The 72,089-nt window shown below is 48.7% G+C and overlaps 2 protein-coding genes across 2 annotated transcripts; one reads left to right on the forward strand and one right to left on the reverse strand.

Moving 5' to 3' along the window:
- Window positions 1-21,125: 21,125 nt before the first annotated feature.
- On the reverse strand, window positions 21,126-45,184 carry LOC141175732 (uncharacterized protein F13E9.13, mitochondrial-like). Its single transcript, XM_073659652.1, has 7 exons — window positions 45,041-45,184; window positions 42,097-42,172; window positions 41,934-42,016; window positions 40,427-40,607; window positions 40,043-40,193; window positions 21,768-21,895; window positions 21,126-21,468 (listed from the first exon to the last, which is right to left on the reverse strand). The coding sequence occupies exons 2-7, from the start codon at window positions 42,167-42,169 to the stop codon at window positions 21,278-21,280; spliced, it is 807 nt and encodes a 268-aa protein (XP_073515753.1). The 5' UTR covers window positions 42,170-42,172; window positions 45,041-45,184; the 3' UTR covers window positions 21,126-21,277.
- Window positions 45,110-52,296, forward strand: CCNE1 (cyclin E1). Its single transcript, XM_073659651.1, has 12 exons — window positions 45,110-45,681; window positions 46,275-46,325; window positions 46,474-46,552; window positions 46,645-46,719; window positions 48,107-48,255; window positions 49,002-49,137; window positions 49,847-49,993; window positions 50,177-50,272; window positions 50,391-50,525; window positions 50,603-50,714; window positions 51,063-51,223; window positions 51,725-52,296. The coding sequence occupies exons 2-12, from the start codon at window positions 46,312-46,314 to the stop codon at window positions 51,860-51,862; spliced, it is 1,242 nt and encodes a 413-aa protein (XP_073515752.1). The 5' UTR covers window positions 45,110-45,681; window positions 46,275-46,311; the 3' UTR covers window positions 51,863-52,296.
- Window positions 52,297-72,089: the final 19,793 nt, after the last annotated feature.

Raw genomic sequence — 72,089 nt, forward strand, 5'->3', positions numbered from 1 at the left:
AGTAATGTAATGAATGTACACAGTGACTGCACCAGCAGAATAGTGAGTGCAGCTCTGGAGTATAATACAGGATGTAACTCAGGATCAGTAATGTAATGTATGTACACAGTGACTGCACAAGCAGAATAGTGAGTGCAGCTCTGGAGTATAATACAGGATGTAACTCAGGATCAGTACAGGATCAGTAATGTAATTTATGTACACAGTGACTGCACCAGCAGAATAGTGAGTGCAGCTCTGGAGTATAATACAGGATGTAACTCAGGATCAGTAATGTAATGTATGTACACAGTGACTGCACAAGCAGAATAGTGAGTGCAGCTCTGGAGTATAATACAGGATGTAACTCAGGATCAGTACAGGATCAGTAATGTAATTTATGTACACAGTGACTGCACCAGCAGAATAGTGAGTGCAGCTCTGGAGTATAATACAGGATGTAACTCAGGATCAGTAATGTAATGTATGTACACAGTGACTGCACCAGCAGAATAGTGAGTGCAGCTCTGGAGTATAATACAGGAGGTAACTCAGGATCAGTAAAGTAATGTATGTACACAGTGACTGCACCAGCAGAATAGTGAGTGCAGATCTGGAGTATAATACAGGATGTAACTCAGGATCAGTAATGTAATGTGTGTACACAGTGACTGCACCAGCAGAATAGTGAGTGCAGCTCTAGAGTATAATACAGGATGTAACTCAGGATCAGTAATGTATGTACACAGTGACTGCACCAGCAGAATAGTGAGTGCTGCTCTGGAGTATAATACAGGATGTAACTCAGGATCAGTAATGTAATGTATGTACACAGTGACTGCACCAGCAGAATAGTGAGTGCTGCTCTGGAGTATAATACAGGATGTAACTCAGGATCAGTAATTTATGTACATAGTGACTGCACCAGCAGAATAGTGAGTGCAGGTCTGGAGTATAATACAGGAGGTAACTCAGGATCACTAATGTAATGTATGTACACAGTGACTGCACCAGCAGAATAGTGAGTGCAGCTCTGGAGTATAATACAGGATGTAACTCAGGATCAGTAATGTAATGTATGTACACAGTGACTGCACCAGAAGAATAGTGAGTGCAGCTCTGGAGTATAATACAGGATGTAACTCAGGATCAGTAATGTAATGTATGTACATAGTGACTGCACCAGCAGAATAGTGAGTGCAGCTCTGGAGTATAATACAGGAGGTAACTCAGGATCAGTAATGTAATGTATGTACACAGTGACTGCACCAGCAGAATAGTGAGTGCAGCTCTGGAGTATAATACAGGATGTAACTCAGGATCAGTAATGTAATGTATGTACACAGTGACTGCACCAGCAGAATAGTGAGTGCAGCTCTGGAGTATAAAACAGGATGTAACTCAGGATCAGTAATGTAATGTATGTACACAGTGACTGCACCAGCAGAATAGTGAGTGCAGCTCTGGAGTATAATACAGGATGTAACTCAGGATCAATAATGTAATGTATGTACACAATGACTGCACCAGCAGAATAGTGAGTGCAGCTCTGGAGTATAATACAGGATGTAACTCAGGATCAGGAATGTAATGTATGTACACAGTGACTGCACCAGCAGAATAGTGAGTGCAGCTCTAGAGTATAATACAGGATGTAACTCAGGATCAGTAATGTAATGTATGTACAAAGTGACTGCACCAGCAGAATAGCGAGTGGAGCTCGGGAGTATAATACAGGATGTAACTCAGGATCAGGAATGTAATGTATGTACACAGTGACTGCACCAGCAGAATAGTGAGTGCAGCTCTAGAGTATAATACAGGATGTAACTCAGGATCAGTAATGTAATGTATGTACACAGTGACTGCACCAGCAGAATAGTGAGTGCAGCTCTAGAGTATAATACAGGATGTAACTCAGGATCAGTAATGTAATGTATGTACACAGTGACTGCACCAGCAGAATAGTGAGTGCAGCTCTGTAGTATAATACAGGATGTAACTCAGGATCAGTAATGTAATGTATGTACACAGTGACTGCACCAGCAGAATAGTGAGTGCAGCTCTGGAGTATAAAACAGGATGTAACTCAGGATCAGTAATGTAATGTATGTACACAGTGACTGCACCAGCAGAATAGTGAGTGCAGCTCTGGAGTATAATACAGGATGTAACTCAGGATCAATAATGTAATGTATGTACACAATGACTGCACCAGCAGAATAGTGAGTGCAGCTCTGGAGTATAATACAGGATGTAACTCAGGATAAGTAATGTAATGTATGTACACAGTGACTGCACCAGCAGAATAGTGAGTGCAGCTCTGGAGTATAATACAGGATATAACTCAGGGTCAGTAATGTAATGTATGTACACAGTGACTGCACCAGCAGAATAGTGAGTACAGCTCTGGAGTATAATACAGGATGTAACTCAGGATCAGTAATGTACTGTATTTACACAGTGACTGCACCAGCAGAATAGTGAGCGCAGCTCTGGAGTATAATACAGGATGTAACTCAGGATCAGTAATGTAATGTATGTACACTGACTGCACCATCAGAATAGTGAGTGCAGCTCTGGAGTATAATACAGGATGTAACTCAGGATCAGTAATGTAATGTATGTACACAGTGACTGCACCAGCAGAATACTGAGTGCAGCTCTGGAGTATAATACAGGATGTAAATCAGGATCAGTAATGTAATGTATGTACACAGTGACTGCACCAGCAGAATAGTGAGTACAGCTCTGGGCTATAATACAGGATGTAATTCAGGATCAGTAATGTAATGTATATACACAGTGACTGCACCAGCAGAATAGTGAGTGCAGCTCTGGAGTATAATACAGGAGGTAACTCAGGATCAGTAATGTAATGCATGTACACAGTGACTGCACCAGCAGAATAGTGAGAGCAGCTCTGGAGTATAATACAGGATGTAACTCAGGATCAGTAATGTAATGTATGTACACAGTGACTGCCCCAGCAGAATAGTGAGTGCAGCTCTGGAGTATAATACAGGAGGTAACTCAGGATCAGTAATGTAATGTATGTACACAGTGACTGCACCAGCAGAATAGTGAGTGCAGCTCTGGAGTATAATACAGGATGTAACTCAGGATCAGTAATGTAATGTATGTACACAGTGACTGCACCAACAGAATAGTGAGTGCAGCTCTGGAGTATAATACAGGAGGTAACTCAGGATCAGTAATGTAATGTATGTACACAGTGACTGCACCAGCAGCATAGTGAGTGCAGCTCTAGAGTATAATACAGGAGGTAACTCAGGATCAGTAATGTAATGTATGTACACAGTGACTGCACCAGCAGAATAGTGAGTGCAGCTCTGGAGTATAATGCAGGATGTAACTCAGGATCAGTAACGTAATTTATGTACACAGTGAGTGCACCAGCAGAATAGTGAGTGCAGCTCTGGGGTATAATACAGGATGTAACTCAGGAACAGTAATGTGATGTATGTACACAGTGACTGCACCAGCAGAATAGTGAGTGCTGCTCTGGAGTATAATACCAGATGCAACTCAGGATCAGTAATGTAATGTATATACACAGTGACTGCACCAGCAGAATAGTGAGTGCAGCTCTGGAGTATAATACAGGATGTAACTCAGGATCAGTAATGTAATGTATGTACTTAGTGACAGCTCCAGCAGAATAGTGAGTGCAGCTCTGGAGTATAATACAGGATGTAACTCAGGATCAGTAATGTAATGTATGTACACAGTGACTGCACCAGCAGAATAGTGAGTGCAGCTCTGGAGTATAATACAGGATGTAACTCAGGATCAGTAATGTAATGTATGTACACAGTGACTGCACCAGCAGAATAGTGAGTGCTGCTCTGGAGTATAATACAGGATGCAACTCAGGATCAGTAATGTAATATATATACACAGTGACTGCACCAGCAGAATAGTGAGTGCAGCTCTGGAGTATAATACAGGATGTAACTCAGGATCAGTACAGGATCAGTAATGTAATGTATGTACACAGTGACTGCACCAACAGAATAGAGAGTGCAGCTCTGGAGTATAATACAGGATGTAACTCAGGATCCGTACAGATCAGTAATGTAATGTATGTACACAGTGACTCCACCAGCAGAATAGTGAGTGCAGCTCTGGGGTATAATACAGGATGTAACTCAGGATCAGTAATGTAATGTATGTACACAGTGACTGCACCAGCAGAATAGTGAGTGCAGCTCTGGAGTATAATACAGGAGGTAACTCAGGATCAGTAATGTAATGTATGTACACAGTGACTGCACCAGCAGAATAGTGAGTGCTGCTCTGGAGTATAATACAGGAGGTAACTCAGGATCAGTAATGTAATGTATGTACACAGTGACTGCACAAGTAGAATAGTGAGTGCAGCTCTGGAGTATAATACAGGATGTAACTCAGGATCAGTAATGTAATGTATGTACACAGTGACTGCACCAGCAGAATAGTGAGTGCTGCTCTGGAGTATAATACAGGAGGTAACTCAGGATCAGTAATGTAATGTATGTACACAGTGACTGCACCAGCAGAATAGTGAGTGCAGCTCTGGAGTATAATACAGGATGTAACTCAGGATCAGTAATGTAATGTATGTACACAGTGACTGCACCAGCAGAATAGTGAGTGCAGCTCTGGGGTATAATACAGGATGTAACTCAGGATCAGTAATGTAATGTATGTACACAGTAACTGCACAAGTAGAATAGTGAGTGCAGCTCTGGAGTATAATACAGGATGTAACTCAGGATCAGTAATGTAATGTATGCACACAGTGACTGCACCAGCAGAATAGTGAGTGCAGCTCTGGAGTATAATACAGGATGTAACTCAGGATCAGTAATGTAATGTATGTACACAGTGACTGCACCAGCAGAATAGTGAGTGCAGCTCTGGGGTATAATACAGGATGTAACTCAGGATCAGTAATGTAATGTATGTACACAGTAACTGCACAAGTAGAATATTGAGTGCAGCTCTGGAGTATAATACAGGATGTAACTCAGGATCAGTAATGTAATGTATGCACACAGTGACTGCACCAGCAGAATAGTGAGTGCAGCTCTGGAGTATAATTCAGGAGGTAACTCAGGATCAGTAACGTAATGTATGTACACAGTGACTGCACCAGCAGAATAGTGAGTGCAGCTCTGGAGTATAATACAGGAGGTTTCTCAGGATCAGTAATGTAATGTATGTACACAGTGACTGCACCAGCAGCATAGTGAGTGCAGCTCTGGAGTATAATACAGGAGGTAACTCAGGATCAGTAATGTAATGTACGTACACAGTGACTGCACCAGCAGAATAGTGAGTGCAGCTCTGGAGTATAATACAGGAGGTAACTCAGGATCAGTAATGTAATGTATGTACACAGTGACTGCACCAGCAGCATAGTGAGTGCAGCTCTGGAGTATAATACAGGAGGTAACTCAGGATCAGTAATGTAATGTATGTACACAGTGACTGCACCAGCAGAATAGTGAGTGCAGCTCTGGAGTATAATACAGGAGGTTTCTCAGGATCAGTAATGTAATGTACGTACACAGTGACTGCACCAGCAGAATAGTGAGTGCAGCTCTGGAGTATAATACAGGAGGTTTCTCAGGATCAGTAATGTAATGTACGTACACAGTGACTGCACCAGCAGAATAGTGAGTGCAGCTCTGGAGTATAATACAAGATGCAACTCAGGATCAGTAATGTAATGTATATACAAAGTGACTGCACCAGCAGAATAGTGAGTGCAGCTCTGGAGTATAATACAGGATGTAACTCAGGATCAGTAATGTAATGTATGTACTTAGTGACAGCTCCAGCAGAATAGTGAGTGCAGCTCTGGAGTATAATAGAGGATGTAACTCAGGATCAGTAATGTAATGTATGTACACAGTGACTGCACCAGCAGAATAGTGAGTGCAGCTCTGGAGTATAATACAGGATGTAACTCAGGATCAGTAATGTAATGTATGTACACAGTGACTGCACCAGCAGAATAGTGAGTGCTGCTCTGGAGTATAATACAGGATGCAACTCAGGATCAGTAATGTAATGTATATACACAGTGACTGCACCAGCAGAATAGTGAGTGCAGCTCTGGGGTATAATAAAGGATGTAACTCAGGATCAGTACAGGATCAGTAATGTAATGTATGTACACATTGACTGCACCAACAGAATAGAGAGTGCAGCTCTGGAGTATAATACAGGAGGTAACTCAGGATCAGTACAGGATCAGTAGTGTAATGTATGTACACAGTGACTGCACCAGCAGAATAGTGAGTGCAGCTCTGGAGTATAATACAGGATGTAACTCAAGATCTGTAATGTAATGTATGTACACAGTGAGTGCACCAGCAGAATAGTGAGTGCAGCTCTGGAGTATAATACAGGAGGTAACTCAGGATCAGTAATGTAATGTATGTACACAGTGACTGCACAAGTAGAATAGTGAGTGCAGCTCTGGGGTATAATACAGGATGTAACTCAGGATCAGTAATGTAACGTGTGTACACAGTGACTGCACAAGTAGAATAGTGAGTGCAGCTCTGGAGTATAATACAGGATGTAACTCAGGATCAGTAATGTAATGTATGTAAACAGTGACTGCACCAGCAGCATAGTGAGTGCAGCTCTGGAGTATAATACAGGAGGTAACTCAGGATCAGTAACGTAATGTATGTACACAGTGACTGCACCAGCAGAATAGTGAGTGCAGCTCTGGAGTATAATACAGGAGGTTTCTCAGGATCAGTAATGTAATGTATGTACACAGTGACTGCACCAGCAGCATAGTGAGTGCAGCTCTGGAGTATAATACAGGAGGTAACTCAGGATCAGTAATGTAATGTACGTACACAGTGACTGCACCATCAGAATAGTGAGTGCAGCTCTGGAGTATAATACAGGAGGTAACTCAGGATCAGTAATGTAATGTATGTACACAGTGACTGCACCAGCAGCATAGTGAGTGCAGCTCTGGAGTATAATACAGGAGGTAACTCAGGATCAGTAATGTAATGTATGTACACAGTGACTGCACCAGCAGAATAGTGAGTGCAGCTCTGGAGTATAATACAGGATGTAACTCAGGATCAGTAATGTAATGTATGTACACAGTGACTGCACCAGCAGAATAGTGAGTGCAGCTCTGGAGTATAATACAGGATGTAACTCAGGATCAGTATTGTAATATATGTACACAGTAACTGCAACAGCAGAATAGTGAGTGCAGCTCTGGAGTATAATACAGGATGTAACTCAGGATCAGTAATGTAATGTATGTACACAGTGACTGCACCAACAGAATAGTGAGTGCAGCTCTGGAGTATAATACAGGAGGTAACTCAGGATCAGTAATGTAATGTATGTACACAGTGACTGCACCAGCAGCATAGCGAGTGCAGCTCTAGAGTATAATACAGGAGGTAACTCAGGATCAGTAATGTAATGTATGTACACAGTGACTGCACCAGCAGAATAGTGAGTGCAGCTCTGGGGTATAATACAGGATGTAACTCAGGAACAGTAATGTGATGTATGTACACAGTGACTGCACCAGCAGAATAGTGAGTGCTGCTCTGGAGTATAATACAAGATGCAACTCAGGATCAGTAATGTAATGTATATACACAGTGACTGCACCAGCAGAATAGTGAGTGCAGCTCTGGAGTATAATACAGGATGTAACTCAGGATCAGTAATGTAATGTATGTACTTAGTGACAGCTCCAGCAGAATAGTGAGTGCAGCTCTGGAGTATAATACAGGATGTAACTCAGGATCAGTAATGTAATGTATGTACACAGTGACTGCACCAGCAGAATAGTGAGTGCAGCTCTGGAGTATAATACAGGATGTAACTCAGGATCAGTAATGTAATGTATGTACACAGTGACTGCACCAGCAGAATAGTGAGTGCTGCTCTGGAGTATAATACAGGATGCAACTCAGGATCAGTAATGTAATGTATATACACAGTGACTGCACCAGCAGAATAGAGAGTGCAGCTATGGAGTATAATACAGGAGGTAACTCAGGATCAGTACAGGATCAGTAGTGTAATGTATGTACACAGTGACTGCACCAGCAGAATAGTGAGTGCAGCTCTGGAGTATAATACAGGATGTAACTCAAGATCAGTAATGTAATGTATGTACACAGTGAGTGCACCAGCAGAATAGTGAGTGCAGCTCTGGGGTATAATACAGGATGTAACTCAGGATCAGTAATGTAATGTATGTACACAGTGACTGCACCAGCAGAATAGTGAGTGCAGCTCTGGAGTATAATACAGGAGGTAACTCAGGATCAGTAATGTAATGTATGTACACAGTGACTGCACAAGTAGAATAGTGAGTGCAGCTCTGGGGTATAATACAGGATGTAACTCAGGATCAGTAATGTAACGTGTGTACACAGTGACTGCACAAGTAGAATAGTGAGTGCAGCTCTGGAGTATAATACAGGATGTAACTCAGGATCAGTAATGTAATGTATGTACACAGTGACTGCACCATCAGAATAGTGAGTGCAGCTCTGGAGTATGATACAGGATGTAACTCAGGATCAGTAATGTAATGTATGTACACAGTGACTGCACCAGCAGAATAGTGAGTGCAGCTCTGGAGTATGATACAGGATGTAACTCAGGATCAGTAATGTAATGTATGTACACAGTGACTGCACCAGCAGAATAGTGAGTGCAGCTCTGGAGTATAATACAGGAGGTAACTCAGGATCAGTAATGTAATGTATGTACACAGTGACTGCACCAGCAGCATAGTGAGTGCAGCTCTGGAGTATAATACAGGAGGTAACTCAGGATCAGTAATGTAATGTATGTACACAGTGACTGCACCAGCAGAATAGTGAGTGCAGCTCTGGAGTATAATACAGGAGGTTTCTCAGGATCAGTAATGTAATGTACGTACACAGTGACTGCCCCAGCAGAATAGTGAGTGCAGCTCTGGAGTATAATACAGGAGGTAACTCAGGATCAGTAATGTAATGTATGTACACAGTGACTGCACCAGCAGAATAGTGAGTGCAGCTCTGGAGTATAATACAGGATGTAACTCAGGATCAGTAATGTAATGTATGTACACAGTGACTGCACCAGCAGAATAGTGAGTGCAGCTCTGGAGTATAATACAGGATGTAACTCAGGATCAGTATTGTAATATATGTACACATTAACTGCACCAGCAGAATAGTGAGTGCAGCTCTGGAGTATAATACAGGATGTAACTCAGGATCAGCAATGTAATGTATGTACACAGTGACTGCACCAACAGAATAGTGAGTGCAGCTCTGGAGTATAATACAGGAGGTAACTCAGGATCAGTAATGTAATGTATGTACACAGTGACTGCACCAGCAGAATAGTGAGTGCAGCTCTGGGGTATAATACAGAATGTAACTCAGGAACAGTAATGTGATGTATGTACACAGTGACTGCACCAGCGGAATAGTGAGTGCTGCTCTGGAGTATAATACAGGATGCAACTCAGGATCAGTAATGTAATGTATATACACAGTGACTGCACCAGCAGAATAGTGAGTGCAGCTCTGGAGTATAATACAGGATGTAACTCAGGATCAGTACAGGATCAGTAATGTAATGTATGTACACAGTGAGTGCACCAGCAGAATAGTGAGTGCAGCTCTGGGGTATAATACAGGATGTAACTCAGGATCAGTAATGTAATGTATGTACACAGTGACTGCACCAGCAGAATAGTGAGTGCAGCTCTGGAGTATAATACAGGATGTAACTCAGGATCAGTACAGATCAGTAGTGTAATGTATGTACACAGTGACTGCACCATCAGAATAGTGAGTGCAGCTCTGGAGTATGATACAGGAGGTAACTCAGGATCAGTAATGTAATGTATGTACACAGTGACTGCACCAGCAGAATAGTGAGTGCAGCTCTGGAGTATAATACAGGAGGTTTCTCAGGATCAGTAATGTAATGTACGTACACAGTGACTGCACCAGCAGAATAGTGAGTGCAGCTCTGGAGTATAATACAGGAGGTAACTCAGGATCAGTAATGTAATGTATGTACACAGTGACTGCACCAGCAGCATAGTGAGTGCAGCTCTGGAGTATAATACAGGAGGTAACTCAGGATCAGTAATGTAATGTATGTACACAGTGACTGCACCAGCAGAATAGTGAGTGCAGCTCTGGAGTATAATACAGGAGGTTTCTCAGGATCAGTAATGTAATGTACGTACACAGTGACTGCCCCAGCAGAATAGTGAGTGCAGCTCTGGAGTATAATACAGGAGGTAACTCAGGATCAGTAATGTAATGTATGTACACAGTGACTGCACCAGCAGAATAGTGAGTGCAGCTCTGGAGTATAATACAGGATGTAACTCAGGATCAGTAATGTAATGTATGTACACAGTGACTGCACCAGCAGAATAGTGAGTGCAGCTCTGGAGTATAATACAGGATGTAACTCAGGATCAGTATTGTAATATATGTACACAATAACTGCACCAGCAGAATAGTGAGTGCAGCTCTGGAGTATAATACAGGATGTAACTCAGGATCAGCAATGTAATGTATGTACACAGTGACTGCACCAACAGAATAGTGAGTGCAGCTCTGGAGTATAATACAGGAGGTAACTCAGGATCAGTAATGTAATGTATGTACACAGTGACTGCACCAGCAGAATAGTGAGTGCAGCTCTGGGGTATAATACAGAATGTAACTCAGGAACAGTAATGTGATGTATGTACACAGTGACTGCACCAGCAGAATAGTGAGTGCAGCTCTGGAGTATAATACAGGATGTAACTCAGGATCAGTAATGTAATGTATGTACACAGTGACTGCACCAGCGGAATAGTGAGTGCTGCTCTGGAGTATAATACAGGATGCAACTCAGGATCAGTAATGTAATGTATATACACAGTGACTGCACCAGCAGAATAGTGAGTGCAGCTCTGGAGTATAATACAGGATGTAACTCAGGATCAGTACAGGATCAGTAATGTAATGTATGTACACAGTGAGTGCACCAGCAGAATAGTGAGTGCAGCTCTGGGGTATAATACAGGATGTAACTCAGGATCAGTAATGTAATGTATGTACACAGTGACTGCACCAGCAGAATAGTGAGTGCAGCTCTGGAGTATAATACAGGAGGTAACTCAGGATCAGTACAGGATCAGTAGTGTAATGTATGTACACAGTGACTGCACCATCAGAATAGTGAGTGCAGCTCTGGAGTATAATACAGGATGTAACTCAGGATCAGTACAGATCAGTAGTGTAATGTATGTACACAGTGACTGCACCATCAGAATACTGAGTGCAGCTCTGGAGTATAATACAGGAGGTAACTCAGGATCAGTAATGTAATGTATGTACACAGTGAGTGCACCAGCAGAATAGTGAGTGCAGCTCTGGGGTATAATACAGGATGTAACTCAGGATCAGTAATGTAATGTATGTACACAGTGACTGCACCAGCAGAATAGTGAGTGCAGCTCTGGAGTATAATACAGGAGGTAACTCAGGATCAGTAATGTAATGTATGTAAACAGTGACTGCACAAGTAGAATAGTGAGTGCAGCTCTGGAGTATAATACAGGAGGTAACTCAGGATCAGTAATGTAATGTATGTACACAGTGACTGCACCAGCAGAATAGTGAGTGCTGCTCTGGAGTATAATACAGGAGGTAACTCAGGATCAGTAATGTAATGTATGTACACAGTGACTGCACCAGCAGAATAGTGAGTGCAGCTCTGGAGTATAATACAGGATGTAACTCAGGATCAGTAATGTAATGTATGTACACAGTGACTGCACAAGTAGAATAGTGAGTGCAGCTCTGGAGTATAATACAGGATGTAACTCAGGATCAGTAATGTAATGTATGTACACAGTGACTGCACCAGCAGAATAGTGAGTGCAGCTCTGGAGTATAATACAGGATGTAACTCAGGATCAGTAATATAATGTACGTACACAGTGACTGCACCAGCAGCATAGTGAGTGCAGCTCTGGAGTATAATACAGGAGGTAACTCAGGATCAGTAATGTAATGTATGTACACAGTGACTGCACCAGCAGAATAGTGAGTGCAGCTCTGGAGTATAATACAGGAGGTAACTCAGGATCAGTACAGGATCAGTAGTGTAATGTATGTACACAGTGACTGCACCATCAGAATAGTGAGTGCAGCTCTGGAGTATAATACAGGATGTAACTCAGGATCAGTACAGATCAGTAATGTAATGTATGTACACAGTGAGTGCACCAGCAGAATAGTGAGTGCAGCTCTGGGGTATAATACAGGATGTAACTCAGGATCAGTAATGTAATGTATGTACACAGTGACTGCACCAGCAGAATAGTGAGTGCAGCTCTGGAGTATAATACAGGAGGTAACTCAGGATCAGTAATGTAATGTATGTACACAGTGACTGCACCAGCAGAATAGTGAGTGCTGCTCTGGAGTATAATACAGGAGGTAACTCAGGATCAGTAATGTAATGTATGTACACAGTGACTGCACCAGCAGAATAGTGAGTGCAGCTCTGGAGTATAATACAGGATGTAACTCAGGATCAGTAATGTAATGTATGTACACAGTGACTGCACCAGCAGAATAGTGAGTGCAGCTCTGGAGTATAATACAGGATGTAACTCAGGATCAGTAATGTAATGTATGTACACAGTGACTGCACCAGCAGAATAGTGAGTGCAGCTCTGGAGTATAATACAGGATGTAACTCAGGATCAGTATTGTAATATATGTACACAATAACTGCACCAGCAGAATAGTGAGTGCAGCTCTGGAGTATAATACAGGATGTAACTCAGGATCAGCAATGTAATGTATGTACACAGTGACTGCACCAACAGAATAGTGAGTGCAGCTCTGGAGTATAATACAGGAGGTAACTCAGGATCAGTAATGTAATGTATGTACACAGTGACTGCACCAGCAGAATAGTGAGTGCAGCTCTGGGGTATAATACAGAATGTAACTCAGGAACAGTAATGTGATGTATGTACACAGTGACTGCACCAGCAGAATAGTGAGTGCAGCTCTGGAGTATAATACAGGATGTAACTCAGGATCAGTAATGTAATGTATGTACACAGTGACTGCACCAGCGGAATAGTGAGTGCTGCTCTGGAGTATAATACAGGATGCAACTCAGGATCAGTAATGTAATGTATATACACAGTGACTGCACCAGCAGAATAGTGAGTGCAGCTCTGGAGTATAATACAGGATGTAACTCAGGATCAGTACAGGATCAGTAATGTAATGTATGTACACAGTGAGTGCACCAGCAGAATAGTGAGTGCAGCTCTGGGGTATAATACAGGATGTAACTCAGGATCAGTAATGTAATGTATGTACACAGTGACTGCACCAGCAGAATAGTGAGTGCAGCTCTGGAGTATAATACAGGAGGTAACTCAGGATCAGTACAGGATCAGTAGTGTAATGTATGTACACAGTGACTGCACCATCAGAATAGTGAGTGCAGCTCTGGAGTATAATACAGGATGTAACTCAGGATCAGTACAGATCAGTAGTGTAATGTATGTACACAGTGACTGCACCATCAGAATACTGAGTGCAGCTCTGGAGTATAATACAGGAGGTAACTCAGGATCAGTAATGTAATGTATGTACACAGTGAGTGCACCAGCAGAATAGTGAGTGCAGCTCTGGGGTATAATACAGGATGTAACTCAGGATCAGTAATGTAATGTATGTACACAGTGACTGCACCAGCAGAATAGTGAGTGCAGCTCTGGAGTATAATACAGGAGGTAACTCAGGATCAGTAATGTAATGTATGTAAACAGTGACTGCACAAGTAGAATAGTGAGTGCAGCTCTGGAGTATAATACAGGAGGTAACTCAGGATCAGTAATGTAATGTATGTACACAGTGACTGCACCAGCAGAATAGTGAGTGCTGCTCTGGAGTATAATACAGGAGGTAACTCAGGATCAGTAATGTAATGTATGTACACAGTGACTGCACCAGCAGAATAGTGAGTGCAGCTCTGGAGTATAATACAGGATGTAACTCAGGATCAGTAATGTAATGTATGTACACAGTGACTGCACAAGTAGAATAGTGAGTGCAGCTCTGGAGTATAATACAGGATGTAACTCAGGATCAGTAATGTAATGTATGTACACAGTGACTGCACCAGCAGAATAGTGAGTGCAGCTCTGGAGTATAATACAGGATGTAACTCAGGATCAGTAATATAATGTACGTACACAGTGACTGCACCAGCAGCATAGTGAGTGCAGCTCTGGAGTATAATACAGGAGGTAACTCAGGATCAGTAATGTAATGTATGTACACAGTGACTGCACCAGCAGAATAGTGAGTGCAGCTCTGGAGTATAATACAGGAGGTAACTCAGGATCAGTACAGGATCAGTAGTGTAATGTATGTACACAGTGACTGCACCATCAGAATAGTGAGTGCAGCTCTGGAGTATAATACAGGATGTAACTCAGGATCAGTACAGATCAGTAATGTAATGTATGTACACAGTGAGTGCACCAGCAGAATAGTGAGTGCAGCTCTGGGGTATAATACAGGATGTAACTCAGGATCAGTAATGTAATGTATGTACACAGTGACTGCACCAGCAGAATAGTGAGTGCAGCTCTGGAGTATAATACAGGAGGTAACTCAGGATCAGTAATGTAATGTATGTACACAGTGACTGCACCAGCAGAATAGTGAGTGCTGCTCTGGAGTATAATACAGGAGGTAACTCAGGATCAGTAATGTAATGTATGTACACAGTGACTGCACCAGCAGAATAGTGAGTGCAGCTCTGGAGTATAATACAGGATGTAACTCAGGATCAGTAATGTAATGTATGTACACAGTGACTGCACAAGTAGAATAGTGAGTGCAGCTCTGGAGTATAATACAGGATGTAACTCAGGATCAGTAATGTAATGTATGTACACAGTGACTGCACCAGCAGAATAGTGAGTGCAGCTCTGGAGTATAATACAGGATGTAACTCAGGATCAGTAATATAATGTACGTACACAGTGACTGCACCAGCAGCATAGTGAGTGCAGCTCTGGAGTATAATACAGGAGGTAACTCAGGATCAGTAATGTAATGTATGTACACAGTGACTGCACCAGCAGAATAGTGAGTGCAGCTCTGGAGTATAATACAGGATGTAACTCAGGATCAGTAATGTAATGTATGTACACAGTGACTGCACCAGCAGAATAGTGAGTGCAGCTCTGGAGTATAATACAGGATGTAACTCAGGATCAGTAATGTAATGTATGTACACAGTGACTGCACCAGCAGAATAGTGAGTGCAGCTCTGGAGTATAATACAGGAGGTAACTCAGGATCAGTACAGGATCAGTAGTGTAATGTATGTACACAGTGACTGCACCATCAGAATAGTGAGTGCAGCTCTGGAGTATAATACAGGATGTAACTCAGGATCAGTACAGATCAGTAGTGTAATGTATGTACACAGTGACTGCACCATCAGAATACTGAGTGCAGCTCTGGAGTATAATACAGGAGGTAACTCAGGATCAGTAATGTAATGTATGTACACAGTGAGTGCACCAGCAGAATAGTGAGTGCAGCTCTGGGGTATAATACAGGATGTAACTCAGGATCAGTAATGTAATGTATGTACACAGTGACTGCACCAGCAGAATAGTGAGTGCAGCTCTGGAGTATAATACAGGAGGTAACTCAGGATCAGTAATGTAATGTATGTAAACAGTGACTGCACAAGTAGAATAGTGAGTGCAGCTCTGGAGTATAATACAGGAGGTAACTCAGGATCAGTAATGTAATGTATGTACACAGTGACTGCACCAGCAGAATAGTGAGTGCTGCTCTGGAGTATAATACAGGAGGTAACTCAGGATCAGTAATGTAATGTATGTACACAGTGACTGCACCAGCAGAATAGTGAGTGCAGCTCTGGAGTATAATACAGGATGTAACTCAGGATCAGTAATGTAATGTATGTACACAGTGACTGCACAAGTAGAATAGTGAGTGCAGCTCTGGAGTATAATACAGGATGTAACTCAGGATCAGTAATGTAATGTATGTACACAGTGACTGCACCAGCAGAATAGTGAGTGCAGCTCTGGAGTATAATACAGGATGTAACTCAGGATCAGTAATATAATGTACGTACACAGTGACTGCACCAGCAGCATAGTGAGTGCAGCTCTGGAGTATAATACAGGAGGTAACTCAGGATCAGTAATGTAATGTATGTACACAGTGACTGCACCAGCAGAATAGTGAGTGCAGCTCTGGAGTATAATACAGGAGGTAACTCAGGATCAGTACAGGATCAGTAGTGTAATGTATGTACACAGTGACTGCACCATCAGAATAGTGAGTGCAGCTCTGGAGTATAATACAGGATGTAACTCAGGATCAGTACAGATCAGTAATGTAATGTATGTACACAGTGAGTGCACCAGCAGAATAGTGAGTGCAGCTCTGGGGTATAATACAGGATGTAACTCAGGATCAGTAATGTAATGTATGTACACAGTGACTGCACCAGCAGAATAGTGAGTGCAGCTCTGGAGTATAATACAGGAGGTAACTCAGGATCAGTAATGTAATGTATGTACACAGTGACTGCACCAGCAGAATAGTGAGTGCTGCTCTGGAGTATAATACAGGAGGTAACTCAGGATCAGTAATGTAATGTATGTACACAGTGACTGCACCAGCAGAATAGTGAGTGCAGCTCTGGAGTATAATACAGGATGTAACTCAGGATCAGTAATGTAATGTATGTACACAGTGACTGCACAAGTAGAATAGTGAGTGCAGCTCTGGAGTATAATACAGGATGTAACTCAGGATCAGTAATGTAATGTATGTACACAGTGACTGCACCAGCAGAATAGTGAGTGCAGCTCTGGAGTATAATACAGGATGTAACTCAGGATCAGTAATATAATGTACGTACACAGTGACTGCACCAGCAGCATAGTGAGTGCAGCTCTGGAGTATAATACAGGAGGTAACTCAGGATCAGTAATGTAATGTATGTACACAGTGACTGCACCAGCAGAATAGTGAGTGCAGCTCTGGAGTATAATACAGGATGTAACTCAGGATCAGTAATGTAATGTATGTACACAGTGACTGCACCAGCAGAATAGTGAGTGCAGCTCTGGAGTATAATACAGGATGTAACTCAGGATCAGTAATGTAATACAGTCATATGAAAAAGTTTGGGCACCCCTATTAATCTTAAGCTTAATGTTTTATAAAAATTGGTGTTTTTGCAACAGCTCTTTCAGTTTGATATATGTAATAACTGTTGGACACAGTAATGTTTCTGCCTTGAAATGAGGTTTATTGTACTAACAGAAAATGTGCAATCTGCATTCAAACCAAATTTGACAGGTGCATAAGTATGGGCACCTCACCAGAAAAGTGACATTAATATTTAGTAGATCCTCCTTTTGCCTCTAGTCGCTTTCTGTAGCTTTTAATGAGTTCCTGGATCCTGGATGAAGGTATTTTTGACCATTCCTCTTTACAAAATTCCAGTTCAGTTAAGTTTGATGGTCGCCGAGCATGGACAGCCCTCCTCAAAAGACCCCACAGATGTTCAATGATATTCAGGTCTGGGGACTGGGATGGCCATTCCAGAACATTGTAATTGTTCCTCTGCATGAATGCCTGAGTAGATTTGGAGCGGTGTTTTGGATCATTGTCTTGCTGAAAGATCCATCCCCTGCGTATCTTCAACTTTATCACTGATTCTTGAACATTATTGTCAAGAATCTGCTGATACTGAGTGGAATCCATGCGTCCCTCAACTTTAACAAGATTCCCAGTGCCGGCATTGGCCACACAGCCCCAAAGCATGATGGAACCTCCACCAAATTTTACTGTGGGTAGCAAGTGTTTTTCTTGGAATGCTGTGTTTTTTTGCCGCCATGCATAACGCCTTTTTATATGACCAAATAACTCAATCTTGGTTTCATCAGTCCACAGGACCTTCTTCCAAAAAGAAATTGGCTTCTCCAAATGTGCTTTTGCATACCTCAGCCGACTCTGTTTGTGGCGTGCTTGCAGAAACGGCTTCTTTCGCATCACTCTCCCATACAGCTTCTCCTTGTGCAAAGTGCGTTGTGTAGTTGACCGATGCACAGTGACACCATCTGCAGCAAGTTGATCCTGCAGCTCTCTGGAGGTGGTCTGAGGATTGTCCTTGACTGATCTCACCATTTTTCTTCTCTGCCTTTCTGATCTTTTTCTTGGCCTGCCACTTCTAGCCTTAACAAGAACTGTCCCTGTGTTCTTCCATTTCCTTACTATGTTCCTCACAGTGGAAACTGACAGGTTAAATCTCTGAGACAGCTTTTTGTATCCTTCCCCTGAACAACTATGTTGAATAATATTTGTTTTCAGATCATTTGACAGTTGTTTTGAGCAGCCCATGATGCCACTCTTCAGAGGAGATTCAAACAGGAGAACAACTTGCAAGTGGCCACTTTAAGTAGCTTTTCTCATGATTGCATACACCTGGCTATGAAGTTTAAAGCTCAATGAGGTTACAAAACCAAAAAAAGTGCTTTAGTAAGTCAGTATAAAGTAGGAAGGAGTATTTAAAACAAGAAAATGATAAGGGTGCCCATACTTATGCACCTGTCAAATTTTGTTTAAATGCAGATTGCACATTTTCTGTTAGTACAATAAACCTCATTTCAAGGCAGAAACATTACTGTGTCCAACAGTTATTACATAGATCAAACTGAAATAGCTGTTGCAAAAACACCAATTTTTATAAAACATTAAGCTTAAGATTAATAGGGGTGCCCAAACTTTTTCATATGACTGTATATGTACACAGTAACTGCACCAGCAGAATAGTGAGTGCAGCTCTGGAGTATAATACAGGAGGTAACTCAGGATCAGTAATGTAATGCATGTACACAGTGACTGCACCAGCAGAATAGTGAGTGCAGCTCTGGAGTATAATACAGGATGTAAATCAGGATCAGTAATGTAATGTATGTACACAGTGACTGCACCAGCAGAATAGTGAGTGCAGCTCTGGAGTATAATACAGGATGTAAATCAGGATCAGTAATGTAATGTATGTACATAGTGACTGCACCAGCAGAATAGTGAGTGCAGCTCTGGGGTATAATACAGGATATAACTCAGGATCAGTAATGTAATGTATGTACATAGTGACTGCACCAGCAGAATAGTGAGTGCAGCTCTGGAGTATAATACAGGATGTAACTCAGGATCAGTAATGTAAAGTATGTACACAGTGACTGCACCAGCAGAATAGTGAGTGCAGCTCTGGGGTATAATACAGGATATAACTCAGGATCAGTAATGTAATGTATGTACATAGTGACTGCACCAGCAGAATAGTGAGTGCAGCTCTGGAGTATAATACAGGATGTAACTCAGGATCAGTAATGTAATGTATGTACACAGTGACTGCACCAGCAGAATAGTGAGTGCAGCTCTGGAGTATAATACAGGATGTAACTCGGGATAAGTAATGTAATGTATGTACACAGTGACTGCACCAACAGAATAGTGAGTGCAGCTCTGGAGTATAATACAGGAGATAACTCAGGATCAGTAATGTAATGTATGTACACAGTGACTGCACCAGCAGAATAGTGAGTGCAGCTCTGGAGTATAATACAGGAGGTAACTCAGGGTCAGTAATGTAATGTATGTACACAGTGACTGCACCAGCAGAATAGTGAGTGCAGCTCTGGAGTATAATACAGGATGTAACTCAGGATCAGTAATGTAATGTATGTACACAGTGACTGCGCCAGCAGAATAGTGAGTGCAGCTCTGGAGTATAATACAGGATGTAACTCAGGATCAGTAATGTAATGTATGTACACAGTGACTGCGCCAGCAGAATAGTGAGTGCAGCTCTGGAGTATAATACAGGATGTAACTCAGGATCAGTAATGTAATGTATGTACACAGTGACTGCACCAGCAGAATAATGAGTGCAGCTCTGGAGCATAATACAGGATGTAACTCAGGATCAGTAGAGGATCATTAATGCAATGTATGTACACAGTGATTCCACCAGCAGAATAATGAGTGCAGCTCTGGAGCATAATACAGGATGTAACTCAGGATCAGTAGAGGATCATTAATGCAATGTATGTACACAGTGACTGCACCAGCAGAATAGTGAGTGCAGCTCTGGAGTATAATACAGGATGTAACTCAGGATCATTAATGTAATGTATGTACACAGTGATTCCACCAGCAGAATAGTGAGTGCAGCTCTGGAGTATACACAGTGATATGGTCTTTTGCCCCAGTAACTCTTATGTCTGCCTTTGTGTGGATGATGGTGGTGATTGTTGGTCGCCTCCAGGTTCTCCTTACTCAGTACTATGTTGTGGAGCGGACAGTGCACCTCATTGTCCTGGTATAATCCTGCTGTTTGCCTCCTGGTTCTGAAGTCGGTGGTGACTGTTCGGATGTCTCGGCCCCCGGTCCGGTCACACAGGTGGATATTGATGCTGCTCGTGTTCCTGCACTTGGGGGGGCTGCGTGCGCTGAGATGACCCCTCTGACCCATCGCTGCAATGTGAAGTTTTCATTACCGGGAATCAGACGTCTCCGGTACAGAACCAGAAAGACGAGGACTGAGCTGATGTCGCTGTGGCGGGAGTGTCCCTATATTATCTGGTCACAGGGCGGAGACCCCAGAGATCTGCAGGAGAACCCAGCATCAAGTGATCGATTACCCTACAGTGCCTCCAGAGGGGAAAAGCAGCATTACACTGACCGGCTCCTTTAAGACCACAACCCATTTTAAAGTTTTTTTTTCCAAAAACATCTCCCCTCTCTGAATAGCAGATCAGCTGAAGTGAATGGTGCTGAGCTGCAGTACCATACACTGCCTGAAGATGCGGGTGGCGCTGTTTTTTTTTTTTTTTTTTTTAAAGAGGGTGGCCATACTTTAATATCCCTCCGCAGTGATCACCGCCGGCTTTACTGGTAGATACAAATTATAATCAGTCATAGTTGTATCTAAAGTCAGAAAAAAAAACAAAATATTCCACATTTTAATTTCCATTTTTCAAGTGAAAAATATTGAAAAAATTCAGATTTTTGTAAAGTGATAAAAATGTTCCGACCAGGTACTGGGGGCATTAACCATACGAATCCCACCACTAGGGGGCAGCAACAGACGATTGCCCCCATCAGCTCCGCAGGTCGTTGATCTTGTCCATGAACGCCACGACTTTCTCATACTCCACGTTCTTCCTCCAGTCGCCGCCATGTTTGAAGTAGGAGCCGACGATCAGGGCGCTGGCGTCCGCGTACTTCTCCACATTCTCCAGCGTCACTCCAGATCCGATAAGCGTGGGGATGCTGACGGAGCGCTGCACCTCTAGGACGACAATAAAAGGGTCACAAAAAGTTTATAAATAAACAAAAAGTTCTGACAACTTTTTTCACTATTTTCAAAACCTCTTTGAACTGAAATCTGACATTGTACGTCCCGACCGAAGACTTCTCACAGCTGGGAGTTTGTTACAATTGTATCCATGAGACTGTAAACACAATCTAGTGTCTTGTCAGTTGTTACAATGTATCGGTGCAGGGAAAATGTAAAACACGAAGTCTGGTTTTATCTGCACTGATACAATTGTAGCGAACCTCCAGCTGTGAGGTCTCATTGATCTCCACCTTTCAGGTCCGCCGGGTCGGCTTCTTGCCCGGTAGCGACTCCGGTCAGGATAACGCCATCCGCTAAGAAGAACTCCGCCGCCTTCGCCGTCTCTGATATCGAAACGTCTGCAGTCACCGCGTGGGAGCTGAGAAGACAGACATTGTTCTTAAAGGAGCCCTCCGACTCCCAATCATTAAAACGTTCTCAAATATGTTTTTTGCATCATTTCTTTAACTTTTTCAAGATCTCCGCAGGCTGTAAAGAAACGGAAACAATTTACATTCAAAGGCTTTGAAGTTTTGCAACTTTCCAACTTTCTAATTCTAAGTTTGTTCTTGCTGTCAGTGAATGGAAACATTTTTTATTTGCATCCAGAAGCTAAACCCCCCCCCAGTCCTGACCTCATACCTTCTCACAGCTGAGGGTTTGCTGCAATTGTATCTAACCCTATATTAGCTGAAGCCCCTGACCTGATCCATGGACCATAAGGACGGCACGGACTGGACAGAACCCTCAGCTGTGAGAAGTCGCTTGTGGAGGGGAATCTGAACGTTTCCATTCACTCACAGCAAGCAGACTGGTTTGAAATATAGAACAGACACAAATAACTCATCATTATGAAGGATCATGGGGCTTTTTACGCTAAAAAAAAATGTAACAAAGGTTATTGTGCATCATATGGACGAACTGTGTGCAAAATCCATCAGCGGAAAAAAATAAACTAAAAACAAATGATAAATCGAGGCCAAAAATGTAGAAAATGTTAGAATTCCTCCCGATACAGTGATCTAAAGGGGAGATCCGGATCTGATCGCTTTCTATTCGACATTGCAGCTAGCTGTGATCGCTGTGCACACGCCGTCCGCTCACACTGACCTGTGCACACACCGTCCGCTCACACTGACCTGTGCACACGCCGTCCGCTCACACTGACCTGTGCACACACCATCCGCTCACACTGACCTGTGCATACACCGTCCGCTCACACTGACCTGTGCACACACCATCCGCTCACACTGACCTGTGCACACACCATCCGCTCACACTGACCTGTGCACACACCGTCCGCTCACACTGACCTGTGCACACACCATCCTCTCACACTGACCTGTGCACACACCATCCGCTCACACTGACCTGTGCACACACCGTCCGCTCACACTGACCTGTGCACACACCATCCTCTCACACTGACCTGTGCACACACCATCCGCTCACACTGACCTGTGCACACACCGTCCGCTCACACTGACCTGTGCACACACCATCCTCTCACACTGACCTGTGCACACACCATCCACTCACACTGACCTGTGCACACACCATCCACTCACACTGACCTATGCACACACCATCCACTCACACTGACCTGTGCACACGCCGTCCGCTCACACTGACCTGTGCACACACCGTCCTCTCACACTGACCTGTGCACACACCATCCGCTCACACTGACCTGTGCACACACCATCCTCTCACACTGACCTGTGCACACACCATCCGCTCACACTGACCTGTGCACACACCATCCTCTCACACTGACCTGTGCACACACCATCCTCTCACACTGACCTGTGCACACACCATCCGCTCACACTGACCTGTGCACATATCATGCACTAACACTGACCTGTGCACACGCCGTCCACTCACACTGACCTGTGCACACACCGTCCGCTCACACTGACCTGTGCACACGCCGTCCGCTCACACTGACCTGTGCACACACCGTCAGCTCACACTGACCTGTGCACACACCGTCCACTCACACTGACCTGTGCACACACCGTCCACTCACACTGACCTGTGCACACACCGTCCACTCACACTGACCTGTGCACACACCGTCCGCTCACACTGACCTGTGCACACGCCGTCCACTCACACTGACCTGTGCACACGCCGTCCGCTCACTCACAATCGCTCACACTGACCTGTACACACGCCGTCCGCTCACTCACAATCGCTCACACTGACCTGTACACACACCGTCCGCTCACACTGACCTGTGCACACACCGTTCGCTCACACTGACCTGTGCACACACCATCCACTCACACTGACCTGTGCACACACCATCCTCTCACACTGACCTGTGGACACACCGTCCACTCACACTGATCTGTGCACACACCGTCCGCTCACACTGACCTGTGCACACACCGTCCGCTCACACTGACCTGTGCACAAACCATGCGCTCATACTGATCAATGCACATGCCGTCCACTCACACTGAACTGTGCACACGCCGTCCACTCACAATGACCTGTGCACACACTGCCCGCTCACAAGAAATCGCTCACACTGACCTGTGCACAAACTGTCCGCTCACACTGACCTGTCCACACGCCGTCCACTCACACTGACCTGTGCACACACCGTCCGCTCACACTGACCTGTGCACACACCATGCGCTCACACTGACCTGTGCACACGCCGTCCGCTCACACTGACCTGAGCACACGCCGTCCGCTCACACTGCCCTGTACACACATCGTACACTCACACTGACCAGTACACACATCATGCGCTCACACTTACTAGTGCACACACCGTACGCTCACACTGACCTGAGCACACACCGTCCGCTCACACTGACCTGTGCACACGCCGTCCACTCACACTGACCTGTGCACACGCAGTCCGCTTACACTGACCTGTGCACACATCATGCGCTCACACTTACTAGTGCACACACTGTACGCTCACACTGACCTGTGCACACACCGTCCGCTCACACTGACCTCTGCACACACCATGAGCTCATACTGACCAATGCACACACCATCCGCTCACACTGACCTGTGCACACACCATCCGCTCACACGGACCTGTGCACACACCGTCCACTCACACTGACCTGTGCAAACACCGTCCGCTCACACTGGCCTGTGCACACGCAGTCCGCTCACACTGACCTGTGCACGCACCGTCCGCTCACACTGACCTGTGCACACACCGTCCACTCACACTGACCTGTGCACACACCGTCCACTCACACTGACCTGTGCACACACCGTCAGCTCACACTGACCTGTGCACACGCCGTCCACTCACACTGACCTGTGCACACACCATCCACTCACACTGACCTGTGCACACACCGTCCACTCACACTGACCTGTGCACACACCGTCCACTCACACTGACCTGTGCACACACCGTCCACTCACACTGACCTGTGCACACACCGTCCGCTCACACTGACCTGTGCAAACACCGTCCGCTCACACTGACCTGTGCACACACCGTCCGCTCACACTGACCTGTGCACACACCATCCTCTCACACTGACCTGTGCACACACCGTCCGCTCACACTGACCTGTGCACAAACCATGCGCTCAACTGACCAATGCACATGCCGTCCACTAACACTGAACTGTGCACACGCCGTCCACTCACAATGACCTGTGCACACACTGCCCGCTCACAAGAAATCGCTCACACTGACCTGTGCACACGCCGTCCGCTCACACTGACCTGTGCACACACCATCCTCTCACACTGACCTGTGCACACACCATCCGCTCACACTGACCTGTGCACATATCATGCACTAACACTGACCTGTGCACACGCCGTCCACTCACACTGACCTGTGCACACACCGTCCGCTCACACTGACCTGTGCACACGCCGTCCGCTCACACTGACCTGTGCACACATCGTCCGCTCACACTGACCTGTGCACACACCGTCCACTCACACTGACCTGTGCACACACCGTCCACTCACACTGACCTGTGCACACACCGTCCACTCACACTGACCTGTGCACACACCGTCCGCTCACACTGACCTGTGCACACGCCGTCCACTCACACTGACCTGTGCACACGCCGTCCGCTCACTCACAATCGCTCACACTGACCTGTACACACGCCGTCCGCTCACTCACAATCGCTCACACTGACCTGTACACACACCGTCCGCTCACACTGACCTGTGCACACACCGTTCGCTCACACTGACCTGTGCACACACCATCCACTCACACTGACCTGTGCACACACCATCCTCTCACACTGACCTGTGGACACACCGTCCACTCACACTGATCTGTGCACACACCGTCCGCTCACACTGACCTGTGCACACACCGTCCGCTCACACTGACCTGTGCACAAACCATGCGCTCATACTGACCAATGCACATGCCGTCCACTCACACTGAACTGTGCACACGCCGTCCACTCACAATGACCTGTGCACACACTGCCCGCTCACAAGAAATCGCTCACACTGACCTGTGCACAAACAGTCCGCTCACACTGACCTGTCCACACGCCGTCCACTCACACTGACCTGTGCACACACCGTCCGCTCACACTGACCTGTGCACACACCATGCGCTCACACTGACCTGTGCACACGCCGTCCGCTCACACTGACCTGAGCACACGCCGTCCGCTCACACTGCCCTGTACACACATCGTACACTCACACTGACCAGTACACACGCCGTCCGCTCACACTGACCTGTGCACACACCGTACGCTCACACTGACCTGAGCACACACCGTCCGCTCACACTGACCTGTGCACACGCCGTCCACTCACACTGACCTGTGCACACGCAGTCCGCTTACACTGACCTGTGCACACATCATGCGCTCACACTTACTAGTGCACACACTGTACGCTCACACTGACCTGTGCACACACCGTCCGCTCACACTGACCTCTGCACACACCATGAGCTCATACTGACCAATGCACACACCATCCGCTCACACTTACCTGCGCACACGCCGTCCGCTCACACTGACCTGTGCACACACCATCCGCTCACACTGACCTGTACACACACCGTCCGCTCACACTGACCTGTGCACACACCATCCGCTCACACGGACCTGTGCACACACCGTCCGCTCACACTGACCTGTGCACACACCATCCGCTCACACTGACCTGTGCAAACACCGTCCGCTCACACTGACCTGTGCACACACCATCCTCTCACACTGACCTGTGCACAAACCGTCCGCTCACACTGACCTGTGCACACACCGTCCGCTCACACTGACCTGTGCACACACCGTCCGCTCACACTGACCTTTGCACACACCATCCTCTCACACTGACCTGTGCACAAACCGTCCGCTCACACTGACCTGTGCACACACCGTCCGCTCACACTGACCTGTGCACACACCGTCCGCTCACACTGACCTGTGCACAAACCATGCGCTCAACTGACCAATGCACATGCCGTCCACTAACACTGAACTGTGCACACGCCGTCCACTCACAATGACCTGTGCACACACTGCCCGCTCACAAGAAATCGCTCACACTGACCTGTGCACACACTGTCCGCTCACACTGACCTGTCCACACGCCGTCCACTCACACTGACCTGTGCACACACCATCCTCTCGCACTGACCTGTGCACACACCATGCGCTCACACTGACCTGTGCACACGCCGTCCGCTCACACTGCCCTGTACACACATCGTACACTCACAATGACCAGTACACACGCCGTCCGCTCACACTGCCCAGTACACACATCGTACACTCACAATGACCTGTGCACACGCCGTCCGCTCACACTGACCAGTGCACACGCCGTCCGCTCACACTGACCTGTGCACATGCCGTCCGCTCACACTGACCTGTGCACATGCCGTCCGCTCACACTGACCTGTGCACACATCATGCGCTCACTTACTAGTGCACACACCGTACGCTCACACTGACCTGAGCACACACTGTCCGCTCACACTGACCTGTCCACACGCCGTCCACTCACACTGACCTGTGCACACACCGTTCGCTCACACTGACCTGTGCACACACCATCCTCTCACACTGACCTGTGCACACACCATGCGCTCACACTGACCTGTGCACACGCCGTCCGCTCACACTGACCTGTGCACACGCCGTCCGCTCACACTGCCCTGTTCACACATCGTACACTCACAATGACCAGTACACACGCCGTCCGCTCACACTGCCCTGTACACACATCGTACACTCACAATGACCTGTGCACACGCCGTCCGCTCACACTGACCAGTGCACACGCCGTCCGCTCACACTGACCTGTGCACATGCCGTCCGCTCACACTGACCTGTGCACATGCCGTCCGCTCACACTGACCTGTGCACACATCATGCGCTCACTTACTAGTGCACACACCGTACGCTCACACTGACCTGAGCACACACCGTCCGCTCACACTGACCTGTGCACAGGCCGTCCGCTCACACTGACCTGTGCACACGCAGTCCGCTTACACTGACCTGTGCACACATCATGCGCTCACACTTACTAGTGCACACACTGTACGCTCACACTGACCTGTGCACACACTGTCCACTCACACTGACCTGTGCACACACCATCTGCTCACACTGACCTGTGCACACACAATCGCTCAAACTGACCTGTGCACACGCTGTCTGCTCACACTGACCTGTGCATACACCATCTGCTCACACTGACCTGTGCACACACAATCGCTCACACTGACCTGTGCACACGCTGTCTGCTCACACTGACCTGTGCACACACCATCCGCTCACAGTGACCTGTGCACACACAATCGCTCACACTGACCTGTGCATACACCATCTGCTCACACTGATCTGTGCACACACCATGCGCTCACACTGACCTGTGCACACGCCGTCCGCTCACACTGACCTGTGCACACACCGTCCGCTCACACTGACCTGTGCACACACCATGCGCTCACAATGATCTGTGCACACACCGTCCGCTCACACTGAGCTGTGCACACGCCGTCCGCTCACACTGGCCTGCGCACACGCCGTCCGCTCACACTGACCTGCGCACACGCCGTCCGCTCACACTGACGTGTGCACACACCGTCCACTCACACTGAACTGTGCACACACTGTCCACTCACACTGACCTGTGCACACACCATGCGCTCACACTGACCTGTGCACACACCGTCCGCTCACACTGACCTGTGCACACACTGACCTGTGCACACACTGACCTGTGCACACACCGTCCGCTCACACTGAACTGTGCACACACCGTCCGCTCACAGACCTGTGCACACACCATCCTCTCACACTGACCTGTGCACACACCGTCCACTCACACTGATCTGTGCACACACCGTCGGCTCACACTGACCTGTGCACACACCGTCCGCTCACACTGACCTGTGCACAAACCATGCGCTCATACTGACCAATGCACATGCCGTCCACTCACACTGAACTGTGCACACGCCGTCCACTCACAATGACCTGTGCACACACTGCCCGCTCACAAGAAATCGCTCACACTGACCTGTGTACACACTGTCCGCTCACACTAACCTGTCCACACGCCGTCCACTCACACTGACCTGTGCACACACCGTCCGCTCACACTGACCTGTGCACACACCATCCTCTCACACTGACCTGTGCACACACAGTCTGCACACTCTGACCTGTGCACACACCATGCGCTCACACTGACCTGTGCACACGCCGTCCGCACACACTGCCCTGTACACACATCGTACACTCTCACTGACCAGTACACACGCCGTCCGCTCACACTGACATGTGCACACGCCGTCCGCTCACACTGACCAGTGCACACGCCGTCCGCTCACACTGACCTGTGCACACGCCGTCCGCTCACATTGACCTGTGCACACGCCGTCCGCTCACACTGACCTGTGCACACATCATGCGCTCACACTTACTAGTGCACACACTGTACGCTCACACTGACCTGTGCACACACTGTCCGCTCACACTGACCTCTGCACACACCATGAGCTCATACTGACCAATGCACACACCGTCCGCTCACACTTACCTGCGCACACGTCGTCTGCTTACACTGACCTGTGCACACGCCGTTCACTCACACTGAACTGTACACACACCGTCCACTCACACTGACCTGTGCACACACTGCCCGCTCACACACAATCGCTCACACTGACCTGTCCACACGCCGTCCGCTCACACTGACCTGTCCACACGCCGTCCGCTCACACTGACCTGTGCACACACCATGCGCTCACACTGACCTGTGCACACACCATCTGCTCACACTGATCTGTGCACACACCGTCCGCTCACACTGACCTGCGCACACACTGTCCGCTCACACTGACCTGTGCACACACCGTCCGCTTACACACAATCGTTCACACTGATCTGTGCACACACCGTCCGCTCACAGTGACCTGTGCACACGCCGTCAGCTCACACTGACCAGTGCACACGCCGTCCGCTCACACTGACCTGTGCACACGCCGTCCGCTCACACTGACCTGTGCACACATCATGCGCTCACACTTACTAGTGCACACACCGTACGCTCACACTGACCTGAGCACACACCGTCCGCTCACACTGACCTGTGCACACACTGTCCGCTCACACTGACCTCTGCACACACCATGAGCTCATACTGACCAATGCACACACCGTCCGCTCACACTTACCTGCGCACACGTCGTCTGCTTACACTTACCTGCGCACACGTCGTCCGCTCACACTGATCTGTGCACACACGTCCGCTCACACTGACCTGTGCACACACCGTCCGCTCACACTGACCTGCGCACACGCCGTCCGCTCACACTGACCTGTGCACACACAATCGCTCACACTGACCTGTGCACACACCGTCCGCTCACACTGACCTGTGCACACACCATCCGCTCACACTGACCTGTGCACACACCATCTGTTCACACTGACCTGTGCACACACCGTCCGCTCACACTGACCTGTGCACACACCATCCGCTCACACTGACCTGTGCACACACCATCTGCTCACACTGACCTGTGCACACACCATCTGCTCACACTGACCTGTGCACACACAATCGCTCAAACTGACCTGTGCACACGCTGTCTGCTCACAATGACCTGTGCATACACCATCTGCTCACACTGAACTGTGCACACACAATCGCTCACACTGACCTGTGCACACACTGTCCGCTCACACTGACCTGTGCACACACCATGCGCTCACACTGACCTGTGCACACGCCGTCCGCGCACACTGACCTGTGCACACACCGTCCGCTCACACTGACCTGTGCACACATCATTCGCTCACAGTGACCTGTGCACACACCGTCCGCTCACAGTGACGTGTGAACACGCCGTCCGCTCACACTGACCTGTGCACACGCCGTCCACTCACTTACCTGTGCACACACCGTCCGCTTACACACAATCGTTCACACTGATCTGTGCACACACCGTCCGCTCACACTGAGCTGTGCACACGCCGTCCGCTCACACTGACCTGCGCAGACGCCGTCCGCTCACACTGACCTGCGCACACGCCGTCCGCTCACACTGACCTGTGCACACACCGTCCACTCACACTGAACTGTGCACACACTGTCCGCTCACACTGACCTGTGCATACACCATCTGCTCACACTGATCTGTGCACACACCATGCGCTCACACTGACCTGTGCACACACCGTCCGCTCACACTGACCTGTGCATACACCGTCCGCTCACACTGACCTGTGCACACACTGACCTGTGCACACACTGTCCGCTCACACTGACCTGTGCACACACCATCTGCTCACACTGATCTGTGCACACACCGTCCGCTCACACTGACCTGCGCACACGCCGTCCGCTCACACTGACCTGCGCACACACCGTCCGCTCACACTGACCTGCGCACACGCCGTCCACTCACACTGACCTGTGCACACACTGTCCGCTCACATTGACCTGTGCACACACCATGCGCTCACAGTGACCTGTGCACACGCCGTCCGATCACACTGACCTGTGCACACACCATGCTCTCACACTGACCTGTGCACACGCCGTCCACTCACAGTGACCTGTGCACACGCCGTCCGCTCACACTGACCTGTGCACACGCCGTCCGCTCACACTGACCTGTGCACATGCCGTTCACTCACAGACCTGTGCACACATTGTCCGCTTACACACAATCGTTCACACTGACCTGTGCATACACCGTCCGCTCACACTGACCTGTGCACACACTGTCCGCTCACACTGACCTGTGCACACACCATCTGCTCACACTGATCTGTGCACACACCGTCCGCTCACACTGACCTGCGCACACGCCGTCCGCTCACACTGACCTGTGCACACACCGTCCGCTCACACTGAACTGTGCACACACTGTCCGCTCACATTGACCTGTGCACACGCTGTCTGCTCACACTGACCTGTGCACACACCATGCGCTCACAGTGACCTGTGCACACGCCGTCCGCTCACACTGACCTGTGCACACACCATGCGCTCACACTGACCTGTGCACACGCCGTCCACTCACAGTGACCTGTGCACACGCCGTCCGCTCACAGTGACCTGTGCACACGCCGTCCGCTCACAGTGACCTGTGCACACGCCGTCCGCTCACACTGACCTGTGCACACGCCGTCCGCTCACAGTGACCTGTGCACACGCCGTCCACTCACACTTACCTGTGCACACACTGTCCGCTCACACTGACCTGCGCACACACCATCTGCTCACACTGTCCTGCGCACACGCCGTCCGCTCACACTGAGCTGTGCACACACCGTCCACTCACACTGAACTGTGCACACACTGTCCGCTCACACTGAACTGTGCACACACTGTCCGCTCACACTGACCTGTGCACACACAATCGCTCACACTGACCTGTGCACACACTGTCCACTCACACTGACCTGTGCATACACCATCTGCTCACACTGACCTGTGCACACACAATCGCTCACACTGACCTGTGCACTCGCTGTCTGCTCACACTGACCTGTGCACACACCGTCCGCTCACACTGACCTGTGCACACACCGTCCGCTCACACTGACCTGTGCACACACCGTCCGCTCACACTGACCTGTGCACACACCGTCCGCTCACACTGACCTGTGCACACACCGTCCGCTCACACTGACCTGTGCACACGCCGTCCACTCAGTGACCTGTGCACACGCCGTCCGCTCACACTGACCTGTGCACACGCCGTCCGCTCACACTGACCTGTGCACACGCTGTCCACTCACACTGACCTGTGCATACACCATCTGCTCACACTGACCTGTGCACACACAATCGCTCACACTGACCTGTGCACTCGCTGTCTGCTCACACTGACCTGTGCACACACCGTCCGCTCACACTGACCTGTGCACACACCGTCCGCTCACACTGACCTGTGCACACACCGTCCGCTCACACTGACCTGTGCACACACCGTCCGCTCACACTGACCTGTGCACACGCCGTCCACTCAGTGACCTGTGCACACGCCGTCCGCTCACACTGACCTGTGCACACGCCGTCCGCTCACACTGACCTGTGCACACGCCGTCCGCTCACACTGACCTGTGCACACGCCGTCGGCTCACACTGACCTGTGCACACGCCGTCTGCTCACACTGACCTGTGCACACGCCGTCGGCTCACACTGACCTGTGCACACGCCGTCCGCTCATACTGACCTGTGCACACGCCGTCCGCTCACACTGACCTGTGCACACACCGTCCGCTCACACTGACCTGTGCACACGCCGTCCGCTCACACTGACCTGTGCACACGCCGTCCGCTAACACTGACCTTGCACACGTTGTCCGCTCACACTGACCTGTGCACAAGCCGTCCGCTCACACTGACCTGTGCACACACCATCCTCTCACACTGACCTGTGCACACACCGTCCGCTCACACTGACCTGTGCACACACCGTCCGCTCACACTGACCTGTGCACACGCCGTCCGCTCACACTGACCTGTGCACACGCCGTCGGCTCACACTGACCTGTGCACACGCCGTCGGCTCACACTGACCTGTGCACACGCCGTCGGCTCACACTGACCTGTGCACACGCCGTCGGCTCACACTGACCTGTGCACACGCCGTCGGCTCACACTGACCTGTGCACACGCCGTCGGCTCACACTGACCTGTGCACACGCCGTCGGCTCACACTGACCTGTGCACACGCCGTCGGCTCACACTGACCTGTGCACACGCCGTCCGCTCACAGTGACCTGTGCACACGCTGTCCGCTCACACTGACCTGTGCACACACCGTCCGCTTACACACAATCGTTCACACTGATCTGTGCACTCACCGTCCGCTCACAGTGACCTGTGCACACGCCGTCCGTTCACACTGACCTGCGCACACGCCATCTGCTCACACTGACCTGCGCACACACGGTCCGTTCACACTGACCTGCGCACACGCCATCCGCTCACACTGACCTGTGCACACGCCGTCCGTTCACACTGACCTGCGCACACGCCATCCGCTCACACTGACCTGCGCACACGCCGTCCGCTCACACTGACTTGTGCAGACATCATGCACTAACACTGACCTGTGCACACGCCGTCCGCTCACACTAACCTGTGCACACGCCGTCCGCTCACACTGACCTGTGCACACACCGTCCGCTCACACTGACCTGCGCACACGCCATCCGCTCACACTGACCTGCGCACACGCCGTCCGCTCACACTGACCTGCGCACACACCATCCGTTCACAGTGACCTGTGCACACGCTGTCCGCTCACACTGACCTGTGCACACACCGTCCACTTACACACAATCGTTCACACTGATCTGTGCACTCACCGTCCGCTCACAGTGACCTGTGCACACGCCGTCCGTTCACACTGACCTGCGCACACGCAATCTGCTCACACTGACCTGCGCACACACCGTCCGTTCACACTGACCTGCGCACACGCCATCCGCTCACACTGACCTGTGCACACGCCGTCCGTTCACACTGACCTGCGCACACGCCATCCGCTCACACTGACCTGCGCATACGCCGTCCGCTCACACTGACTTGTGCAGACATCATGCACTAACACTGACCTGTGCACACGCCGTCCGCTCACACTAACCTGTGCACACGCCGTCCGCTCACACTGACCTGTGCACACACCGTCCGCTCACACTGACTTGTGCACACACCATCCGCTCACACTGACCTGTGCACACACTGTCCGCTCACACTGACCTGTGCATACACCATTTGCTCACACTGACCTGTGCACACGCTGTCTGCTCACACTGACCTGTGCACACACCATCCGCTCACACTGACCTGTGCACACACTGTCCACTCACACTGACCTGTGCATACACCATCTGCTCACACTGATCTGTGCACACACCATGCGCTCACACGGACCTGTGCACACGCCGTCCGCTCACACTGACCTGTGCACACACCGTCCGCTCACACTGACCTGTGCACACACCATGCGCTCACAGTGACCTGTGCACACACCGTCCGCTCAGTGACGTGTGAACACGCCGTCCGCTCACACTGACCTGTGCACACGCCGTCCGCTCACACTGACCTGTGCACACGCCGTCCACTCACTTACCTGTGCACACACCGTCCGCTTACACACAATCGTTCACAATGATCTGTGCACACACCGTCCGCTCACACTGAGCTGTGCACACGCCGTCCGCTCACACTGACCTGCGCACACGCCGTCCGCTCACACTGACCTGCGCACACGCCGTCCGCTCACACTGACCTGCGCACACGCCGTCCGCTCACACTGACCTGTGCACACACCGTCCACTCACACTGAACTGTGCACACACTGTCCGCTCACACTGACCTGTGCATACACCGTCCGCTCACACTGACCTGTGCACACACTGACCTGTGCACACACTGTCCGCTCACACTGACCTGTGCACACACCATCTGCTCACACTGATCTGTGCACACACCGTCCGCTCACACTGACCTGTGCACACACCGTTCGCTCACAGACCTGTGCACACACCGTCCACTCACACTGATCTGTGCACACAAAGTCCGCTCACACTGACCTGTGCACACACCGTCCGCTCACACTGACCTGTGCACACACTGCCCGCTCACAAGAAATCGCTCACACTGACCTGTGCACACACTGTCCGCTCACACTGACCTGTCCACACGCCGTCCACTCACACTGACCTGTGCACACACCGTCCGCTCACACTGACCTGTGCACACACCATGCGCTCACACTGACCTGTGCACACGCCGTCCGCTCACACTGACCTGTGCACACGCCGTCCGCTCACACTGCCCTGTACACACATCGTACACTCTCACTGACCAGTACACACGCCGTCCACTCACACTGACCAGTGCACACGCCGTCCGCTCACACTGACCTGTGCACACGCCGTCCGCTCACACTGACCTGTGCACACGCCGTCCGCTCACACTGACCTGTGCACACATCATGCGCTCACACTTACTAGTGCACACACCGTACGCTCACTGACCTGAGCACACACCGTCCGCTCACACTGACCTGTGCACACACCGTCCGCTCACACTGACCTGTGCACACGCCGTCCGCTCACACTGACCTGTGCACACGCAGTCCGCTTACACTGACCTGTGCACACATCATGCGCTCACACTTACTAGTGCACACACCGTCCGCTCACACTGACCTGTGCACACGCCGTTCACTCACACTGAACTGTACACACACCGTCCACTCACACTGACCTGTGCACACACCATGCGCTCACACTGACCTGTGCACACACCATCTGCTCACACTGATCTGTGCACACACCGTCCGCTCACACTGACCTGCGCACACGCCGTCCGCTCACACTGACCTGCGCACACACCGTCCGCTCACAGTGACCTGTGCACACGCCGTCCGCTCACACTGACCTGTGCACACGCCGTCCGCTCACACTGACCTGCGCACACGCCATCCGCTCACACTGACCTGTGCACACACTGTCCGCTCACACTGACCTGCGCACACGCCGTCCGCTCACACGCTGTCCGCTCACACTGACCTGTGCACACACCGTCCACTCACACTGAACTGTGCACACACCGTCCGCTCACAGAGACCTGTGCACACGCTGTCTGCTCACACTGACCTGTGCACACACCGTCCGCTCACACTTACCTGTGCACACACAATCGCTCACACTGACCTGTGCACACACCGTCCGCTCACACTGACCTGTGCACACACCATCTGCTCACACTGACCTGTGCACACACCGTCCGCTCACACTGACCTGTGCACACACCGTCCGCTCACACTGACCTGTGCACACACCATCTGCTCACACTGACCTGTGCACACAAAATCGCTCAAACTGACCTGTGCACACGCTGTCTGCTCACACTGACCTGTGCATACACCATTTGCTCACACTGACCTGTGCACACACAATCGCTCACACTGACCTGTGCACACACTGTCCGCTCACACTGACCTGTGCACACACCATCTGCTCACACTGACCTGTGCACACACTGTCCGCTCACACTGACCTGTGCATACACCATCTGCTCACACTGATCTGTGCACACACCATGCGCTCACACTGACCTGTGCACACGCCGTCCGCTCACACTGACCTGTGCACACACCGTCCGCTCACACTGACCTGTGCACACACCATCCTCTCACACTGACCTGTGCACACGCCGTCCGCTCACACTGACCTGTGCACACACCGTCCGCTCACACTGACCTGTGCACACACCATGAACTCACACTGACCTGTGCATACACCGTCCGCTCACACTGACCTGTGCACACACTGTCCGCTCACACTGACCTGTGCACACACTGTCTGCTCACACTGACCTGTGCACACACCATCTGCTCACACTGATCTGTGCACACACCGTCCGCTCACACTGACCTGCGCACACGCCGTCCGCTCACACTGACCTGTGCACACACCGTCCGCTCACACTGAACTGTGCACACACTGTCCGCTCACATTGACCTGTGCACACGCTGTCTGCTCATACTGACCTGTGCACACACCATGCGCTCACAGTGACCTGTGCACACGCCATGCGCTCACTCTGACATGTGCACACGCCGTCCACTCACAGTGACCTGTGCACACGCCGTCCGCTCACAGTGACCTGTGCACACGCCGTCCGCTCACACTGACCTGTGCACACGCCGTCCGCTCACACTGACCTGTGCACACGCCGTCCGCTCACACTGACCTGTGCACACGCCGTCCACTCACACTTACCTGTGCACACACTGTCCGCTTACACACAATCGCTCACACTGATCTGTGCACACGACGTCCGCTCACACTGACCTGCGCACACACCATCTGCTCACACTGTCCTGCGCACACGCCGTCCGCTCACACTGAGCTGTGCACACACCGTCCACTCACACTGAACTGTGCACACACTGTCCGCTCACACTGACCTGTGCACACACTGTCCACTCACACTGACCTGTGCATACACCATCTGCTCACACTGACCTGTGCACTCGATGTCTGCTCACACTGACCTGTGCACCCACTGTCCGCTCACACTGACCTGTGCACAAACCGTCCGCTCACACTGACCTGTGCACACTCCGTCCGCTCACACTGATCTGGGCACACACCATGAACTCACACTGACCTGTGCATACACAGTCCGCTCACACTGACCTGTGCACACACAGTCCGCTCACACACAATCGCTCACACTGACCTGTGCACACGCCTTCCGCTCACACTGACCTGTGCACACGCCGTCCGCTCACACTGACCTGTGCACACGCCGTCCGCTCACACTGACCTGTGCACACGCCGTCCGCTCACAGTGACCTGTGCACACGCTGTCCGCTCACACTGACCTGTGCACACACCGTCCGCTTACACACAATCGTTCACACTGATCTATGCACTCACCGTCCGCTCACAGTGACCTGTGCACACACCGTCCGCTCACACTGACCTGCGCACACGCCGTCCGCTCACACTGACTTGTGCAGACATCATGCACTAACACTGACCTGTGCACACGCCGTCCGCTCACACTAACCTGTGCACACGCCGTCCGCTCACACTGACCTGTGCACACACCGTCCGCTCACACTGACCTGCGCACACGCCATCCGCTCACACTGACCTGCGCACACGCCATCCGCTCACACTGACCTGCGCACACGCCGTCCGCTCACACTGACCTGCGCACACGCCGTCCGCTCACACTGACCTGCGCACACACCGTCCGTTCACAGTGACCTGTGCACACGCTGTCCGCTCACACTGACCTGCGCACACACCATCCGTTCACAGTGACCTGTGCACACGCTGTCCGCTCACACTGACCTGTGCACACGCCGTCCGCTCACACTGACTTGTGCAGACATCATGCACTAACACTGACCTGTGCACACGCCGTCCACTCACACTGACCTGCGCACATGCCGTCCGCTCACACTGATCTGCGCACACACCGTCCGTTCACAGTGACCTGTGCACACGCTGTCCGCTCACACTGACCTGCGCACACACCGTCCGTTCACAGTGACCTGTGCACACGCTGTCAGCTCACACTGACCTGTGCACACACCGTCCACTTACACACAATCGTTCACACTGATCTGTGCAGTCACCGTCCGCTCACAGTGACCTGTGCACACACCGTCCGTTCACTCTGACCTGCGCACACGCAATCTGCTCACACTGACCTGTGCACACGCCGTCCGTTCACACTGACCTGCGCACACGCCATCCGCTCACACTGAACTGTGCACTCGCCGTCCGCTCACACTGACCTGTGCACACGCCGTCCGCTCATACTGATCTGTGCACACGCAATCTGCTCACACTGACCTGTGCACACACCATCCTCTCACACTGACCTGTGCACACGCCGTCCGCTCACACTGACCTGTGCACACACCATCCTCTCACACTGACCTGTGCACACACCATCCTCTCACACTGACCTGTGCATACACCATCCTCTCACACTGACCTGTGCACACGCCGTCCGCTCATACTGATCTGTGCACACGCCGTCCGCTCACACTGACCTGTGCACACACCGTCCGCTCACACTGACCTGTGCACACACCGTCCGCTCATACTGATCTGTGCACACGCCGTCCGCTCACACTGACCTGTGCACACACCGTCCGCTCACACTGACCTGTGCACACACCATCCGCTCACACTGACCTGTGCACACACCATCCTCTCACACTGACCTGTGCACACACCATCCTCTCACACTGACCTGTGCACACGCCGTCCGCTCACACTGACCTGTGCACACACTATCCGCTCACACTGACCTGTGCACACACCATCCTCTCACACTGATCTGTGCACACACCGTCCGCTCACACTGACCTGCGCACACACCGTCCGCTCACACTGACCTGCGCACACACCATCCTCTCACACTGATCTGTGCACACACCGTCCGCTCACACTGACCTGTGCACACACCGTCCGCTCACACTGACCTGTGCACACACCGTCCGCTCACACTGACCTGTGCTTCTTTTTAATGTCGGCCAAGATCTGGATGTGTTCGGCACCGATCACCTTGCGATACCGCAGCAGATCTCCGGCGCAGGCGTTCACCAAGCCTTCATCAGCAACATGAGAGAAGACAAAGCCCTCGGCTCGGATGAAGTCCAGTCCTGCACAACAGCAAAGATCAGGGGTCCTGCTGAGAGTCATGTCTTTGGGCGGGTTAATCTGGGTTACAGCCTATGTTTGCCAGTGAGGACACTGGGAAAGCTGGGTTAAAACTAACAGCTACTATTTCAAGCCACAGAGTGGATGATACCCAGCTTTCCGTGGCTCCTGAATGCACACAATAGACATCACTATGGCATCCAGGGATGGGGATACCTGTCTCACTGATGTTTACCTGCCGCCAGTGCAACCGCCAGAGCCTGCTGATTGCCGCAAGCGAGAACCTGAACACCGAGAGGGAGGTGAGGACATGTCTGCCTGACAGCGGCACAGACAGCGGCCATGGATGCTGTAACCTCTGGTCCAATATGAAGGCTGTACGGGACGTCATTCATGTTTTCCACTATCAGACCATCCTAACAAGAGAAAAATCAGCGGCCGCTCAAACAATCCAAAGTGCAGGTCACTCTCCAATGTCACAGTCCCTGCACCGAGGATCAACAAACAGATAAAGGCAAAGCAAAAGGGAAAGCCAGCAAAGAAGCAAAGGGGTGATGTCTACTGCTTAGCATTAGCATTGCTGCTGGGATGGAGCTCTATTGTTCTGCAGAGATACATGATACAATCCTGTCTGCAGCCACCACTAGGGGGAGCTCCCAGTATACAGAGGTACATGATAAGATTCTGTCTGCAGCCACCACCAGGGGGAGCTCCGTGTATACAGAGATACATGATAAGATCCTGTCTGCAGAAACCACTAGGGGGAGCTCCCTGTATACAGAGATACCTGATAAGATCCTGTCTGCAGACACCACTAGCGGGGATCACTGTATACACAGATACATGATAAGATTCTGTCTGCAGCCACCACTAGGGGGAGCTCCCTGTATACAGAGATACATGATAAGATTCTGTCTGCAGTCACCACTAGGGGGAGCTCCGTATATACAGAGATACATGATAAGATTCTGACTGCAGCCACCACTAGGGGGAGCTCCCTATATACAGAGATACATGATAAGATCCTGTCTGCAGCCACCACTAGGGGAGCTCCGTGTATACAGAGATACATGATAAGATCCTGTCTGCAGAAACCACTAGGGGGAGTTCCCTGTATACAGAGATACATGATAATATTCTGTCTGTAGCCACCACTAGGGGGAGCTCCCTGTATAGAGATACATGATAAGATTCTGACTGCAGCCACCACTAGGGGGAGCTCCCTGTATACAGAGATAAATGATAAGATACTGTCTGCAGTCACCACTAGGGGGAGCTCCCTGTATACAGAGATAAATGATAAGATACTGTCTGCAGTCACCACTAGGGGAGCTCCCTGTATACAGAGATACATGATAAGATCCTGTCTGCAGTCACCACTAGGGGGAGCTCCCTGTATACAGAGATACATGATAAGATCCTGTCTGCAGAGATACAAGATAACTAAGTGTTGAGCTCACAGACAGATACATTGTAGCAGACTGAGAAGTGTCATTGTCTCCATTAAATGAAAACAAGCAGACATCCTATATGATTGTACAGTGAATGAGCTTTATATTAACTAAACAGAAAAAAAAACTTTGAAGAATATTTACTGAAGGAGAGAATGAGAGGAATGAGGTTGTTAATGAACCGGGGAAGGTGTCCATACCAGTCTCCCAATGTGCAGTTGAGGACAGAGGGGACTGTAAACATGTCACCTGTGATCGCATATGAATAACAAAAGACAAGGCAGCTCTTACAATCCCAGCCTTCCTGTAGATCTCAGCTTCTTCACACGCCTCCTCCAGAATTTGCCCCACAGGTAATGTACAGCTAGGTGTACCTATTCATCCAGAACAAAAGAAAAGTTAGCATAAGAAAGAATCAAAAATTAGCATCACAGCCCCCAGCCTGGACACCCACCTGGTAAAGCTTTCACATGCACCATGCCTATGACAATGGACCTCAACCTTCCAAAGAGTTGCAAAAACTTCATTGTCTAAAATAAATAAGTAAAAAAATATATTGATATTGGTGTTTACACACAAAAACTTTAATTAATCCATTCATTGGACTCAGATTCCAAAACAGAAGCAGATACCTGCTTGGCAGCCCACAATCTCTAGGGAATTAGGAAATAGTGGGGGAATGGTCACTGCAGCAGGGGCTTCAAAAAGGGGGAAATGATCCAATATCAGAAGGTATGGGGAGGCATGAATGGACCCCTATATTTTGATATGGGCTCCACTTCCTTCAAGTATACCCCCAGAGAATAAAGGAAGGGAGAGGGGATCACGGTACATTTGTATCCCCTAAAATTCCAGTATCAGGAGGTTACATTGGGTGTTTAGCTTTTTCTGGCTAACAAGGTGACTCTCCTTGGCCCAGAACAGAAATGAAAGGCACATGAATAATTAAGGAATGCCTCGTGTCTGGGGTACAGGAATGACTGCCGTGTCCTAGATATTAAATGTATTATTAGATCTCCTGAGTCAAATCATTCAACTAAATGACTCAGATCTGGTGCAAACTGCTTTTGGAAAAATCCACCCATTAATATCGGGAGGTGTGAACACGTTCCTTACAAGGACCTGACTGAACCCCCCAATCTTGTATACGGGACCCTTTGTCCTTAGTTCCCTGAGAAGATCTGGGGAGAAATTGATGACCGGATAATGGAGGTGATGAAAGTGACCAAAGCTACATGGGGATTGGGGGGACCAGGTACCTCTTTTTCAGGTCAAGACTGATACAGATTCATGTGGGGGAATCTCTAAAAGACCCTGAAAAATATAAGATCGCTGGTCAGATCGGAGAGACGATTTATTTATGGCGGATTATACAGGAGAAAAAGTCCTTCAAAGAATAAAAGCAAAGCAAAGCCCACTCACTACTCTCCAAAAATTATTACCCTATTCCACAGCCTCACGTCAGGTCAGGAGACCCCCGGACAGTCCGTAAATATTTGGAAAGTGTGAAATATCTAAATTTTCTAAGTATATTCCATATAGCAGCAATACAGCTCAGAATTCATGTATCCACATATACACACATATATATATATATATATCTTGGCGTGCTCAGAATGCCATTCTCTTTACTTGTGTATCAGGATAGTCTCAGATTCGTGAGTTTTCTTAATTTTTCAATCTTTGATTTGTAGTCGACCAAATATCACTAAGGTCTCATACTTGTTCATTTTGCTCCCCCTAAAACAGTGCACAAAGTGGAATTTGTGGTATGTGGATTTACCACCATATATGGCCCTGGTAGTATCCATAACCCCCCGGAAATACAGTAAGCCCACATTCAGGATCCATGTCATACAAACCTAATATATTGGGTAAACTGTGCATAATCACAAGACCGTATCTGAGGTCCGAATGAATTCTATACATGTTAGGACTGGAGAAAACTAGAAACGTCCCGGTCATCGAGTCTATGGTTGTGTCCATGCAGCATGTATCAGGCACTGGTTGTATGATTTCAGCCATGTATGTTTGACTCTGGAACGCTGTAGTGTTTCCGGAAAAAAAATCTATGGGACCCCGGTGGCTTCTCCCCATCCATTGCCAGTGACTACAGGTACCCCCCGAAATACGCTGGGATAGTGGGGGTGAGAAGTGGCCGGGGACCCACCTGTCTGACTAGTCTCCAGTGCGGCTTTTAAAGTATATTATTCTCTGAAACACCTCAGCTTTTCAGGGTAGGACATACATGGCTGAAATCATACAGCCAGTGTCTGATACATGTTGCCTGTGGATCATGCAGCATGTATAAGCTGTCAGGTTCACTTTAACAGACACCACTCACAAATAATGGGGCTCACAAAGGAATCTGCCATTTTGAATGAGAAATTAACAATTTTTCCACCAAATGTGACACATTCTTCAGAGGTAAAAACTCATCCTAAGGGAGCAGTCAGACGGCCATATAAATCGGACCAAGATCGGAAAGCAATGCTCGGACTGACCGGCGGTTCTCCTGACCTGAGTGACAGTTGCATAGAAATACAGGAAGCATGCTGGAAGAGCTGCCGGCCAGTCCGAGCATTGCGTTCCGATCTTGATTGCTAACCACAATGCACGGACTGGCTGTGGGTTTCCTGACCGGAGCATGACAGCCTCATACAAATATATGAAGCAGTCACACTCGGGTCAGGAGACCTGCGACCGGTCTGTGCATTGCGGTCTGGGCTCAGACTGTGTTACACGGATGTCTGCAGGATCCCTAAGGCCTTTTTCAGACGAGCATGTGAAAAATCATCATCCGTGTGACATCAACACGTCATGTACACGGTTAAATAGAGTTTCCTGGGTTAATAATTGTGATAATTGTAGTCTATACATAGAAATCAGATGCTACATGGAAGGTTTATATGGGATCCGATATTTTAAACATCCAATATATATATAGAATAGAGTGAAAAGAACCTGTCGTCTGAACAGCCCTATTGAATTACATTGGTCAGCGTTCTGGCGATTCTTACTCCGTATAATACACTAATGTGAACGAGCACTAAGTTCCAGCTGCCATTTCATCTTTTAGTTTGCTGCAGATTCTGCCAACACCAGATTTACCCTAATCTATGGGTCTACACTACTCCTACAGAAGCTGATTTCATCCACATTTTCTTTCATTTTTCAGACCCATGAATCTGTAATGTGGAAACCTGGAAATGTGATCAGAGCTGTAAGAAAATATAAATCTCAAGAAGTGAAATGAAAGGGGCCAGAAGTCCTGAATGTGACGTAGGAGGAAGGAGAAGATTGTATCAGAGGAAGTTACAATGTATCAACTTATAGAACGCGGTGACGTCATCGCACACTGCTACATTGTACACAGCGATAAAATGTCACCCCCTCACCCCAATATTCCGCGACCCCCGACTCCTCTGTGTTTACATCCAGCATCCCACGTGTTCTGCCCACTTCCAGGTTCCTGTCCCGCCTCCCCACTCCACGCCCTGGGCGCCAGTCCCTCCCTGCGATCCCCGGTCCCGGCTGCCAGTGGTTATAACGGGGGGCTGCGGGGGAGGCCGGGGATTGCCAGAAAAAGTGCAGGAAGAGACCCCCCGAAAAGCCGATAACGCTTGGTGGGCGTCCCAAGGACCGGTGCCCCCCCCCACCTTGTAGTTTTAGCTCCACTTCTGCTGAGCCCCCCTAATCTTTGACTTTTGTCTGAGGTTTTGGCTGCTTTACCTGCACCTTAGGGGGGCTCCTACCTGCCCCCCAGCTTCTATTAGGAGTACCCCATTACCTCCTGGTCTGGAGCAAACATGCAGCTCTGTAGTCATACTCCATGAGACCCCCTGGTGACTGATCCCCCTATTTATATGGTGCCCCCCCACTTTTCTGCTCCTTTGTACTTTAGTCTCACATATATAGATCCATTTGTTTCTAGTAATTCAGACTTTTTAGTAACTTTGTACTCAATCCACCCTATCCCCCAATTACCAAAGTAAATAACCGGCCCCCTTGCTCTGCATCCTGCACCCCAACATCTCTGGTAAGTTCTTGGTGACGGTTTCATCCTGGCTTTTTCACTTTTAGCCTAGGGGTTCCACATGGCAGGAGTAGAGTTTAGGGGGGTGCTAGGTGGGCCCATGGAGGTCTCCTGTAAAGAACTGCAGGTATGAGGGGGATACCCTTTGCATGGGGGTGCTGGTACATTTTTAAAGGGGTACATATATCCAGCCTGTTTGCTATGCAGGAGGCGTTGTAGGCCTCATCAGGCTTTAAATGGTTAATGTTAGGGCTACCCCCATAGGTAGGTTCCAATCTATTGGTAATTGGGACTGGTGGAGGGCAAATTGTGCAAATGAGAGGGTGGGGGGTGTAAAGCACGCCCTCCCCCATCCTCCCCTCATGTATAAAATTTGCAGCCATGTTCCCAGCTTGGCTCACTTTTTGGGGGCTATGTAAGGGGTCAGTTCTTTGGATCAGGTCTCTGGTAAAGGCATGGTCCTGGGATCCAGCTCCACAGCCCAGACAACTTCTGCACTTTATCCTTTTTAACCAGCACCTTAAAGCTTCAGAGAGGACTGAGAATCCATCTACTGCCTAAATGTAAGCTTCTCTCCCTGCTTTTCTTAATTTCAGTTACAAATCCTCCAAATTCCACCTCTGGGACTCTGAGATGCCGAAGATGAGGTAGGCTAAAAGCACACCATCCCTGGTGCTCAGTGGCATCCATGGCACCAGTCCTGCACCCATCCCCCTTCCTCCTTCTGTGCCATCTGTCCCAGCAATGGTCTTTATTTATTTATTTATTTATTTATTTATTTCATATTAATTTCAGTAAATGCACAAAAGAGAATCCTACAAAGGAGGAAAGGACAACACAACACTCCAGGAAGAGAAAGGCAGATGTGGCCATTGTAAGTACATACAAAGAGCCATGTGTGGTGTATGGGGGACTGCTGCTTACTACTTACTTTCTGCTTACATCTTATCATTGCTTTCTGTGCAGTTTCTGCAAGATCCAGGTGAACATTTAGAAATGGAGCTGATGGAAATGAACAAGAAGAAGCAGTCTGAGGAGCAGGTAACTGGCTGATGCTTTGTAGCAGTTTCTATAGATTTGTTTGTAAATAGAACGTTTGTTTGTTTTCTGCTGTGGATACATTGTATGTAAATGGATCTGCCCAGAACCTGATAGATTGCACTGATTACTTGCTTCATTCCCCCTCCAAAAAAGACCCAACCCTGCATATTGCTAACACTGTTAGATATTCTGTTACTTATGCCCATACTAGGTTTTTCTAAACTTTATCATGCATATGGTATGAAATTGTTTGTAAGGGCTTATAGTGTAAATTAATTTGCCCTGGTAATGGCAGCACAAATAGGACCTGTGGCTTTAAAGCAAAGAAGTGAGCATCCATGTTACATTGTGATTTTTGTCCTGACTGGTAACATACACAGAACACTTGTGGCCAATGTCTGGATACATTAGTGTCTCATTATACATGTTTTTAGTAAATTCTGTCCTGTTTGTGTGTGTGTATGTAGTGCTAGGATTTAGCCACTGTGCTGCTCCATAATAATCAGAGGCCAAAGGATTGCCCCCCATCCCCGACTCCTTGCTTGTGAATGGAGGGGCTCACACATTACCTGGCATATACTTTTGCCAAGTGCATAGGCACAGTATGTACTTAGCGCTTGAACTATCATTTAGGCTATTCCTATAATTAATAATATTCTATAAATTACTATTACATAAAAATGTATATAATTTGCGACAATAAAATTTTAGGTAATATAATGAAATGGTATATAATAATTTTATATAATGCTACTATATAAAATATAAATAAAAATATATATTTTATTTAGTAGCCTTATATAAAATATTAGTATTTATAAATAAAAAATATATATATTTTTTTATTACTCCGCGACCTAATTAAATCCATTTTTTTTACTCGGCAACTCCTCTTCTTGTGATAATTGGGGTTCCCAGTCATGGTGCCTCCAGAGATTACTTGTAGACCTCTCCTGTATTTGGGTAAATTGTTTCTCTGCCATAGGTGCTAATTAAGTTTCAGTAAATTGGATTAAACTACATCCCAAATGGCTGCCAGGAAGTTCAGGTGTTTATCCTGACACTACATTACTGGGGTCTCCACTGCAGACATTGAGCTATAGCTCCAACCCTGTAACTATATGGATCACAGAATCCTCTCTAGCTCCATCTATAAATCCTGCGGTCTGCGTCTGATCCAGGTGTAGGCTCCTTACAGGGTGAGATGCTCTGCACATGCAGCTTGGGAAACCATGGGAGTTGTAGTCCAGTGACCTCCTCATAGATTGGAACAATCGGGGTCTGTGCCATGTTGACCATTGTGCCATTACAACAATTTGACCTGATCTCTTAGAGATCAGACAACAAGGGGTTAATAAAGCAGAAATAATAGATTTTCTCATTTTAGGTTGATCGGCAGTTTAACTTATGGCAAAGCGACTACCAGTTCATCCCCAGACCCGAGAGTGCATCATGGGCTCCGTACGTTATTCCTGAACCCGAATACGCCAGCCTGCAGTTCCGATGGTCTTCATTCTCTCCTCTTCCGCCCCTCAGGTAATTCAGCTATTATAGTGGATTGTATCGGGGGGCCGTAGCCCTAACTGTGCTGAGACTGCAGCCTCCTTCTTCTGTTTGGACACATCAGTGAGGTTTCCGCCTTTATGTTGTAGAGATGAAGGCACTCTATTGCTCTCTGGTTTCAGCTGTATCAGGTTGAGGACAGGATGACTGTATTATCCTACAATGGGATATTGGACATATCCCTGCCCCCACAATCCATAGGTGTGACCCCTGCACTATTATCAGCTTTTATGATTAATATCTGACCATTTTTACTTTGGAGAAATGAAAGTTAACTCTGAGCAGTCACCAAGGGAAATAAAATATTTAAGACGGAGGCAGCTTTAGAGAATTAGAGCGCCGCACTTTCCAGCAAATCCTGCGAGTGTTCCCTCTGATCCCTTTCCTGATCTTCAGTCCTATAAATAGATCAATATTATTTATTAGTAATTTTTATGTAGTATTTTTAGATATTATATTAGTATTTTATTTTTGTATACATTAGTATTTTATATATTGTAGTATTTATAGGTATTAGTATTTTATATATTGTAGTATTTATAGGTATTAGTATTTTATATATTCATATTTGTATATATTAATGTTTTTATATATTGTAATTTATTGGTATTTGTATTTTGTTAGTATTTTTAGTTAGTATTTTATTGATTACTATTGGTATTTGTATATATTAATATTTTTATATATATTTTTTTTTAAAAAAATTTTTTTTTATAAAGCTGGGCTAACCCGGATGATGTGTGGAAGAACATGCTCCACAAAGATGCCATGTACGTAAGGGACAAGAATGTCTTTCAAAGGCATCCGGAGATGCAGGAGAGTATGCGGACCGTACTGCTGGACTGGCTCATGGAGGTGAGTGTCTGCTGCAATGTGACCTAAAATGCTGCAGCCCCTTCAGGTTGTGTTTTTTGTTCACAGTTGTCTTCCCCATAAAATCTTTGTGCTGCAATACTCTGGTTATGACATTATTTTATATTTGGCCGCCCTCTTCCTCCTCCTTTCTTCCCTTCCCTTCTCTTTTCTTTTTTCCTTTCCTTCCTCTCGTGCCGTCTTATTACCTGATGCCTCGTCCTCCCGTGCCGTCTTGTTACCCGATCCCTTGTCCTCTTCCTCCCGTGCCGTCTTGTTACCCGATGCCTCGGCCCTCGTCCTCCCGTGCCGTCTTGTTACCCCGATGCCTCGGCCCTCGTCCTCCCGTGCCGTCTTGTTACCCGATCCCTTGTCCTCTTCCTCCCGTGCCGTCTTGTTACCCCGATGCCTCGGCCCTCGTCCTCCCGTGCCGTCTTGTTACCCCGATGCCTCGGCCCTCGTCCTCCCGTGCCGTCTTGTTACCCCCGATGCCTCGGCCCTCGTCCTCCCGTGCCGTCTTGTTACCCCGATGCCTCGGCCCTCGTCCTCCCGTGCCGTCTTGTTACCCCGATGCCTCGGCCCTCGTCCTCCCGTGCCGTCTTGTTACCCCCGATGCCTCGGCCCTCGTCCTCCCGTGCCGTCTTGTTACCCCCGATGCCTCGGCCCTCGTCCTCCCGTGCCGTCTTGTTACCCGATCCCTCTTCGTTCTCAGGTTTCCGAGCTCCACAAGCTGCACAGAGAGACTTACTACCTGGCACAAGATTTCCTCGACCGGTTTCTGGCGACACAAGAGAACGTGATGAAATCCAAGCTGCAGCTCGTCGGCGTCACCTGCTTATTCATCGCTGCCAAGATGGAGGTGGGTGACTCTTCTCATCTCCCTCTTTAGGGGTCCAGGCTCTTTTTTGATCTTCATTGGAGAAGTCCCTCTACCCTGCAATGTGCCCACCCGATGGCGCTGGTTGGCGTTATCTAAAATCACATTGCAGATTTCATTTTCTCTCAGCAAACCAGTAATTCAGTCTGAATTGTTGTGTTTTAGGAAATCTACCCTCCCAAGCTCCATGAGTTTTCCTACTATGCAGATGGCTCCTGCACCGAGGATGAGATGCTGAACATGGAGCTGATAATCATGAAGGTATGGTTGGGGTCTGGCGAAGGTGGGGGATGGGTCCTGACCTGATTGTACCAGCTCTTCAGTTTATTAACTTGTGACTGGCCCTTTAAGTGATGGGTTAACTCTTTGCTCTCCTCAGGCACTTAATTGGTGTTTGACGCCGATCACTGTGGTCTCTTGGTTGAACATTTACTTACAAGTGGCGTACAGTAAAGAACTGCAGCACTTTCTCCTCCCCCAGTATCCCCAAAAGTCATACTTACAGATAATGGAGGTAAGGTGGGCTCCTGTGTGATCTAGGGGGTCTTTAGTGTTCGGCCGTCAGATAACTGTCCTGTCGTCTTCTTCCAGCTACTAGATTTATGCACCCTGGACGTCCGGAGTCTAGAATACTCGTACCGCGTCCTGACCGCAGCTGCCCTCTATCACTGCACCGATCCCGAGTATTTGCAGGAGATGACGGGTATGTCCTGGGGGTGGGGGGCAGTTATATCCTGGGGGTGGGGGACATATACAACCTTTCCTGCCCAGCTCTATATTGTGCCATGTTGGATATTTTTCTCAAAACTTCCAAGACTTCTGACAGCAAATGGAAACTTTACAGCTGCAAGAGCAGAACTCCTCATGTCCGCCAGACTGATACATTGTATCTATTGGAGCAGCTGCTGGTAAATGTTATTACATCTGTAAATGTATCAATGTCCCATGCACTGACGAAGCAGGTGCAGATGGGTCAATGGGCTGATGTTGGGGGGGGGGGGGGGGGTTTGCTTTAGTCTTCACACCCTTCACCTTTTTGGTTTAATTCCAGGCTTTCAATGGACGGATATTCACAGCTGCATCGACTTCTTGTTACCGTTTGCGTTGGCGTTAACGGACACTGGGAGATCCGTAAAATTAGAGTATTTCGCAGGGGTGGACATAGCGGAGATGCACACCATCCAGACGTACCGGGAGCGCGCGGATTTGCTGGTGAGTAGCTTCTGTATGAACCTGGACTATAGCTGGAGAGCGCAGCACGGGCCGACCGCTCGGCTACTGGGGGCTGCATCGCACCCCCTATATGTGGTCTGCAGACACTTGTGCATTATGATTGCGATGGATGGTTGGGTTTTGTCTTCTGTGATAACTAATCTGTAGACTATAAAAGGGGGTGGGGGGGAGTGACTAATGGCTCCTGTAATGGGCTTGTTACATTGATGTTTCTGGTTCTATATACTCTCTCCTGGGTATTGGGTGGGTGGGTACTGGGATGGATGGATTGGTGGCTGACTACTGGGGAGGATGGATGGATGGGTGGGTGCTGTGTATGCTTGGATGGATACACTTCCTCTGCGCCTCCCCTAACCTTATTGGCGCTCCTCTTGGGCTGTTCCTTGACTTGCCCTCCCCCCAGCCTTTCTCTAGTCCTGTCCGTTTTTTTTTTTTTTTTTCCTGTGTTTTTTTTATATTTTTATTTCTATTTTATTTAAGGAAAACGCTCGAACTATAAAGAGAATGATGGAGGAAATGGAAACTAAAAGAAAGATGGAAATGCAAAGAGTGGCCGAAGACCACAACGACCGCGTCCTGACGCCCCCCCTGACCGTCAAGAAACCATTGACCGACTAGTCTGATGGACCCCTGCGCGCTGAGCTGGACTATACCAGGCAGGGGCCGCTGATGAATTGGACCCGTGACCTGCTGGTATCTTACAGGCTTTTTATGAACTTCCTCGGGGGCGCTGTCACCATGGATTGCTACTTTTGCATTTTATTTTTAAACAAACTGCTGGAACCAAACCCGTCGCCCCCCGCCCGTGCCCCCCGGTGTTTTTATTTTTGCTGCTATGAAAAATGCTGCTGGATGCAAAGGAAAGTGACGAGTGGGGGAGGGGCGACTACTCGGGGAATCCTGTTGGGAGTCGGGGTTACTCTTCAGTGTGCAATCTCTCCTGTCATCTATTTTCCAATCTGTAACCTTTTTTTTTATTAACATTTTAGAGATGCTGCTATATCTTTTAAAATAAAATGCCATCCGGACGATGGTGAGGTTTTAAAATATAATTTTTAGGCTGTGTAGTATTTATTCACTGCAAAACCTGCTCAAATTTGTCACAGGATCAGTAATGTAATGTATGTACAGAGTGACTGCACCAGCAGAATAGTGAGTGCAGCTCTGGAGTATAATACAGGATGTAACTCAGGATCAGTAATGTAATGTATGTACACAGTGACTGCACCAGCAGAATAGTGAGTGCAGCTCTGGGGTATAATACAGGATGTATCTCAGGATCAGTAATATAATGTATGTACAGAGTGACTGCACCAGCAGAATAGTGAGTGCAGCTCTGGGGTATAATACAGGATGTAACTCAGGATCAGTAATGTAATGTATGTACACAGTGACTGCACCAGCAGAATAGTGAGCACAGCTCTGGAGTATAATACAGGATGTAACTCAGGATCAGTAATATAATGTATGTACACAGTGACTGCACCAGCAGAATAGTGAGTGCAGCTCTGGAGTATAATACAGGAGGTAACTCAGGATCAGTAATGTAATGTATGTACACAGTGACTGCACCAGCAGAATAGTGAGTGCAGCTCTGGAGTATAATACAGGATGTAACTCAGGATCAGTAATGTATGTACACAGTGACTGCACCAGCAGAATAGTGAGTGCAGCTCTGGGGTATAATACAGGATGTAACTCGGGATCAGTAATGTAATGTATGTACACAGTGACTGCACCAGCAGAATAGTGAGTGCAGCTCAGGAGTATAATACAGGACGTAACTCAGGATCAGTAATGTAATGTATGTACATAGTGACTGCACCAGCAGAATAGTGAGTGCAGCTCTGGAGTATAATACAGGATGTAACTCAGGATCAGTAATGTAATGTATGTACACAGTGACTGCACCAGCAGAATAGTGAGTGCAGCTCTGGAGTATAATACAGGAGGTAACTCAGGATCAGTACAGGATCAGTAATGTAATGTATGTACACAGTGACTGCACCAGCAGAATAGTGAGTGCAGCTCAGGAGTATAATACAGGATGTAACTCAGGATCAGTAATGTAATGTATGTACACAGTGACTGCACCAGCAGAATAGAGAGTGCAGCTCTGGGGTATAATGCAGGAGGTAACTCCGGATCAGTAATGTATGTACATTAAGGCTGTGTGCCCACGATGCGGATTTAATGAGTTTCCGTGGCAAAAACGCATTAAAAAAACTTGGTATAAGGTCTGCCATGTTCCCCAATGATAATCCGCATCTGCTGTGCACATGCTGCAGAAATTTCCGCTGCGGATTATCATTGCAGAAAAATCCACAGCACTAACAATTATTTCACGAAATCGCGGCAAAACTGTAGCCATTGACTTGCATTGAATTGCTTAATATCCGCATGACTACATGTGGATATTATGCAGTTCAATGTGCAGATGGTACCCGGGTCTGGAGAAGAGGAGACTCAACCAGACCTGGGTACCATAGAACCTGTAATAAAAAAAAAAAAAAAAAAAAATTAAAAAAAAACATATACTTACCTTCTGATGGCCCCTGCTCCCGGCAGTGCTGCTGGCTCTTCGGCTGTTCGCAGTGGTGTGAAAGGACCTTCCATGACGTCATTTAGTCATGTGACAGGTCACGCGTCGGCGGTCGCATGACCTGTCACATGACTAAATGACGTCATGGAAGGTCCTTTTACTCCACCGCGAGCAGCCGAAGACACCGGAGAAGGAGACCGGGGGCCATCGGAAGGTGAGTATAATGTATATTTTTATTTTTCAACTTTTTTTTTTACTATTGATGCTGCATTTGCAGCATCGTAACTTGGTCACACAACATAAATCCATGCCGGTTGCTGGTTGCATGGATTTATATAGTGTAACCAAGTTGTCAAGCACTTTCCAAGTGATGCTAAAATCGCTTGTCAACCCGCATGTGGAAATGCATGTGAAGAACGCTTCTACCTGGCAGGAAAAAACGCATGTGCAATCCGCATGTGTTTTTTCTGCCAGGAAGATGCAGAAACGCGCCGCAGCACTTCTGAATCGTGGGCACATAGCCTAAACGTCTCTTGTGGGGGGGCTCTACTGAAAAGTTTGTGCATTACTGATACACCCTTCGCTCTCCGCCTTTCGATTGTCTTAGAAGATTTTATCTTCTGCGGAGGTAATTAACCACCAGAAATGCGCGTTCTTCATACAAGCTGATTAGTTTTGTAGGTGAGAAACCTCATTAACCTTTTAGTCCGGGATGTGACAATATGCAGATTCATGTGGTGACCTGTGAAATTAAGAAACCGCTTAATTATCAAGAGTGATGTGCGGAGATGGCGGCGGTACGTATGATGGGAAACATGGATGTGGGGGGGACGCAATAGTGATGTGACGACGCGGCAAATCTGTCTTCTGCACCCGTCAGATGTGTCTAAAAACAAGGGGCAATTACAAATCATATTGAAACAATCTATTAACACAACTGATACTTTGTAACAAAGCACAAGAAGCCGCAGCAGCTCCAGCTCCTCTACAGCCGTTACCCCCTTTTTTTTTTTTTTTTTTTTTGTTATTTACATTATGGCGTTTATCTCCGTTGCTGATACAAAGTTCCAAATCCCCTACAGAGACAACGAAAATGATAAAATGCTCTCTGCCTCCAGTCACCACTAGAGGGAGCGGTAGAGCTGACGCAATACTGTTTTACTATGGGGACCAGTGGGCCGTACAGTGTTGCATCTTAATGCCCAGTGGATGAAAGCCCACTATAGCACTGCACATCCTGATGAATGAAATTCCAGAACTGCAGTGAATACTGACGCATGAGAATCAGGAAGATGCTTAGAGCACTCAGATTACATGTTGAGGGGACAAGGAAGACAAGTGCAGACGCGGCTGCTCTTGGTTTGTATTTGAATGTAGGAGCGGCCACAATTACTCCGGAACGTTGTTTCCTGGGAGATGGCGCCATTATTAGAGCATCTGTCGTGTCGTTCTACAATGGGCACTGAGCGCCGGCCGTGCAGCAGGTGTGCCATCACCTTCAGAGCAGCGCTCACAATGCTGCTGCCCGCTAATCAGTGCCGGCCAGAAGTATGCAGCCAAGAGGAAAGCCGAGCCGGAATGCCCGTAACACAGGCTTCTTCTGTCACTGGGAAAGCTGGGTGTCCACGAACAGAGTGCCATTACCACCGTCACTCAGCTTTCCCAGGACCCTGACAGCCACATCTGCCTTTTCTGCAGTAATTCCTTCCTCACCGTGATGACGGTCAGCCTGGCTGTCACCCGGCTTTCCCAGCAGCAGATACTAGATGAATGGAGGCTCATGTTACTGTCCCCCTGCTCTTCATGAGTCCACAGTGAAACACGTCCTCCTGCCTGCTGATGGCCTCCTGCCTACTGATGCCCTCCTGCCTACTGATGGCCTCCTATTTACTGATGTCTTCCTGCCTACTGATGGCCTCCTATTTACTAATGTCCTCCTGCCTACTGATGCCCTCCTGCCTACTGATGGCCTCCTATTTACTAATGTCCTCCTGCCTACTGATGGCCTCCTATTTACTGATGCCCTCCTGCCTACTGATGGCCTCCTATTTACTAATGTCCTCCTGCCTACTGATGCCCTCCTGCCTACTGATGGCCTCCTATTTACTAATGTCCTCCTGCCTACTGATGGCCTCCTATTTACTGGTGCCCTCCTGCCTACTGATGGCCTCCTATTTACTAATGTCCTCCTGCCTACTGATGGCCTCCTATTTACTGGTGGCCTCCTGCCTACTGGTGTCCTCCTGCCTACTGATGGCCTCCTGATGCCCTCCTTTTTTCTGATGGTCTGCTAATTACTAATGCCCTCCTGCCTACTGATGGCCTCCTATTTACTGGTGTCCTCCTGCCTACTGGTGGCCTCCTGCCTACTGATATCCTCCTATTTTCTGATGTACTCCTGCCTACTGATGGCCTCCTATTTACTAATGTCCTCCTGCCTACTGATGCCCTCCTGCCTACTGATGGCCTCCTATTTACTAATGTCCTCCTGCCTACTGATGGCCTCCTATTTACTGGTGCCCTCCTGCCTACTGATGGCCTCCTATTTACTAATGTCCTCCTGCCTACTGATGGCCTCCTATTTACTGGTGGCCTCCTGCCTACTGGTGTCCTCCTGCCTACTGATGGCCTCCTGATGCCCTCCTTTTTTCTGATGGTCTGCTAATTACTAATGCCCTCCTGCCTACTGATGGCCTCCTATTTACTGGTGTCCTCCTGCCTACTGGTGGCCTCCTGCCTACTGATATCCTCCTATTTTCTGATGTACTCCTGCCTACTGATGCCCTCATATTTACTGATGTCCTCCTGTCTACTGTTGGCCTCCTGATGTCCTCCTATTTATTGATGGCCTCCTGATGTCCTCCTATTTACTTATGGCCTCCTGCCTACTGATGGCCTCCTATTTATTGATGCCCTCATGCCTACTGTTGTCCTCCTATTTACTGATGTCCTGCTGCCTACTGATGGCCTCCAATTTACTAATGTCCTCCTGCCTGCTGATGCCCTCCTGCCTAGTCGTGGCCTCCTATTTACTGATGCCCTCCTGCCTACTGATGTCCTCTTATTTACTGATGGCCTCCAGCCTACTAATGCCCTCCTGCCTACTGATGGCCTCCTGCCTACTGATGCCCTCCTATTTACTAATGTCCTCCTGCCTACTGATGCCCTCCTATTTACTGATGGTCTACTGCCTACTGATGTCCGTCTATTTACTGATGGTCTCCTGCCTACTGATGTCCGCCTATTTACTGATGGTCTCCTGCCTACTGTTGTCCTCCTATTTACTGTACTGATGCCCTCCTGCCTACTGATGGCCTCCTATTTACTGGTGCCCTCCTGCCTACTGATGGCCTCCTATTTACTAATGTCCTCCTGCCTACTGATGGCTTCCTATTTACTGGTGCCCTCCTGCCTACTGATGGCCTCCTATTTACTAATGTCCTCCTGCCTACTGATGGCCTCCTATTTACTGGTGGCCTCCTGCCTACTGATGTCCTCCTGCCTACTGGTGTCGTCCTGCCTACTGATGGCCTCCTGCCTACTGATGTCCTCCAGCCTACTGGTGTCCTCCTGCCTACTGATGGCCTCCTGCCTACTGATGGCCTCCTATTTACTGATGGTCTGCTATTTACTAATGCCCTCCTGCCTACTGATAGCCTCCTATTTACTGGTGTCCTCCTGCCTACTGGTGGCCTCCTGCCTACTGATATCCTCCTATTTTCTGATGTACTCCTGACTACTGATGGCTTCCTGCCTACTGATGCCCTCCTGCCTACTGATGCCCTCATATTTACTGATGTCCTCCTGTCTACTGTTGGCCTCCTGCCTACTGATGTCCTCCTATTTATTGATGGTCTCCTGATGTCCTCCTATTTACTTATGGCCTCCTGCCTACTGATGGCCTCCTATTTATTGATGCCCTCATGCCTACTGTTGTCCTCCTATTTACTGATGCCCTGCTGCCTACTGATGGCCTCCTATTTACTGATGTCTTCCTGCCTACTGATGCCCTCCTATTTACTGATGTCCTCCTGCCTACTGATGGCCTCCTATTTACTGATGTCCTCCTGCCTACTGAAGTCTTCCTATTTACTGATGTCCTCCTATTTATTGATGGCCTCCTGATGTCCTCCTATTTACTTATGGCCTCCTGCCTACTGATGTCCTCCTGCCTACTGATGGCCTCCTATTTACTGATGCGCTCCTGCCTACTGATGGCCTCCAGCCTACTGATGCCCTCCTATTTACTGACGTCCTCCTGCCTACTGATGGCCTCCTATTTACTGATGTCCTCCTGCCTACTGATGTCCTCCTGCCTACTGATGCCCTCCTATTTACTGATGTCCTCCTGCCTACTGAAGTCCTCCTATTTATTGATGCCCTCCTGCCTACTGATGTCCTATTTACTGATGCCACCCTGCCTACTGATGCCCTCCTATTTACTGATGCCCTCCTGCCTACTGATGCCCTCCTATTTTCTGATGGCCTCCTGCCTACTGATGTCCTTCTATTTACTGATGCCCTCCTGCCTACTGATGTCCTCCTATTTACTGATGCCCTCCTGCCTACTGATGTCCTCCTATTTACTGATGGCCTCTTGCCTATTGATGCCCTCCTATTTACTGATGTCCTCCTGCCTACTGATGCCCTCCTATTTATTGATGGCCTCCTGCCTACTGATGTCCTCCTATTTAACTTATGGCCTCCTGCCTACTGATGCCCTCCTGCCTACTGATGCCCCCCTATTTACTGATGTCCTCCTGCCTACTGATGTCCTCCTGCCTACTGGTGGCCTCCTGACGCCCTCCTGCCTACTGATGGCCTCCTATTTACTGATGTCCTCCGGTCTACTGATGCCCTCCTGCCTACTGATGGCCTCCTATTTACTGATGTCCTCCTGCCTACTGATGGCCTCCTATTTACTGATGTCCTCCTGCCTGCTGATGCCCTCCTGGTGGCCTTGTATTTACTGATGTCCTCCTGCCTACTGATGGCCGCCTGCCTACTGAAGTCCTCCTATTTACTGATGGCCTCCAGCCTACTGATGGCCTCCTGATGTCCTCCTATTTACTGATGGCCTCCTATTTATTGATGGCCTCCTGCCTACTGATGTCCTCCTATTTAACTTATGGCCTCCTGCCTACTGATGCCCTCCTGCCTACTGATGCCCCCCTATTTACTGATGTCCTCCTGCCTACTGATGTCCTCCTGCCTACTGGTGGCCTACTGATGTCCTCCTGCCTACTGATGGCCTCCTGCCTACTGATGGCCTCCTATTTACTGATGTCCTCCTGCCTACTGATGGCCTCCTATTTACTGATGTCCTCCTGCCTACTGATGTCCTCCTGCCTACTGATGGCCTCCTATTTACTGATGCCCTCCTGCATACTGATGTCCTCCTATTTACTGATGCCCTCCTGCCTACTGATGTCCTCCTATTTACTGATGGCCTCTTGCCTATTGATGCCCTGCTATTTACTGATGTCCTCCTGCCTACTGATGCCCTCCTATTTAATGATGTCCTCCTATTTACTGATGCCCTCCTGCCTACTGATGGCCTCCTATTTACTGATGTCCTCCTACCTGCTGATGGCCTCTTATTTACTGATGACCTCCTGCCTACTGATGCCCTCCTGCCTACTCATGTCCAACTATTTACTTATGGCCTCCTGCCTACTGATGTCCTCCTATTTATTGATGGCCTCCTGATGTCCTCCTATTTACTTATGGTCTCCTGCCTACTGATGGCCTCCTATTTACTGATGCCCTCCTGCCTACTGATGCCCTCTTGCATACTGATGGCCTCCTATTTACTGATGTCCTCCTGCCTACTGGTGGCCTCCAGCATACTGATGCCCTCCTATTTACTGATGTCCTCCTGCCTACTGATGGCCTCCTACTTACTGATGTCCTCCTGCCTACTGATGCCCTCCTATTTACTGATGTCCTCCTGCAAACTGATGCCCTCCTATTTATTGATGCCCTCCTGCCTACTGATGTCCTCTTATTTATTGATGCCCTCCTATTTACTGATGTCATCCTGCCTACTGATGCCCTCCTATTTACTGATGCCCTCCTGCCTACTGATGCCCTCCTATTTACTGATGCCCTTCTGCCTGATGTCCTCCTATTTACTGATGCCCTCCTGCCTACTGATGTCCTCCTATGTCATGATGCCCTCCTGCCTACTGATGTCCTCCTATTTACTGATGTCCTCCTATTTACTGATGCCCTCCTGCCTACTGATGTACTCCTATTTACTGATGTCCTCCTATTTACTGATGCCCTCCTGCCTACTGATGGCCTCCTATTTACTGATGCCCTACTGCCTACGGATGTCCTCTTATTTACTGATGTCCTCCTGATGGCCTCCTGATGCCCTCCTATTTATTGATGCCCTCATGCCTACTGTTGTCCTCCTATTTACTGATGCCCTGCTGCCTACTGATGGCCTCCTATTTACTGATGTCCTCCTGCCTGCTGATGCCCTCCTGCCTACTAGTGGCCTCTTATTTACTGATGGCCTCCTGCCTACGGATGTCCTCTTATTTACTGATGTCCTCCTGCCTACTGATGCCCTCCTATTTATTGATGCCCTCATGCCTACTGTTGTCCTCCTATTTACTGATGCCCTGCTGCCTACTGATGGCCTCCTATTTACTGATGTCCTCCTGCCTGCTGATGCCCTCCTGCCTTCTGGTGGCCTCTTATTTACTGATGGCCTCCAGCCTACTGATGCCCTCCTGCCTACTGATGGCCTCCTGCCTACTGATGCCCTCCTATTTCCTAATGTCCTCCTGCCTACTGATATTATCCTGCCTACTGATGCCCTCCTATTTACTGATGGTCTCCTGCCTACTGATGTCTGCCTATTTACTGATGGCCTCCTGATGAACTCCTATTTATTAATGGCCTCCTGATGTCCTCCTATTTACTGATGCCCTGCTGCCTACTGATGGCCTCTTATTTACTGATGTCCTCCTGCCTACTGTTGTCCTCCTATTTACTGATGCCCTCCTGCCTACTGATGGCCTCCTATTTACTGATGTCCTCTTGCCTGCTGATGCCCTCCTATTTACTGACGCCCTCCTGCCTACTGATGTCCTCCTATTTACTGAAGTCCTCCTATTTACTAATGCCCTCCTGCCTACTGATGCCCTCCTGCCTACTGATGTCCTCCTATTTACTCATGTCCTCCTATTTACTGATGTCCTACAGAGTCAGCTACAGTTATTAGCCTATGAGGATGTCCAGCAGTGGGGTGAGCTCCACAAGAAGCACCAAGGCCACGTTCACACCACACATTTTTACATCTGTAACTCAGCAGCATTAAGAAATCCAAGACATAGGAGTAATGTTTTAACCCTTTCCCAGTGCTTTCACTTAAAGGGTTTGTCCACTATCTGCACATCCCGCAGAAGCAGCCCCGATCGCCCCCATCCTCTTCCTCCTTCTCTTTTCCTGCACAGACCTGCCACTACTCCCGGATCAGTCACCTCCTGCTCTCCGCAGCTCAACTCACAGCGCTGGAAAAACTTTTCCGCCTCCTGATTGGCTACTAACCTTCCCCAGTCACTTGATTGGCTGCCTGACTTCCGCATTCTGTGATTGACAGCTCCTCCTCCCCCCACCATCCCTCAGCTCAGTTAGACGCATCACCACGTGGTCCGCAGCCACGTGTTTCTGTTTACTCACGTGACCTCGCTGACAGCTGCTGACAGCATGGAGTGATGACATCACTGGAGGAGGTGTGGCTACAGTACTATATATATAAGCCCGGCCTTCCGCTCTGTCTATGGCTGCGGGGGAAGTTCGTGCACTGTGGTCTGGTGAGCGGCTTCTGAGTAAATATTGTGGTTCTTCAACGGCACAACTTTTAGAAGTGGTGTGGGAGGGCAGATTCAAATGTGCAGAATGTCTTCCCTGCTGAGACTTGTGGTGCGCTGTACCTTGCGGTAGTGGGGATGGTTTTATATTTGCTAGTATAGTACATGAAGAAACATGCAGAGCATCGCAGCTATGATAGAAAGGTGTCAGGACACGCAGAGCATCTCAGCTATGATACGAAGGTGTCAGGAGACGCAGAGCATCTCAGCTATGATACGAAGGTGTCAGGAGACGCAGAGCATCGCAGCTATGATACGAAGGTGTCAGGACACGCAGAGCATCGCAGCTGTGATAGAAATATATCAGCACACGCAGAGCATCGCATCTATGATAGAAAGGTGTCAGGAGACGCAGAACATCGCAGCTATGTTAGAAAGGTGTCAGGACACGCAGATCATCGCAGCTATGATAGAACGGTCTCAGCACACGCAGAGCATCGCAGCTATGATAGGAAGGTATCAGCACACGCAGAGCATCGCAGCTATGATAGAAAGGTATCAGCACACGCAGATCATCGCAGCTGTGATAGAAATATATCAGCACACGCAGAGCATCGCAGCTGTGATAGAAAGGTATCAGCACACGCAGAGCATCGCAGCTGTGATAGAAATATATCAGCACACGCAGAGCATCGCAGCTATGATAGGAAGGTGTCAGCACACGCAGAGCATCGCAGCTATGATAGGAAGGTGTCAGCACACGCAGAGCATCGCAGCTATGATAGGAAGGTGTTAGCACACGCAGAGCATCGCAGCTGTGATAGAAATATATCAGCACACGCAGAGCATCACAGCTATGATAGAAAAGTGTCAGGAGACGCAGAGCATCGCAGCTGTGATACGAAGGTGTCAGCACACGCAGAGCATCGCAGCTATGATAGGAAGGTGTTAGCACACGCAGAGCATCGCAGCTATGATAGAAAGGTGTGAGGCTACATAGAGCATCGCAGCTATGATAGGAAGGTGTCAGCACACGCAGAGCATCGCAGCTATGATAGGAAGGTGTCAGAACACGCAGAGCATCACAGCTATGATAGAAAGGTGTCAGGAGACGCAGAGCATCGCAGCTGTGATACGAAGGTGTCAGCACACGCAGAGCATCTCATCTATGATAGAAAGGTGTGAGGCTACATAGAGCATCGCAGCTATGATAGGAAGGTGTCAGCACACGCAGAGCATCGCAGCTATAATAGAAAGGTGTCAGGAGACGCAGAGCATCGCAGCTGTGATACGAAGGTGTCAGCACACGCAGAGCATCGCAGCTGTGATACGAAGGTGTCAGCACACGCAGAGCATCGCAGATATGATAGGAAGGTGTGAGGCTACATAGAGCATCGCAGCTATGATAGGAAGGTGTCAGCACACGCAGAGCATCACAGCTATGATAGAAAAGTGTCAGGAGACGCAGAGCATCGCAGCTGTGATACAAAGGTGTCAGCACACGCAGAGCATCACAGCTATGATAGAAAGGTGTCAGGAGACGCAGAGCATCGCAGCTGTGATACGAAAGTGTCAGCACACGCAGAGCATCGCAGCTATGATAGGAAGGTGTCAGCACATGCTGAGCATCGCAGCTATCTTAGAAATGTGTCAGGAAATGCAGAGCATCGCAGCTATGGTAGAAAAGGGTCAGTACATGCAGAGCATTGCGACTATGATAGAACGGTGTCAGGACACGCAGAGCATTGCAGCTATGATAGAAAGGTGTCAGCACATGCAGAGCATTGCAACTACGATAGAAAGGTGTTAGGACACGCAGAGCATCGCAGCTATGATAGTAAGGTGTCAGCACACGCAGAGCATCGCAGCTATGATAGGAAGGTATCAGCACACGCAGAGCATCGCAGCTATGATAGAAAGGGGGCAGTACGCGCAGAGAATCACAGCTACGATAGAAAGGTGTCAGGACACGCAGAGCATCGCAGCTATGATAGGAAGGTATCAGCACACGCAGAGCATCGCAGCTATGATAGAAAGGGGGCAGTACGCGCAGAGAATCACAGCTACGATAGAAAGGTGTCAGGACACGCGGAGCATCGCAGCTATGATAGAAAGGTGTCAGGACACGCAGAGCATTGCAGCTATGATAGAAAGGTCAGCACACGCAGAGCATCGCAGCTATGATAGGAAGGTGTCAGCACACACAGAGCATCGCAGCTATGATAGGAAGGTGTCAGCACACACAGAGCATCGCAGCTATGATAGGAAGGTGTCAGCACACACAGAGCATCGCAGCTATGATAGGAAGATGTCAGCACACGCAGAGCATCTCATCTATGATAGGAAGGTGTCAGGACACGCGGAGCATCGCAGCTTTGATAGAACGGTAATAATACCCTACAATTAGATTGCACAACAGCGGAATAATGACAAAATAGAACAACTTTATTTGATAAAATTATACATATAGGATCAATAAAACAGAGTCCAGACAAGTGGTATACAAAAGGTGGGGTACTAGGATCATAGTAAATTTACATAATGGGCACATATATATTAATACATGATTGATCATATTATAAAATATTAAATGAAGTGCCCATAGACATAAATATTAATATTCATATGGTAGGTAAAAGATAAATAACGTGATGTAAGTTCATCCGTACAATAAAGGAGATGGCATCAAGAGCTCAAAAATAATGGATTAACAGTATCTAGGTATATACTAAGAAAAAGAGTTCTATATGATATAATCCACAGGGTAATAAAGCGCGGACTGTAATTATTTCATATGGTAGTGAAAAAGCTTATTATAAGTAAAGTGGCCGTGCAATGAAGGTGCGAATATGCAGAGATAAATAAATAAAGAATAGAAAATTCATAGGATTTTTGAGCAAACACTGTCAAAGTTGAAACAGAATCGGCAACATATGATTGGGGAGGAACCAATATGGTTAGATAGACATGCTTACCACCAAAACGCTAGTCCCACACACCACGCTTCCCGACGCGCGTTTCGCCACTGCGGGCTTTGACGAGGGATAGTGGGAGGATGGATACAAGGTCATTATATATAATCCATTGGGGAATCACAACGAGCACCTGCAGCTGATAGCTGTGAACGCCGGCGTCATTTCCGAAAACACATGACGCGACCAGTGAGGTAGCGGCATGGGAGCGGAAGTGACGTCGGAGTGCGGTCCACCGTGGAACGCACAGGGGAATACAGTTTACCGGAAATTCTGGAAAGTGTCCATAACGGTGGAACGCAAGAGGATATATTAGAATGACCGGACAGGAGTATCGGAGGTGGAGACAGTGTCCGATTACCATTATAGGATAAGGTAATCAAGTGCAGAGAAAAAGACATAAAAGTAGTACTAATAAAAAAGTATATACAGTACAGACCAAAAGTTTGGACACACCTTCTCATTTATAGTCATGAAAATACAGAAAAATCTATCTTTAAATGAGAAGGTGTGTCCAAACTTTTGGTCTGTACTGTATATTCGTGTAATGAATAAGTGCCAAAATAGTGCAATATATATATTATTATTCAAAAGTAGAATTAATTATTATTTCTCTTCTGGCTCTTGTTCTCTGTAGGATTTATACTTGTTTATAGACTCGTATTCACCTTTTTTTGGTTTATGATAGAAAAGGGTCAGGATATGCAGAGCATCGCAGCTACGACGGAAAGTAGTCAGGATATGCAGAGCATCGCAGCAACGACGAAAAGTAGTCGGGATATTCAGAGCATCGTAGTTACGACGGAAAGTAGTCAGGATATGCAGAGCATCGCAGCTACGACGGCAAGGAGTCAGGATATGCAGAGCATCGCAGCTACGACGAAAAGTAGTCAGGATATGCAGAGCATCGCAGCTACGACGGAAAGTAGTCAGGATATGCAGAGCATCGCAGCTACGACGGAAAGTAGTCAGGATATGCAGAGCATCGCAGCTACGACGGCAAGGAGTCAGGATATGCAGAGCATCGCAGCTACGACGGCAAGGAGTCAGGATATGCAGAGCATCGCAGCTACGATGGCAAGGAGTCAGGACACGCAGAGCAACGCAGCTACGACAAAGTAGTCAGGATATGTAGAGCATCGCAGCTACGACGGAAAGGAGTCAGGATATGCAGAGCATCGCAGCTACGATGGAAAAGCATCAGGATATGCAGAGCATCGCAGCTATGATAAAAAGGGGTCAGGATATGCAGAGCATCGTGGCTACGACGGACAGGAGTCAGGATATGCAGAGCATCACAGCTATGATAAAAAAAAGGGTCAGGATATGCAGAGCATCGCAGCTACGACGGCAAGGAGTCAGGATATGCAGAGCATCGCAGCTAAGACGGCAAGGAGTCAGGATATGCAGAGCATCGCAGCTACGATGACAAGGAGTCAGGTTATGCAGAGCATCGCAGCTATGATGGAAAGGAATCAAGATATGTAGAGCATCGCAGCTACGACGGCAAGGAGTCAGGATATGCAGAGCATCGCAGCTAAGATGGCAAGGAGTAAGGATATGCAGAGCATCGCAGCTACGACGGAAAGTAGTCAGGATATGCAGAGCATCGCAGCTACGACGGAAAGTAGTCAGGATATGCAGAGCATCGCAGCTACGACGGAAAGTAGTCAGGATATGCAGAGCATCGCAGCTATAACGGAAAGGAGTCAGGATTTGCAGAGCATCGCAGCTATGATAAAAAGGGGTCAGGATATGCAGAGCATCGCAGCTACGACGGCAAGGAGTCAGGATATGCAGAGCATCGCAGCTAAGATGGCAAGGAGTAAGGATATGCAGAGCATCGCAGCTACGACGGAAAGGAGTCAGGATATGCAGAGCATCGCAGCTATGATAAAAAGGGGTCAGGATATGCAGAGCATCGTGGCTACGACGGACAGGAGTCAGGATATGCAGAGCATCACAGCTATGATAAAAAAAAAGGGTCAGGATATGCAGAGCAACGCAGCTATGACGGAAAGTAGTCAAGATATGCAGAGCATCGCAGCTACGACGGCTAGGAGTCAGGATATGCAGAGCATCGCAGCTACGACGGCAAGGAGTCAGGATATGCAGAGCATCGCAGCTAAGACGGCAAGGAGTCAGGATATGCAGAGCATCGCAGCTATGATGGAAAGGAATCAAGATATGCAGAGCATCGCAGCTATGATGGAAAGGAATCAAGATATGCAGAGCATCGCAGCTACGACGGCAAGGAGTCAGGATATGCAGAGCATCGCAGCTACGACGGCAAGGAGTCAGGATATGCAGAGCATCGCAGCTAAGATGGCAAGGAGTAAGGATATGCAGAGCATCGCAGCTACGACGGAAAGTAGTCAGGATATGCAGAGCATCGCAGCTATAACGGAAAGGAGTCAGGATATGCAGAGCATCGCTGCTATGATAAAAGGGTCAGGATATGCAGAGCATCGCGGCTACAACAGAAAAGCGTCAGGATATGCAGAGCATCGCAGCTATGATAAAAAAGGGTAAGGATATGCAGAGCATCGCGGCTATGGCAGAAAGGAATCAGGATATGCAGAGCATCGCAGCAATGATAAAAAAAGAGTCAGGATATGCAGAGCATCGCAGCTACGACGGAAAGGAGTCAGGATATGCAGAGCATCGCAGCTACGACGGAAAGGAGTCAGGATATGCAGAGCATCACAGCTACAATAGAAAGTAGTCAGGATATGCAGAGCATCGCAGCTATGATAAAAAAGGAGTCAGGAAATGCAGAGCATCGTAGCAGGGCATCACTGGTAGGAGAGGACGGGTATGTGTACACAGATTTTGAGGATTTTTTGGAGTGGATTCGCTCAGAAAAAACACATGAATGACTCTTCAATCATTTCCATTTTAAAATCACTTTGCCGTTCATATGTTCGGTCTTTCGAGTGTTTTTTTTTCAGCTTCAGGTTTTAAAAAAAACTCTTGGTGGGAGGAAAAAGAAAGAGTGCAGGAAACTAAAGCAGCAACTGATGGAAAACACTGAAAACTAGACACCGTCCAATCAGAAGAGCTCACTCACAGAGCACACGTTTCTTCAAGTGGTTTCCAGAGCGACCGCTGCACTTATGGATCGATAGGTCTTGCCTATTATGCCGATACCATCAATATTAGGCCACGTTCACACGTTCAGTATTTGTTAGCCAAAACCAAGAGTGGGACAATCAGAGGAAAAGTATAATAGATAATGATAATAAATTTATCACCCACTCCAGGTTTTGGCTTACTGATACTGAACGTGTGAATGTGGCCTTACACCCAGACTCTCTGCTCTCTGCATTAGAGCCGGACGTCGTGGTCTCTCTGCATTAGAGCCGGACGTCGTGGTCTCTCTGCATTAGAGCCGGACGTCGTGGTCTCTCTGCATTAGAGCCGGACGTCGTGGTCTCTCTGCATTAGAGCCGGACGTCGTGGTCTCTCTGCATTAGAGCCGGACGTCGTGGTCTCTCTGCATTAGAGCCGGACGTCGTGGTCTCTCTGCATTAGAGCCGGACGTCGTGGTCTCTCTGCATTAGAGCCGGACGTCGTGGCCTCTCTGCATTAGAGCCGGACGTCGTGGCCTCTCTGCATTAGAGCCGGACGTCGTGGCCTCTCTGCATTAGAGCCGGACGTCGTGGCCTCTCTGCATTAGAGCCGGACGTCGTGGCCTCTCTGCATTAGAGCCGGACGTCGTGGCCTCTCTGCATTAGAGCCGGACGTCGTGGCCTCTCTGCATTAGAGCCGGACGTCGTGGCCTCTCTGCATTAGAGCCGGACGTCGTGGCCTCTCTGCATTAGAGCCGGACGTCGTGGCCTCTCTGCATTAGAGCCGGACGTCGTGGCCTCTCTGCATTAGAGCCGGACGTCGTGGCCTCTCTGCATTAGAGCCGGACGTCGTGGCCTCTCTGCATTAGAGCCGGACGTCGTGGCCTCTCTGCATTAGAGCCGGACGTCGTGGCCTCTCTGCATTAGAGCCGGACGTCGTGGCCTCTCTGCATTAGAGCCGGACGTCGTGGCCTCTCTGCATTAGAGCCGGACGTCGTGGCCTCTCTGCATTAGAGCCGGACGTCGTGGCCTCTCTGCATTAGAGCCGGACGTCGTGGCCTCTCTGCATTAGAGCCGGACGTCGTGGCCTCTCTGCATTAGAGCCGGACGTCGTGGCCTCTCTGCATTAGAGCCGGACGTCGTGGCCTCTCTGCATTAGAGCCGGACGTCGTGGCCTCTCTGCATTAGAGCCGGACGTCGTGGCCTCTCTGCATTAGAGCCGGACGTCGTGGCCTCTCTGCATTAGAGCCGGACGTCGTGGCCTCTCTGCATTAGAGCCGGACGCCGTGGCCTCTCTGCATTAGAGCCGGACGCCGTGGCCTCTCTGCATTAGAGCCGGACGCCGTGGCCTCTCTGCATTAGAGCCGGACGCCGTGGCCTCTCTGCATTAGAGCCGGACGCCGTGGCCTCTCTGCATTAGAGCCGGACGCCGTGGCCTCTCTGCATTAGAGCCGGACGCCGTGGCCTCTCTGCATTAGAGCCGGACGCCGTGGCCTCTCTGCATTAGAGCCGGACGCCGTGGCCTCTCTGCATTAGAGCCGGACGCCGTGGCCTCTCTGTCCTACCACTTGCCGTCTGTAGGCCACAGGTTTCTGTCCAGGGTTGGGTGACTGCATCTCTATATGGGTATAGGTTGTTTTTTTGGCACATTTCTTATTTTGTCAGGGGATTCATGGGGCATTACTGTATATTGGGGGGCTGGGGCATTTATTACTATACATGGGGAAGTGGAGGTAATTGTAAAGTAACATGTGATCACTCTGGGGCCATCATTACTGTATGTGGGGGAACTCAGGGGCCATTACTGTATGTGGGGGAACTCTGGAGCCATCGTTACTGTATGTGGGGGAGCTCAGGGGCCATTGCTGTATGTGGGGGAACGCTGGGGCCATCATTGCTGTATGTGCGGGAACTCAGTGGCCATTACTGTATGGGGGGAACTCTGGGGCCTTTATTACTGTATGTCGGGGAACTCTGGGGCCATTACTGTATGTGGAGGAACTCTTGGGCCATTACTGTATGTGGAGGAACTCTTGGGCCATCATTACAGTATGTTGGGGAACTCTGGGGACATTATTATTGTATGTGGAGGGAAACTTTGGGGATTAACATTACTGTACATGGGTGGGGACTTTTGGTGCATTCCTGTATATGGGGTGACTCTGGAATCCATTACTGTATGTGGGTGAATTCAGGGGACATTATTGTATGTATGTGGGGGGGCCAGCATTAATCTTTGGGGTGGGGGGTCTCTTCTGGCATTATTACTATATATGGCTAGGGGGGGGGACTCCGAGACATTATTACTGTATGTGGGGAGGATTTTAGGGGTCATTATTACTATAAGCGGAGGGAAACACTGGGGGCCAACCTTAATGTATGGGGGAGTCTCTTGGGGCATCATTACTATATGTGGGGGAGGACTCGGCCCATTATTAATTCCTAGGGGGACACCTAAGGGCCATTATTACATAATGGAGTATTCTTTGAACAAACACAAGTGTACATAGGGGCATTATCACTTTCTATGACACTTTTTTTTCCAACACCCCCTTTCCCAAATACTGAACCCCTTGGGAGTTGTAGTTGCTGCCGGTTGATGCCCCCCCTAGACGATCGATCTTTAGGGTAGGGGGGACGCTGCGCCCTCGCTGTGACGCCTCGGCTCTGAATCATTGACTCGTCTTTGTCGCTGCAGTGATGGAGGAGACGAGCGTCTGATCTGAGCCAAGTAATTAGGCAGCAGAGTGATGAGCGTCTGATAATTAATGTTCGCAGCTTTATTGGAGATCACAATTGGTTTTGAATGTGGAAATATAAACTTGGTCTGGTCCATTACCTTTATGATCAGCTCCAAACTCTGTACATTTCCCTGCAGCCGTCATAATCCGCACGAGAAGACTTTGAGAGTGACATTATGGAGGTTCTTACACAATGTGCAGCCGTGCGGCCATTCACCCCCCCCCCCACCGCGCCGGATCCTCGCATCATAACCGAAAAATATAAAGAATTTACCCAGTTCTAGACTGAAGTCTATAATGGGACAGGGGGTTACAGGGCGGTCCGGGTATCCGAGATGCAGCAGGACCGTACCCTTTTGGTGCCCTCAATGATGCTAAAAAGTAGTGAAGATGGTACACTTTGCAGAAGCATGGAGATGTAAGTGGCTGGCACCACTAGGGGGCGCTGTGTACAGGTGAGGCAGGAATCCAAAAGTCATCTAGGGTAGTGGAGAGTTAACAGCAATATTTTTGGTGGTCTAGGGTGATTATAGATCTAAGCCTATAATCCCTGGTGGTCTGGAGATGGCTGTAGACTAACGTTCAAGTTGAGTTCCAGGTTAGAATATACAGAAAAAAATGTAGCCCGGAGCAAGGAATGGGTTAAATTAAAAAGAAAAAAACTTTTTTCAAGTTTTTCAACTTGAGAGTCGCAGCTCCGGTGGTCCCTGACACCGGACTCCGCTGACTCCGGTGGTCTCTGCTTACTTTCCCTGCATGATGTAGGGAGAAAGGAGAGACTGGCAGGGAGCACTGGACTGGTGACCTTGACGCGGTGGGGAAATGAAGAGGTTAATGTAGTGTTTTTTTTTTTTTTTTTTTTTGCTTTATTTATCCTATTCCCTGCTCTTGACTAAAAATGAAATAAATCCCTAAAATCCTCTCTAATGGTGTTTCCCAGTCTAGGGCAGTGAAGGGTTAAAGTGTACTTATATATTTATTCCAAATATTTACCAAATTCTTGTTACTTTATCCAGATACAAAGACATAGATTTAACAATGTATGCAGCCACCACTAGAGGGAGCTATATGTTTAAAAAATAAGAATATAAAAAATGCTCCCCCTAGTGGCAGGAACTGGCAGAAGGCTATTTTTTTTGTATTAAACGCTATGGCTCACTGATGCCTCTCTCCCGTGATTTCCATCATTCCACGACTTTTTGCTATCTGAGGAGTGTATACTGTATATACCTCTGGGGATACGGAGACAGAGTTTGCTGTGTTTCAGGAGCTGCTTCGCTCTCATTCCTTGTAATGTCCGGGATAAGCGGTTTTATCCCCCGCTGCAGGGCCAGTAATGACTGAGACGGACGGCTCCTCTCCTTCCTACTGTAGCACAGCTATGCACTGCTCAGCTAATCCGCATCCAAAGCAGCAGCCCCCTCCTCCCCGTGCTATGCTGACGCTAGGTGTCGGGGTCACACTGACACCCGTGCAGGTGAGGTGCCACTGACAGGTGTCAGTCTGACCCCGACACAGCAGGGGAAGGAGCGGACGGGCTGCTATGGAAGACTAGACATGAATAAGTTACTGATCACTGTCTTCTTCTCTCCCCAATGCTGTTCCTGTCTGTGTAAAAGTTTTAGGCAGGTGTAGAAAAATTATGCAGCGTAAGAAGCTTTCAAAAATGCCAATAGTTTAGTTTCATGAATGG

The sequence above is a fragment of the Phyllobates terribilis genome, unplaced genomic scaffold, assembly GCF_046119375.1.
Source record: "Phyllobates terribilis strain yellow unplaced genomic scaffold, ASM4611937v1 Scaffold_14__1_contigs__length_39327217, whole genome shotgun sequence".
In the NCBI taxonomy this organism is placed as follows: domain Eukaryota; kingdom Metazoa; phylum Chordata; class Amphibia; order Anura; family Dendrobatidae; genus Phyllobates; species Phyllobates terribilis.

What these genes read in the sequence shown, in the direction of transcription:
- CCNE1 (XM_073659651.1), top strand. An exon ending in TCTCCTCTTCCGCCCCTCAG is followed by an intron (nt 48,256 to 49,001) that starts GTAATTCAGCTA and finishes TTTTTTATAAAG; the next exon opens with CTGGGCTAACCCGGATGATG. An exon ending in GTATTTGCAGGAGATGACGG is followed by an intron (nt 50,715 to 51,062) that starts GTATGTCCTGGG and finishes GTTTAATTCCAG; the next exon opens with GCTTTCAATGGACGGATATT.
- LOC141175732 (XM_073659652.1), bottom strand. Translation starts at nt 42,169, where the DNA reads ATGAAGTTTTTGCAACTCTTTGGAAGGTTGAGGTCCATTGTCATAGGC. An exon ending in GACATTAAAAAGAAGCACAG is followed by an intron (nt 21,896 to 40,042) that starts GTCAGTGTGAGC and finishes CTGTCTTCTCAG; the next exon opens with CTCCCACGCGGTGACTGCAG. An exon ending in CGACCCGGCGGACCTGAAAG is followed by an intron (nt 21,469 to 21,767) that starts GTGGAGATCAAT and finishes TTGTCGTCCTAG; the next exon opens with AGGTGCAGCGCTCCGTCAGC.